This window comes from Arachis duranensis, chromosome 10 (assembly GCF_000817695.3).
Source record: "Arachis duranensis cultivar V14167 chromosome 10, aradu.V14167.gnm2.J7QH, whole genome shotgun sequence".
NCBI classification, from domain to species: Eukaryota; Viridiplantae; Streptophyta; class Magnoliopsida; order Fabales; family Fabaceae; genus Arachis; species Arachis duranensis.
The window spans coordinates 99,694,633-99,760,108 of NC_029781.3; the positions used below are offsets into that span (position 1 = coordinate 99,694,633).

General features: G+C 32.4%; 4 protein-coding genes and 2 long non-coding RNA genes across 7 annotated transcripts; 3 read left to right on the forward strand and 3 right to left on the reverse strand.

Annotated features, from left to right (window-relative positions):
- Positions 1–7,289: 7,289 nt before the first annotated feature.
- LOC107471327 (uncharacterized) lies at positions 7,290–7,955 on the reverse strand. Its single transcript, XM_016090770.1, has one exon. The coding sequence runs from the start codon at positions 7,953–7,955 to the stop codon at positions 7,290–7,292; it is 666 nt and encodes a 221-aa protein (XP_015946256.1).
- Positions 7,956–24,750: 16,795 nt separating this feature from the next.
- On the forward strand, positions 24,751–27,602 carry LOC107471343 (protein SPIRAL1-like 1). Of its 2 annotated transcripts, XM_021132523.2 has the most exons (4): positions 24,789–24,929; positions 25,765–25,784; positions 25,934–26,264; positions 27,244–27,602. In XM_021132523.2, the coding sequence occupies exons 3-4, from the start codon at positions 25,965–25,967 to the stop codon at positions 27,331–27,333; spliced, it is 390 nt and encodes a 129-aa protein (XP_020988182.1). In that variant the 5' UTR covers positions 24,789–24,929; positions 25,765–25,784; positions 25,934–25,964; the 3' UTR covers positions 27,334–27,602. The 2 variants fall into 2 exon arrangements, with proteins under 2 accessions (XP_015946273.1, XP_020988182.1); XM_016090787.3 differs by lacking the exon at positions 25,765–25,784 and having other exon boundaries at positions 24,751–24,929.
- Positions 27,603–29,704: 2,102 nt separating this feature from the next.
- On the forward strand, positions 29,705–31,996 carry LOC127742458 (uncharacterized). The gene is made up of 2 exons (XR_008003731.1): positions 29,705–30,027; positions 30,274–31,996. It is a non-coding gene; the product is annotated as an uncharacterized LOC127742458 (long non-coding RNA).
- A 490-nt stretch (positions 31,997–32,486) lies between these two features.
- On the reverse strand, positions 32,487–34,736 carry LOC107471345 (uncharacterized). Its single transcript, XR_001588598.3, has 3 exons — positions 34,348–34,736; positions 33,703–34,092; positions 32,487–32,861 (listed from the first exon to the last, which is right to left on the reverse strand). It is a non-coding gene; the product is annotated as an uncharacterized LOC107471345 (long non-coding RNA).
- Positions 34,737–35,711: 975 nt separating this feature from the next.
- Positions 35,712–42,966, forward strand: LOC107471325 (centromere protein C). Its single transcript, XM_052255722.1, has 11 exons — positions 35,712–35,888; positions 36,278–36,477; positions 36,583–36,671; positions 36,757–36,868; positions 36,976–37,136; positions 37,299–38,812; positions 38,892–38,964; positions 39,982–40,067; positions 40,311–40,416; positions 40,500–40,607; positions 41,078–42,966. Exons 1-11 carry the CDS (start codon positions 35,712–35,714, stop codon positions 41,200–41,202), a joined length of 2,751 nt encoding a protein of 916 aa, XP_052111682.1. The 3' UTR covers positions 41,203–42,966.
- Positions 42,967–53,990: 11,024 nt separating this feature from the next.
- Positions 53,991–56,622, reverse strand: LOC107471334 (polygalacturonase QRT3-like). Its single transcript, XM_016090776.3, has 3 exons — positions 56,366–56,622; positions 55,942–56,175; positions 53,991–55,250 (listed from the first exon to the last, which is right to left on the reverse strand). Exons 1-3 carry the CDS (start codon positions 56,606–56,608, stop codon positions 54,228–54,230), a joined length of 1,500 nt encoding a protein of 499 aa, XP_015946262.1. The 5' UTR covers positions 56,609–56,622; the 3' UTR covers positions 53,991–54,227.
- Between the last annotated feature and the right edge of the window lie 8,854 nt (positions 56,623–65,476).

The window sequence follows — 65,476 nt, forward strand, 5'->3', positions numbered from 1 at the left end:
TACCAAAAATTCTAAAATATAATATCATTGTCATCGTGACTCATGCAAGGTAGGTATTTATTTAATACAAAAAACATAATAATTAATTAAAAAATTAGTAAAATTTATTATTTTTTATTAATATTTTTAATTATTAATTTAAATTTTTTTAGTTTATTAATTTAACAATATACTTTTTTAGTTCATATTTTTATATATTACTGATTAATTACTAATTAAAAATAATAAATTCTATTAAAGTTGTAGTATCCACTTTTGACATAATTCAAATTAAAATAATGGCAAGAAGTTGCAGCAACATTGCATCCACGAACCATGATTGTGGAAAGTGCCAAACCATACGTAGCTCAGTAGCATATTTCGGATTAAGCAAATCACCAACTTTTTTATAATTAAAATTTAAAAATTGTCCACTAGTTTTATTTTAGAATATTATAATGAACTCTATTCATTAGAGTTAGAAATTTTAAATTGATTATTTCACTGAGATCATGATAATACTTTTAGACTAATTAATGACAAAAAAAAAACGAAATTTAACATTAAAATAACATAATATTTACATAAGTCTAAACAACTTTTTTTTAAAAATTATTTTACAAGTAAAATTTCTATAAAACAGATGAGTTACGTGAACACTACTCCACGGTGCCATGAAGATACCATGATGCCTCCAAGAAACCACACAAATGAAAACTGTCGTATTACTCATTATGAATAAATGACAACGCAACATGATCTACACACTACACACCAAGAAAAAGATGCATGGGAAGCTGTATAGTAATTGCAGACTTATTAGAATATGTGGTTTTGTTCTATACTTATTATTTAATTTAGGGTTTTGTGTTACTAGATTCGTTTTATAAATTGTTTCGATGTTAGATTCTGGTAAATCAGCCTCAACTAATTTTTCAAATTTAATATATAACATTTGTATTTGAGTTTGTTGATAAATCAAAAGCTATATATTTAATTCATCAACTATATATATTTAAAATTGAACTAAACTATCAAATACTAATACAGACTATTTATAAAAAATATTTGTAATTTTTTTTAATATTTGATTATCAATATATTGATAAAATATATTATTAAATTTTTCATATATTATTGTAAAAAAAATAACAATATCACATAAATTTTCGTATAAAAAACTGACCCTCAAATATTTATTAGAAAAAAATTGATTATTATAATATATTTTTGGTTTAATTATTTTGTTAGTTTTTATAGTTTCGTAAAATTTTTAATTAGGTCTCTATATTTTTTTTTAATTGGGTCCCTACATCAAATTTTTTTTTTCAATTAGGTCCCTCTTAGTAATAACTGGTTTAATTGTATAGAGATCCAACTAAAAAAATTGGTGCAAAAACTCAAATAAAAGAAAAAAAATGTAAGAACTCAATTGAAAAAAATTAGTGCAGGAACTCAATTTAAAAAAAATATAAAGACCTAATTAAAAATTTTACAAAACTATAAAATCAACAGAGTAATTAACCCTATATTTTTAAAGTAACACATCTTTCTATTTCTATATTATTACAATCTAAAGAAAATAAAACACTTTCATATTCACTCTCGACGTAAATGAGAAATCCATTCTTTCTTTTATAATACTACAATTATATTTTTAAATAAAAAAATACAATACGTTTTTTTGTGTATTGTCAATAAGGCGTCACTTAGATAAATATACAAAAAAATCTTTTTTTAAAGAAACATTACTTCTACTAATTAATGTTCGACACGTAGCGTTGATTAAACCAAAATTCGGTTCAATTGTAACGGTTTTTTTCTTTTTTCTTTTTCATTTGTGGTTATAAACGGTTCTTTTTCATTTTAGGTTTTTCATTTGTGGTTTTTCACGGCCTCATCGCAAAGTCGTTATCTCCGCCTGAGGGGTGAGGCAAAATTGTCGCCGCCTCCAGCCCGGTCTTCATCGCCATTGTAGCAGTATTTTCGCCGGTCTTCGTCGCAGCTCGTCCGTGAGCCTCTTCGTTGTTCGCTGCTCTTCCTTCCGGTAAGTCTTATGTGATTTTATTTAGTGTGTGTCTTTTGATCTTGATGGATTGTGGTACTTGAAGACAAAGAAATGCTGAGGAAGAAGATTGGAACCATTATTATAGCAAGAATGTTGTTGAGGTGCTGATTAGTTTTAGTGATTAATGATGATGATGATGAGATGATTGTGGGTGTTGTTGCTGAAGAAGCTCTATTACTTGTTTTGTTGTTTTCAAACAGAGTTATGGATGATTGAACAAAATGGCTCAGTGGGTGGGTGTGCCTCTTTTGCCATTGTTGAATTTGAAGTACAAAATTAGCAAATTTCTGTGTAAACAGCTAACCTTGTGCCATTGTTAGAATTTGAATTTATCGTTGTCATGCATATTTGTATCTTGAAATTTTGTATATGCAATGTAAATATTAAAGAAGAACTTGCAGTAATTCATATGATTTGGTGTTGCCTTGACTCATTTTAATATCTTTATTTTGATTATGTTATATTTTCTTTTTTTAGTTAGTTTTTTAAAAAAAGACTAGTACTAATATTATTGTTATAATTGATAAAGAAAAGAGAATATATATTATCCTGATTCTTAATATAATTTATTCTGAGTTTTATTTGATGATGAGCATTGTTGGAACTTCAGAATAAAAAAGAGTTTTTTATAGTTATTCACTTCTCCAACTAAATGACAAGCTAACACCATGAAAGAGAATCATGTATCATTTTGAATTGAACTAATAATGTTACATGCTTCATATGATTCTATTTTTATATTTTGCAAATGAATCAATTTATATACTAGAGTTTTGATTAAAATTAATAAAAATTGACGAAAAAGTTCAAATGTATTTGACAAAGATCATACTTTGATTACATGTATGAATTTAATATTTGCTATAAGAGGATAAGCTTCCTCAAATCAAGATAATACATTATAGGTAACTTCTACTATAACAATGAATCAATGCCTATAGTACAGTTTGAGAGTAGTCAAGTGAGCCTTTCACTCTATTCAAAGCTGTTTGCCTGTGTTGCAGCAATGATCGTGAGGGATCTTTAATCTGTTTGGAGCTTCTGTCACTTTCACTTTTACAGGGAGATTTTGTTGACAAATCTTTTCATTTGATTCAAAGGCACAAGCTACAATGATGAAGGAACACAATACAAAATATATTAATTGCAAAGTCATGCTGTAAAAGTTTAAAGGAGCTAGGTTATTATTTGAGCAAAGACAGTAACAAATTCAAAGTCCAGTCATGATAATCAATAACAAATTCAACTCATAATTTTTAACAACAAAAAAAATGAACTCAGTGATTATTCAACAAAACAACCACAAATTTAAAATTTAATCACTAACAAATTCAATTCAGTGATGACTTTCAGTAACAAAAAGATTTACCTAAGTAATTATTTGAGTAAAACAGCAACAAATTCAAGGTTTAGTGATGATAATCAATAACAAATTCGACCAATTCAGACATCGAGACAGACCCCTTATATTGTATTTGTTGAATGCACTCTTATGCTCTGTTGCCTTTGTACTGTCCCAGGATAACAAAAGCAGAACACATTATTTAAGATAAAGGCAATGAATTTCTTGAAAATGTTGACATAATATTTAAATTAATTGTGTACCAAAATAATAACCATTAAAAATGAAAATCCATTAGAGCTTAATGGATAGAACTCTAATATCATCATGTCAACAACCAAAGAACATGCATGGATAAAGTTCCAAAAAGCAATTATCCTGCCTTGTTTACCTTTGGATAGACTCCAAATAATATGTTAGATAATCACCAAAATATCTCACAATACATTGTTCATACCCTGACCCAACGATAAGGCCCAGGTCCAAATGAAAGGCCCAATCCAAAGGGTTGAGTCTCGCCCTGTACCGACCTTCTCTCTACGAAGTCGGTTCTTACCACGACTTATCCTAAAGAAGTCGGGGACAAAGATTAGCTGGCAGATAACCATTCATTCAAATGAGTAACTGCCCCTAAAATCTCTCTACCCACTTCTAGGAGCCATATCTCAACCTCCCTAAGATAAAGGTACGGTTATCCACCTTAAATGGCGGAACTACTTCAACGGTGGTTATGGGTTCACTACTATAAATACACTGACACCTCTCAGGTATTTCATAAGTCCCAATACTGTCTATACCTGCTTACACCCTTGCTGACTTAGACATGGAGTGTCTTTGCAGGTACCACCCCCCATTCTCTCACACAGACAAGTCGGAAGGAGACTCCCAGACGTAAACCAAGTCGGAGACCACCCTCCTCTAGCACTTGGGCCTCACAAACAAGCCCAACCACCATCCGGTTCTAGGTAAGCCCCGGAACACATAGTATGCTCACACATACTAATTCTACCATTGTAATTTTTTATATAAGAATATAAACGAGTAATAAATTAATATTAAATTTTATGCTTGCAGTAACAATTTTTACAAGTATTGTTCAGCATCCCCAAGACATATCTATCTAAATAAACTATTAATCCAACTTCTAGATTGAAGTATACATATGGTCACAACTAATTAGGCTCAATGTAAACACAATGTAAATAGAAAATTCTAGCTCAATAACAAATTATTAAAGGTTTAGTGATGATTTTCAGCAATAGAAAATCTAGTTCATTGATATTCTCAGCAACAAATTTCAGCAGCAAAATCAAAATGCAGTGATGAATTACAGCAACAAAATTAAAAAAAAAAAGAACAGAAAAATTTGTTGGAACTAACCAAATTGGAGACCAGCTTCTGGTTGTGCGAAGGAAGCTGACGGCAAAGAGGAAGCTGATAACGAAAGTCAAAGCAAGAAGACGACAACGAAAATCAGTCCCGGGACCTGCTGCTTCTGCCGCTGGCGGCGACAAGCACAACAATGGCAACAAAGGCACATGATTGAGTGTGAGACGGTGACGAGACAGGGAGCGACGACGACGACCAGTCCTGGGACCTGCTGCTTCTGCCGCCGCCGCCGACGAGGGCAGGAAAGGTGCATGAGCGCGACTGATGCGAGATGGTAATGAGTGACGACACAAAGAGAGACGACAAGCTTGTGTGGGATTTCAGAGACAGTAGAGAGACTGGAGCCGAGAGAGGGAGAGAGCTTGTGCGAGCGAGAGCAACTGAGCCACAGTGACAGATGAGAGAGCTCAGCTTTAGCAAGAAAGTAACATTGAGGGAGGAGATAGTGAGGGGTGAAGGGTGAGGGGTGAGGGGTAGGATTTTGAACGATGTCATTTACCAAAGTAAAAGAAAAAAAAAATTGACCCAGTTTGGGTTACATAAACCAGCCGGGTTGAATCAAACTTTAAAAATAAATTAACCAGTTTTATAAATAGGCCAATCACTACGTGACACATGGCATCTTTTAGAAAAAGACGTTTGGAACGTCTTGATAGGAGTATTCGCCTTGTCAATATATCCTCCTGTGTTATACTATTGTCAATACTCTCCCGAATATTGTGGTATTAATATTAAAATAATAAAAAATATTATTTATACACTAAAATTAGTTACTAAAATTAGTTATTAATATATTTGTATATAAATATATGTGTAGTTGAATTTAGGTTTAATTACTCTGTTGGTCTCTATAGTTTCACAAAATTTTTAATTAGGTCCTTATAATTTTTTTCCTTTTAATTGAGTCTTTGCACTATTTTTTTAATTAGGTTTCTTTTAGCAGTAATTAGCTTAATTTTATAAGGACTCCACTAAAAAAATGGTAGAGAGACCCAAATAAAAGAAAAAAAAAGTATAGAGACTCAATTTAAAAAAATTGGTACAAGGATTCAATTAAAAAGAAAAAAGTACAGGAACCTAATTAAAAATTTTGCGAAATTATAAGGACTAACAGAGTAATTAAACCTTTAATTTATTTTCAATATATATTTATTTCCAACATATATTTTATACTGATGGCTGACTTTAGTAGCTAATTTTAATATACATATAATATTACTCTAAAATAATACAATATGCTTATTTTTTTAATTATTTTTGGATAACTTTAAAAAAAATCTGCAAAAACAATTTGCCTACGAATGGTCCTGCCTCCATATATATTTTCGAGAAACACCAACATCCAATAATTAAAAATTACGCGCGAAAGTTTTGTCAATATGTTAAAAAAAAATTATACTATGTTTATATTAAAATTAGTCTCTAAAATTAACCACTAATATAAAATACATATTAAAATATAAATATATATTAAAAATAAATTATATTAATAATTAATTTTAGTGACTAATTTTAATATACAAATAATATTTTTTTCTTTAAAAAAAAGGCCTAAAACTGAAGCGTGGTTATAATAGAGCGAAATGACCGAGAATTTCTCAAAGGAAAAATAATGTCCACTAAGTGTAAAGACGAAACAGGTAGGAACAAACACAATGTAAATTGTTTTCTATTTATCCAAATCTATTAATATTTTTATTTTCATTAGTGTTTTTAATTAAGTGCTAAAAGATAAAGATTTTTCTTCTACTTCTTTCTTTAGAGAAATTCTTTAAAAATAACACGAAAAAAACACACATAAAAAATAGGACATATATATAATATAAAAATTAAATTCTGTAAAAATAATATAAAACACAAACACAAAAATCTTTGAAAAAAAAAAGGCAACAAGTTTTAACAAAAGAAACACTTTCAAAATAACACGCAATTTTATAATAACTCAAATTATCATTTTAAATTTGATTAGCTAAATAAAGGCTTGTGTCATCGCCAACTTGGAATAATACTATAATAGAGAGAATAACAACACACATAAGTCATAACCAGCGAGCAAGCATATTCCACTACTTAATTTCCATTTCCTCGTTATCTTTCACCTGCATCGAAACTACCGCAGGAACTTGAATTCTCGATTTCTTAGGTCATTTTTAGTAGAGAATTCATCATAATTTCTGTTTATAATTTATCTGTCATAAAAAATAATTTTACGTCAATTTTTATGTCATAAACAGTAAATAAGAATTTAAAATATCTCTCTTTTTTCCATTAGAAAGAACTAACTTTAATTTTTGTTGTGGTCCTACTTAATTAATTAATTAAAATATTTGAAATTAATGTAATTAATTTTTTTGAATAATGTGTAATTTAAATTTATAAATTTAAAAATAATACACTATTAAAAGATATTAATATTAAATAAATTCATCTACAACAATAATACACAATATATAATTCGGGATTACACTAATTTGTAAAATTACTTAATACAAAGAAAAACATAATTAAAATCTATAGTTGACGACAAGCATTGTGAAATTGACATATGTGTTCAATCAAGTCCTCTTTCAATTGTCTATGATGCTGCCTATTTCGAAGTTGGGCATTTCTTTGGAGAAATTGATGGTATGGTGCAAAATCTTCTTCTCTCAGCTGAGGTTGTGATAAGTCATTTTTGACATCATCATACTCTAAGCCTTGAGCAAAATTTTTTACATAAGTGTCTCTTTCATCCTCAACAATCATATTATGCAATATAATACAAGCTCTCATTATGTTGGCAAGCTTCTTCTTTTCCCAAAAATGAGTTGGACCACGTATAATTGCAAAGCGTGCTTGCAACACTCCGAATGCTCGCTCCACATCTTTTCTTTGCCCTTCTTGGTATTGTGCAAATAACTTGCGTTTTTTCCCTTGTGGCTTTGAGATTGATTTGACAAATGTTGCCCATTCAAGATAAATACCATCTGCTAAATAGCATCCCATAGTATAATTATTACCATTAATAGTATAATTTACCGCCGGAGCACGATTATTTAGAATATCATCAAACACTGGACAACGATCTTTGATATCGTTATTTGAACCAGAAACTCTAAAGAACGCATGCCATATCCAAAGGTTTGAAGATGCTACAATCTCAAGTACTATGGTTGTAACCCCACGATAACCACTCATGTACATACCTTTCTACGCCTTTGGACAATTTTTTCATTACCAATACATGCAGTCAATGCTACCCAACATGCCAGGAAAGTCACGACCCTCCGCCATTTGTAGCAGGCGTCGTATGTCATTTGGATTGGGTTTTCGCAAGTATTCATCCTCGAACACTGAAATGACACCTTCAACAAATTTTTTCCAGCATTCAATTGTAGTGCTCTCGCCTATGCGCATATAATCATCAACAACATCAGCTGCATGCTACGCCATATGCTAACATCCGTATCGCAGCAGTACATTTTTTGAGTGGTGACAACCCTCTTCTTCCAGTTGCATCATCCCTCTGTTGGAAATACGGATAGACGTTTGAGAGAGCGTCTACTTTCCAAAGAAACACATGTCTTCTCATTTGAAATCTCCGTCAGAAAATGTCAGCATTATACACCGGTTCATTTGCAAAGTAATCTTGGAAAAGGCGATCATGTCCTGCTTTTCGATCTCTATTGATCTATCTACGAGTAGTTGAGATAGAGCTTCTATCGATATCTTCTTCTTCTGAATCTTCGAGTAAACACTCATCGATCCAATTATCTATGAGTTTGTTATCTTGCCGTCTTCTTTTGCCATACAAAGCCTCATTAAACATATCATCAAAATTTCTAGCCATACCTAAAAATGTAATTTTTAGTTCTCTTTCGAGGTGAGAAACAAGAATTGAAGTGGAGTTGCGGAGTCATTGATAGTTGATATTTATAAGTGTGTCTACAATAAGTACCTTAACAGCTAGTTAACGGCTAGTTTTGCAACGGTCACTTTCATGAACAATAAGGGCACAATAATATTGACTAATTTAAAAAAGTGCATCAGAAATAAATAAAACAAACTACATCACATAATAGTAATACGCAATAAAAATAAGAACATACTACATAACTCTACGAATACAAGGAACCATTAAGTAAACCACTTGAAAATTATTTTCTCACATGCAATCTCATGAAAAGCTCGTCGTTTTTCACTCACTGTAGACATGTCAGGATTAAGTATTTGCATATCCATTTTCCTTTCCCTTTCCTTGGCCATCCTTTCCATTTCCCTTTCTTTTGCTTTTATCTCCATTTCTTTAATATACCTCTGAGTTTGTAATTCTTGTTCCTTCATTACCGCTTGAGCTTGTAATTCTTGTTCTTTCATTGCCGCTTGAATTTGTAACTCCTTCTCTTTGATTGCCATAATCTTTGCTTTATGTTTCCTCTCCTCTTCTCTTTCTTTTTCCCTATCCATTAGTTCATTTTCTCTAACATTCTTAATATCTTTCATGAGAGATAATTTTTTAATAACTGATGATTTTTTCGCTAAAATCTTCAGACATTTGTGCTTTTTCCTTACCTTTTCGCTTGCTCTTCTTTGATCCTTGTGGGCGAACGGGAGAGTCCACACCAGATTCGTCAGCCAATGGTGTTTCTGGGTTTGATGAGGATGAGTATGCTCCAGTTGCACTAACTTTGGTTCTCTTTGAGCCGCCACTCTGTGTAGGTAGTTGGCTTCTCCATTTTTGCTCCAACCTAAGCATGTTCCAATGGCTCTCAAAAGTAAAATTTTTACCATAATTTGTGGAATAAAGTTTATAGGTCAACTCCTTTATATCATCAGCGTTCGAACCACTCCTTATGTTTCGACTAGCTTGATCGTAGCAACCAGCAAATTGTGCAACAGTCTTGTTGATCTTATACCATCGTTTCTTACAGGCAACTACCCCCTTGACATGTCGGAGCAAAATTTTACACAATAGCTATGAATTCGACTCCAAAATATTTCCCCCTTTTGATCGGTACCAATTATAAGGTCAGTTGAAATATTCAACCATGCACTGATCAACATCTCATCCTCTTTCCAATGCCAGTGTTGAATACTATCTTGCCTCCGATCTTCAATATCATCATCATTGAGGTCGATAGTATCTAATCCATGAAGGGTTGGCAAAATCTGAATATTGCGAATTTGGACTAGATTGTATAGGAGTCTAAGAGGATGGGTTAGAAGAGCCACCAACACCAGATGAGTTATGTCTTGATGCACTGAATTGAGTTGAAAACGGCAATGAAGTTGGAGTAACATTTCCAATAGAGGGATTAAATATGGATGAAAATAGAAAATGTGGTGTTTGTGAATTTTGATTTTGCGGTTGAAATATAGGAAATTGATTATTATAAGAAGTTTGAAAATTGAAATTAGAAAGATTTTGTGGATTTGGATTTTGAAATGTATTCGGTAGTGTGAAGTTTTGATTTGGGACTTGAGAGTTTGAGGTTTGAGATTGTTGGGTATTTGGAATTTGAGAAAAGTTTTGTAAGTAATTGAAGAAAGAGTTGAGTTGGTTTGGATCCATTTTTTCGAACAAAAAATAATATTAGCATAACTTTGATTTCGTAAACTTGGAAGAAAATGAAGAAGAGTAGTAGAAAGTGTGAGAATATATAGAAGTGTATCTAAATAGTATATATAGAGTAACAAAATATTAATTTATTAATAATAACGGTAACATAGTAACGGCTAGTTTCCAATGGCTAATTTTACAACGGCTAGTTTTGCAACGACTAATTTAATATAATAATATAATCATTAATTAAATAAAAATTTAATTATTTAATCTAATTAATTATTTTAATTATTAATAAATTAATTACAATTTAATTATTATTTAAATAATTAATACAAATTATTAATTAAATAAAAATATAATTATTTAATATAATTAATTAAAATTTTATATAATTATTTATTTAAATAATAACTTACCATTTGACAAATTATTATTGGCCATCTCAAAGTTTTCATTCAGAGGGCCTGGTTTCTCTTAAAATCTGTGTGGAGACCTTCTTCTCATTTTCTCCGACGGTAAGAGCCTTGCTGTGTCAGAAAAAGTAGAATTGGGACTCATGCATTGGACTTGCTCTTATAATCGTCATAATAGCATATTCTTAATTTGTTAATCTCAAAGAAATTGAAGAATGTTCTATATTGTCTATGGACAACACTGCTTCAATATATCTTATATATATTTTATAAGAGTAAATATTTTTTTGATCTCTGACTATTTGTTGAAAGACAAGGTAATTATTACAATTTTAAAATTTTTAACCGATTTTAAATTATTCAAATAAAAAATTTCTGTTATTAATTTAAACTGTCTTTAACAGATCAGTATGTCACTGTTTATAAAGACTATTTAAATAAAATTATAAAATACGAAAAAAGAAACTAATTCATTTAGTCTGATGGATTTTTATTAGTCCTGTTATATATTCAATTTTTTTATAATTAGGTTGGCACAAACCCAACAAAAACTACTTTTATTACCCGCAGCGTATACATACACGCACTTCACTAATGCAAACAATTTTTTTTGTCTTTGTTCTTTCTTCTTCTTCGCATTTTTCCTTCTTTCTCTTCGCATTTTTCTTTCTTTTTCGTCGCATTCCTTCTTCTTCTTCATGTGTTTTCTCTTCATCGTCATTTTTTTATTGTTATTGTTGTTGCTACGTTTTTTCTTTTCCTCTTTTTCTTCCTAGTAATTTTGCAGTATTAATTTTTCTCTTTTTTTTGTTAATTTTATTCCTCTTAAGAGAGTGAAAGAAGAAGAATTACGAGAAAATGAAATAAGAAGAAGAAGATGAAGAAGAAGCACCATAATATGAGGAAGAGGAAGAGGAAGAGTTTTGAATTATGTAGAACTTATCAGAATAAAAATACACTAAAATTTCTTAATAAATACACATAAATTTCTTAGTTTTTACACCGAAACTTTGCTATAAAAGTACAAAAATATCTTTTTTAATGCTACATTTTCTTCTTCTTCTTCTTCTTCTTCTTCTTCTTCTTCTTCTTCTTCTTCTTCTTCTTCTTCTTCTTTTTTTTCTATTTCTTTCTTTCTTTTAGTTGAATGAATATAGGTCCATCATCTTCCTAATAATTTTACAGCATTATGTATTTCTTCTTCTTCTTTATTTGAATTTTTTGTTTTTATTTTTTTTAAGAGAGTAAAATAAGAAGAACTTGAGAATGTAAAATAAGAAGGAAAAGATGAATAAAAAAAGAAGATAATAATGAAAAAGAAGAAGAAGAAGCAGAAGATAAGGAAGAGAAAGAGAGAGTTTCGAATTATGCAGAACTTGTCAGAATAAAAATACGCCAAAATTTCTTAACAAACACACATATATTTCTTAGTTTTTATATCGAAACTTTACTACAAAAGCATAAAAATATCTTATTTAATGCTGCATTTTTTCTTCTTCTTGTATTTATTTATTTATTTTAGTTAAATGAATGTAGATTTATTATTTTTATTCTTATTAAGAGAGTAAAACATCAAGAAGAAACTTGAAAAGGTAAAACAAGAAAGAAAAGAAAATAAGAAAAAAAGATGATGATGAAAAATAAGAAGAAGAAGTAGTAGAAGATGATGAGCAGGAAAAGAAAGAGTTTTAAATTATGCAAAATTTATCAAAATAAAAATACACCGAAATTTATATACACATAAATTTCTTAGTTTTTACACGAAAACTTTGTTACAAAAGCACAAAAATATCTTTTTTAATGCTATATTTTTTTGGCGAGACCTAGAAAAATTTATCATGGCCTAACGCAAGTAGTTATGAAATGATTAACACTTTAGTGTTGTGACATCTCATTAGCAAGTTAATGTGCTGGAATAATCGGATAAATTGTGTGTTTTTTGGTCGGGTTGTAGATTATATTCTCCCTTACCTTGAAGAAGGAAGGGTTGGACCCATCATCGTTGTGTTAAATTTTGCATTATGCAGAATAAAAGACACCAAAATTTCTTAACAAATTCACATAAATTTTTTAGTTTTTACACCAAAATTACTTAATTATTGCGACACGCAAACTCGGTTCAAAACAAGACTAAATCATGAACAAAAACACATCCAGATTAATTTTAGATCAGACAACATCATTAATATGACAAAAATTCAACGATAACAATAATAATAACGACGATAGCGATAAAGAAGATGACGATGACGAAATAATGATAATGATGATGATAATGATAAAGAAGAAGGAGGAGGAAAACAAATGAAAACAAAAAATTAAATGAAAAAAATGAAAGAAAAAGAGGAAAAGGTAGTGATGGTAGTAGTGACAACAAATATACCGGTTATACGTTTAGACATTATGTAGTTGTTATGATAGGCTCTGCTTGGTTGGTGTTTTTTGAACACAAAGATATAAATACAAATACACAAATAGACATAGACACAAATATACATAAATTTGTGTAACATGTTTAGTGATGATATATAAGACATAGTCATCTAATTCAAATGTCTATTTTATCTCAAATATAACTACCACTACCACCGTCATTATTTCTGAATTCTTCAACTACAACTAACTTTTCAACCTTCAATCCAAATGAATATCACCAATAAAATTTAATCATCAGTTTAACAATTGTCTTTTAATAACAAAAATTGATGCAAAATAAAAAAAATAGATTTGGAAAATAGTAAAAACAAAGAAGAAAGTGAGACTTGAGAGCAATGTAGAAAAGGCCAAGTTAAGAAAATAGCAGAAGCAAAAAAGAAAGTGATAGAGAAGGATGAAAAAAAAAAGTTGGCCTAGCTAGATCTGGAAAAAAATGTCTGAGAAAGGAGACGGCCGAGAAAGAAGAAGAGCAGAGGCAACATCGCATCGGTGGCACTGGCGGCAGTGGCTCAGAGAGTAAAATCGCAGAAGCAAGGGTAGAACAATCAACTGAGAAGGAGAAGATGAAGATACAAGGGCATAGTGACAGCAAAGGCAGTGGCGATGGCAGTGACGGTCGCAGATGAAGCAGTGACGGAGAGAGGCAGTGTTAGAAGAAGAGGGAGGAAGGAGGAGGGAAGATGGAGAAGGGAAATCTGGGAAGAGGAAGAGGGCAAAAATGTAAACAAAAATCTATGTTTATGTCTAAGATTAGTGTCTCAGCTGAGAAGAGAGACACCAAATACATGTATTTCATGTATGCTTGTGTACCACCGTGTCTATTAAAATTTGTGTTTCATCAAACAAACAGTGGACGTATGTCAATAGATATGGACACTAAACAAACGCTGCCATATTTTCCATGATTCTTGCATACTAATGTAAATCTCCAAAGATTGTTTCTCGAATATTTTTGGGATCAAAATTGATTATGACTTCAGTTTATGGGTTTGAACCTAGTACAAAATAGCTATATAATTGGTTCATCCTTTTTTTGTCAGAATAACGAATTGGATAACTCCAACCATTAGTGCCATTCACACACACAACACTAAGAATTTTCATCTACTTAGCCTTAGCTAAATCTTGAACTTGAATACACATATTGCAAGACAAAAATAATCACTATTAGATGAAAGCCTTGCTGCATCGGCTCGCCTATTTTTTGTTAGAGTTTGGGCCAAGCAGAGTCTAACCCAAAGACAAACGGGAAACATACATAACAAATGGGCCTAAATGGGGCGGGTTAGTGCATTTGACACCAGGACAAAAATATGTAAAATGTAATTAATTTGGGTTGGTCAAGTGGTCAGCTCACTCATTTGTTTAAACAAGTGTCGGGATTTTGAATTCTGCCTTGTGTATAGAGCAACCTATTGATCAATGGTAGACCCTTAAATGGAGCTCAGATCTGCGACGGATTAGTCATTATCCTGTCAGGTCAGGTACCGTGGGCAAAAAAACTAGAGTTAATACTCAAAGTGGTTCTTAAACTTGCAATTGAGCCTCAAAGTCGTCCCTAAACTAACATTAACCCCAATATTGTCCCTGAATTTAACAAAAGTGACTCACGATTGTCCTTGAAGCATTTTTTGGGAATATTCCTTAACGACGTGATGACGTGTATGGAGAGACGCCATGCTGGATAGGTAACGACTATATGACGTGGCTGTTATTGCCATTAGAAACCACTCTCTTTCTTCTTCTCTGCTCTCTTTCTTATCTATCGTTGTTAAGCGTGGTTTGAATGGATCATGATGGGTGGAGGCAGCAACCTTGTTGGTAGCTCTAGTAACTGATGATCCAAGGGAAGCTGTGGGAGAAGAACCACCAGAAGTAGTCACAAACAACTTCTAGATAGGTGTGGGTGTGGTAGCCGACCCGTCATCACATGGTCAGGAACAGAGTTGACTCCAGGAAGACCATTTTATGGTTGTCCTAACTATAATGTAGGTGATTTTTGTTAATGCATATAGCTGGTGTCGTTGCTCATTCAATTTGTAATATTTCTTCTCCATGGGCATGAAATGTGATTGCAAAGTGTTGGCAAGAGGTGATGTGGTCTCTTTATGTGGGCTAACAAAGTTCCGGATGAAGAAGAAGTAAATGGCAGAGATAATCCTATATTTGAAATAGAGGATTGGAGAATGAAATTTTCCTGAAAGATTGGAAGCTTGGAGTCTGAAGTTAGGGCTCTAAATGTAACACCCTACCCTTCATATTATCATGCTCGAGTCATAAGTCAATGACAAGGTGGTATGACTCAAGGTGGAGTCGTAATATATACATAGTTAGAAGAAATTATTAAATGAAAAGCTTGAAAAGGAATTAAAGAAAATAGCAAGCGAAAACACACACGTATCGAATATAGCACGTTCAGAAAGGCGGGATAAAATAAAAACTTAAAACTTAAAGTCACGACCTACAAAGTTTAGGTCGACTAGGGTTACAACAACAAAATAGTTGATAATAGTTCCTATCTCTCCCAAATATACATCAAAATCTCTATAAGTAAAATACAAAACAGAATTCAAACTAAACTTTGCCGTCTTCTAGACGAACTCCAGCTTATTGCGGAGTACCAGAACCTGTATCTGAAAAATAAAGAATACATACGGAATGAGAACCACAACCCATGAATTTTCAGTACAGTAAAAATGCCAAATATATACAATATAAGTTAACAGGAACTCTCTAAGCAATCTTAAACTCCCATACATCAGTCGTTCCATCCTAGGTTCTCACTAATTCGTAATTAGGTTGCTATCATAGGGGGATTCTAATCTACTTCACCTTTTTCAAAGTTCCACAATTCTCCAAACTCCAAACAGAACAGCCCTAGATGTCAACTGACACCAGCATGAGAGACCTCTCAGACATTCAAACACAAGCAAGACAAACAAGTAATACACAAGTAAATTCAGGTAACACAACTAGCACTTAGTCAAATAATATGTGCAGTTAAACAAGCCAAGACAAGTAGCAAACCCAAATCAAATGCAAATGATGTATGCCTGTCCTATGGCCAATGATATCATTTGTCAGTTATACAGTCAAACCCAATATGTTCGGTAGCTAACCCTGGATGGTCCCTGCATGCGCGCATCCCTGATATCATAACCATATATCAATATCATAGGGAAACATTCGGGAAGGTCTAAGTGCCCGACCACATCTTGCGACGGAGGGTCAACATTCCAACTGGGAGCAATTGGGACAAAATCACCATCCTTGAGTCTACTCCAGAAGCTCAAACATCAACTGAGAACAAGCGGGATAAAACCACAATCTTTGTGTCTACCCCAGGATCTCAAACATCAACTGGGAGTAAGCAGAATAAAATCACAATCTTTGCATCTACCCAGTATCTCAATTACCAACTGGGAGCAAGCAAGAAAAAACCATAATTCCTTGCCTCTACCCCAGAGGTATCATTCTCAACTAGGAGTAAGTGGGGCGAACCACACCTTTGCATTTATCCTGGGAGCTCAAACCCTAACCTGGAGCAAGTGAAACAATGCCACTGCATCTACCCAGGCAGGTATATCTCAATCACAGTCAATTTCTTTATCAAATTCACCCTCAATCTCATTTCACTTCATTCAAAATCATATTAAAACTCAATCATTGTTATCTCTCATTATCTTAATCATTCTCATCATCCTCAATCAATATCAATCATCATTATTTCTCCTTATCATAATCATCCTCATCATATCTCTCATTATATTTAATCTATCTTTCTCCAATTCATTGTCTCGTCTCATTAAATCTCATTTCTAGCTCCTCTATTACACCGGTTCTAGACTCATAACAGGGGTTTATAGAGGTTTAGAATGTTAGAAGAATGGTTGAGAAGTTAAAAATTCATTTTCAGCAAAACAGGGTGGTCATGCGTATGCCTTCTGCGTAAGCATGGGTTTCAAAATGGTATTGTCGCGTGTCTGGTAGGACTCTAGACCTACCAAGGGTTGCCGGATTTCAACCTTCATTACGGGTACCGCCTTATCCATGCTCAACTCCCTAGAGGGACCCAACACTCATTTTGCAGGCGTGGATGACCCCTCACGTAAACCACGTTTGCGTACGCGAGAGCACTTTGTAGAACCTGTTGCTCGCGTACGCATGACATGTCGCATACACACAAATGCAGATTTTCAGAAAAGCTGCTATGATTCAGAAATTCAATTTTTCAATCCAAACTTTGAACTTTCATAGCTTTTTTGTAAAACCCACACAATTTGTAAATAATTAGTCAATAAACTAATTATTAATCCAAGAAATTAGAAAATATAATTTTATAGTTTAATGAGATAAGATTAATTAAAATATGAATTTTGACACTAAATTTAAAGAATTTGGCCAAAGATTGGGCCGAACTGGGCAAACTAGGCCCGTATTGGGCTCAAGGCTTAATCCAACCGCTTATATATGAAGAGCATCAGCTCTCATTCTTCCCAAAGCAAGGAAGAAACACTAAAGCTTTCATTGGAGAAGCCAAAAATACCAAAACCCTTAATCCGATTTCAAATTCACTTAAATTTTAATCCGGAGCTCCGATCACTGCACTTTTTGCGGCCACGCGATCAGCACGTCGAGCTCTACAAAGTCCAGTACATTTTAAGGTAAGGAAGCCACTTTTTCTTTTCAATTTTCTCTTTCCCAAATTTGAAACTCAATGTGAAATTATGTTAAATTTTGCATGATTTCGGTGTTTAGATTCGAGTTAACTTGCGAGTATTATCGGGTTTAGCTCGTTTAAGCTGTGGGTCAGATAAGCACCCTCAAATCCTTAGTATATATGTTAAATTAGTGAGCTCTATTTTGATTATAGTGGTAATTATGATAATAGATTGAAATTGAGTATTGGATGTAGCCAATTTGAGGATTTGGAAGCTTGAGGTCAAGTTTCGAAGGTAGGGTTTCGCTGGTGAGGTATTGGAATTTTGGAAACTTGTGGTGCGAGAACGCTTGAGGTGTTCCGGGTTTATCAAAAAATCGGCCAATGTATGGTTTTGATTTCTCGTATGTAATATATAATGTCGTGTGAAAACTTAGGCTAATTGACCATGAGATAGGTTTAAGCATGTATGTATGTTAAAAGTTAGTAATTTAAATATAAAGGTTGATGATTGATGATTTTGATGATGATTGATAATGAATTGTGAAGGTTGATAATTTGATGAGAGATGTGTTGTATAATGTTGGTTGTGATGGAGATAGAATAATATATATGAAGTATATGTAATTGAGTAATTAGGTGAGAAATTGTTGAATGAATGTGTAAATTGTTGAATGATTAAAGGAAGTAAATTTGGCGTTGGTGTGTTAGCTAATGATATGTATGTGGTGGTAAATTGATGATTTTGATTGTTTGATTAAGAAATTCTTGTAAGAAATTGTTTAAAACTGAGGTATGATTGGTTGTGGTAGGATATAGGGTTGTGTTGCTATGATATGGTAGGTTTTGATGTTAAGCATAAGACTTTGTGTGGTAGGATATTACATTATGATATCAGAACAGTTCGTTCCTGTAGAGCCTGAGGAATGGACTGACTATACTTCTGAGCATACTCCAGCTGTGTGTACATGCTATTTAAGGTGTCTGCTTGACATATATAGCATACATTTTCATGAGCATTACCTTTGAAGATTCGAAGCATTAGACTTTAGATATTAAGACTGATCACCTTAATATCAATTATTCAGTATCGATAATACCCAAATGGCATATCGTGAATGCGAGTGAGGTAATACGTTGGTTCCCTTGCTACTGCTGTGCAAGCTTCTGTTGAAGGGATGGAGTGAGCAAACTAGGAACAATGACGGAGGCGGTAATGAACCTGGTGGTAGAGACAACTAATGGAATTAGAACTTGTGCAGCTGAAGTAAAGGTTGATGTCATCTAGTTAGTGTGAGAAGGAGATTCAAGCCGGTTTCCGGTTGAATGGATTAATAAATAAGATCGTAATGATAAATGATCAGAGTGACGCGGGAAAAGCAGGTTGAAGCATCAATATAATGAGAAGTGTGTAGCCTTTGGATTCTAAAATTTGAATGTAGATGTCGGATAAAGCTAAAAAAACCCTTGTTGTTGAACCTAAAGGTTGAGCCTGAGACCTCTAGTATAACCATTGAACTCTATCGAATGAGGACTCATGGAGTTGCTCATTGGAAAAGAGGAAGTATATGTAGAGTTTAAAGAAATAAATTTTTGAGGGCAAAAATTTCTGTTAGGGGGTAGGATGTAAAACCCACAAAATTTGTAAATAATTAGTCAATAAATTAATTATTAATCCAAGAAATTATAAAATAGAATTTTATAGTTTAGTGAGATAGGATTAATTAAAATATAAATTTTGACACTAATTTTAAAGAATTTGACCCAAGATTAAGTCGAAATGGGAGAACCGGATCTGTATTAGGCCCAAGACCCAATCCAACCCTTTATATATGAAGAGCATCAGCTCTGCTTCTTCCCAAAGCAAGGAAGAAACGCTAAACCTTGCATGGGAGAAGCCAAAAATACCAAAACCCTTAATCCAATTTCAAATTCACTTAACTTTCAATCCGGAGTTCCGATCGCCGCACCGTTTGCGGCCACGCGACCAACGCGTCGAGCTCTACAAAGTCTAGTACATTGTAAGGTAAGAAAGACACATTTTCTTTTTCAATTTCCTCTTCCCCAAATTCGAAACTCAATGTAAAATTATGTTGAATTTTGCATGATTTTGGTGTTTAGGTTCAAGTTAACTTGCAGGTATTATCAGGTTTATCTTGTTTGAGCTATGGGTCAGGTAAGCACCCTCAAACCCTTGGTATATATGTTAAATTAGTGAGATCTATTTTGATTATGGTGGTAATTACGATAATAGATTGAAATTGAGTGTTGGATGGAGCCAATTTGAGGATTTGGAAGCTTGAGGTCAAGTTTCGGAGGCCGGGTTTCGTTGGCAAGGTTTTGGAATTTTGGAAACTTGTGGTGTGGGAACACTTGAGGTGTTTCAAGTTTATTGAAAAATTGGCCAAGGTATGGTTTTGATTTCTCGTATGTAATATATAATGTCGTGTGAAAATTTAGGCTAATTGACCGTAAGATAGGTTGAAGTATGTATGTATGTTAAAAGTTAGTAATTTAAATATAAAGGTTGATGATTGATGATTTTGATGATGATTGATAACGAATTGTGAAGGTTGATAATTTAATGAAAGAAGTGTTGTATGATGTTGGTTGTGATGGAGATAGAGTAACATATATGAAGTATATATAATTGAGTAATTAGGTGAGGAAATTGTTGAATGAGTGTGTGAATTGTTGAATGATTAAAGGAAGCAAATTTGGCATTAGTGTGTTAGCTAATGATATGTATGTGGTGGTAAATTGATGATTTTGATTGTTTGATTGAGAAATTCTTATAAGAAATTATTTAAAACTGAGGTATGATTGGTTATGGTAGGAAATAAGGTTGTGTTGCTGTGATATGATAGGTTTTTAGTGTTAAGCATAAGACTCTATGTGGTAGAAATTTATATTTTTATACAAAACTCATTTTCAATCATTCTTGAATATGGCCCACCGAAGTTGGCCAAAAACCAGTTTTACAGAATTTATCAATTTTCAAGGGGTTCACGAGCCATATCAGTTTCTTCATCAATATAATACCTCCCAACGATCCCAATTCACTCCTTTACTATCAACCAAGTTAAAGCTTACTTAATTTACACATTACAACTTTAAATCATCATTTTCACACCTCAATTTTATGCCTTATCATTTAATGCATTTCATCAACTTATTCATTTCAAAAACCAATTCAAACCACATTTTAAACCTCCTCAATGACCCATCATCATTCTCAAATTATATCAAAATAATTTATGACCTAAATCACCCAAAAACTTTTTACATATTCAATACCAATTTTAATAATTACCAATCCAAACATAAATCACACATTCCATTCTATCACACTTACTCGGACTTACCCGGTCATGGCCTCAGGCCCAAAATTCACGGCTTATGACCCAACATTCATCTATTTAACTGCTGAATCATAAACACACAATCACCATCCAAGTTCAATTTCAACAATGCATCAATTACAACATATCAATTCCATCCAATTACACAATTGAAGCTTATTCTTAGGGGTACCTAGCCTAGGACTTCATATCACATTACATGGTATTTAAATGAAATTCAAACCATACTTTAATGTCCGCGATTTCCAAACTCTTGGAGCCTTGTAATTACTCCCGTACCAATATCACATTGAGCAAGTTCCGCCTTACGCCCAAAATCAATCCAACAAGCTCTAATCCATCCAATTACATAATTCACATAGTCTCAACCTAGGGTTTTCGCATAAAATAGGAAAAATAGGAGGAATTGAGATTTCTTACCTTGCTTCACCTAACCTTGGGATGAAACCTCAATAGCACTTAAGGTTGGACCGTCCCTAAACACCAAAAATCAAACCCTTTAATATTTAAACCCCAAAAATGCAAAATTAGAAATAATAAAAAACTGATCATAGAATTTAAAATTTTTTACTACTTTGTTCAGATAAAATTAAAAAATATTTCGAGACGAACGTGTGGCCACAAATGGCTCATCAATCAGAGTTTCAGAGAGAAAGTTATGAGCGGAAGAATGAGAAGATGAATAATAAAAATGGCTCTCAAATAAGCTTTGGGTGAGGGTTATAAGGGTTGGTTTGTGGCCCACCTTGGTCCCGATTCATTTGTTTTAACCTGTTGGCTTAATTTTAGGTCAAAACCTTTAAAAATTAGTGCTTTAATTCGTATTCCAATTATGTTTACTTCCTAAATTATAAATTTTAGTTTCTTAACATTCTTCACTCATAATTAATTGTCTCAATTGCAATGTCAGACAAACTTAAACTGATACTGCTGGTTAAAATACCAATATGCGTTTTTATATATTTTTTCGAAATATATTACATGTTCCACTCAAAAAAATTCTTCGAATCCAATTATTATCATTAAAATTTCAAATTCCTAGGTTTTAATTTTTTACCATGACTGGGCGCGTTTTAACTATTTTAATTTAATGATTAATTATCTAATTAATCCTTTTATAAATTTTTCGGATTTTACACTAAACTAGCTTTTTGTTTATTGTTGGTTATTGTTATGTTGGTAATTGTGATTGTTGTTTGTGTAGCATGAAAATAATAAAAACCATTTGGATATTGTGTAATAGAAAAGCATAAATGTGGTGGTTGTGATTATTGTACCCTATGAACAAATGAATAGAAATGATAACACAATATTTTATTTTGTCATTGTTGTTGCTATGAAGGTAAAGAACAATAATAAAATTTTAAACATTTAATTATAACATTCAGCTTATGTTAATTATTTTTAAATTTGTCTGTGTCAAATTAAACACTATCAAAAAACAATATAAAGTATTTAACTCAAACCAAAACACATACATCCTGATACATGAAACTCAAAAACTATAAAGTTCAATGTTTAAAACCAAAATATCTCAATGAAAAAATTTAAATTTTCAATTCTTGAATTTTCTTGGTGGTTTGAACTCCAAGGTTGGTACAAATCACAGAACGCTACGCAACCTTGAAACTATAGCTGCAGATGCACCAACCATTGGATCAATACGAGCAGTTGTTGGTGGTGGAGTATTTGAAACTAGAATAATGAGTAGTGGAGGAGCATTTGAAATATTTGGTGGAGGAGCACTGGTGGCTGGTAGAGGAATTGAAGCTTATACAGTTGGTGATGGTGAAATAGTTGAAGGATAATGTTGTCTTCATTTTTGTGGGAGCTTTACTGGTCTTACCTGGGGTTGCACAACAGCTGTTGTAACTTGTAAGACAATATTTAATTAGATGAAAAAAAATATATAAAGTAACAAGAAAAAAGAATAATAATTAAATTAGGCACTAATATTGGAGTACATTTGGAAATTAGGTTGAATTGGTGGTTGGAAGTGGTACTTGAATATGATTCATAACTTGGTTGCATAGAGCAGGGGTAGCAGCCATAGAAATTGGGTTCATAATAGTAGAGGTTGGCTGTTGGGTGGGTTTTAAAATTTCAGTAGTTTTAGGTTGGTTGATACATGAGTTTGGAACTAGGTTAGGAGGAATGGGCCTAGAGTTTGGTCATGTTCTTAGTAAAACTGATTGGGTAGGGACTTCAACCACCACCTCCTTATTTTTTTGGATGGTAGTTCTTCCAAATACGTTGGAATAGATACTCCATGCTCATAGTACACATGCACTTTTCTGTGGTTTCTTTCAGCATAGAAGCACATCTCCAAGAGCTCAGCATAAGAATTTAGTTCCCTTAGACCAGTCTCTAAAGGCCTGTTTGGAACCAACCACCAACAGTGTTCTACCTTATCACATCCAAGCTCTTTGTAGTACTCCCTAATGAAAAACACATCTAACCGATCTAGGTCAAGTTTCGAAATCTCTAAAATATAGTTCCTGATGTATGAGACGACACCGTTTTCACTCGTCACAAAGGATCTCTATGGAGACACACAATAGTAATGAGAGTCATCTGCAAACAACAAATGATCATCAAAATTACCATCAATAAGGAAGGCACAATAAATCTAAACCCTAACCCACCATGAAAACACATAAATTACGTACATAAACTACATACATACTTCTATTTTTAGCACATTCCAACCATAACTATTATCATCACGGACAAAAACAAACAATAAAAACGAAACAACAACATACGAATAAAATCTGAACAAAAATATCCAGAAAAAATAGAACATTACAAAAGGGATGAACGAATGAATATCGACTTAACAATATAGAAAAAAGCCATGATCAAGAAAAACATAGGAGTAGACAGTGGTTATTTTGTTTCTCCTCTTTATTTTAGTTACTTCTAACAATCAAAATACTTTTCGTCAGACCACTACGTGTGCAATAGAGATGAGACAATTACAATGCAGTTGCTTTCTTTGAGAGAGAATGTCTTAAAAAATTCTTCTCAAAGTGGCGCATTGAAGAAAATAACGAGAAGAAGAAGAGACGACGCTAGATTGAGAGAAGAATAGTCATTAAACATGTTAAATCTCCTCTATATATATTAAATGACGACGTTTCTATTCTATTTGGATGCCAAATAAAAAACGACGTCGTTTTGGAAGTCTAGCATAGTTTCTGTTAATCCAAATCATCTTTCTATTGGAAAATACTTCAGAGACAATTATAAGTCATTTTTGTTAAATTCAGTGATAATATCGAGATCACAGTAAATTTAGAGACGACTTTAAAATTCGTTCGTAAGTTGAGAGACTACTTTAAATATTAAATAAAAAAAATGTAAAATGCGTTAACAACAAGCGATGCATATGCACGTGAGCGCAATTATTTAGTAACTGGCCGGCATGGGCCAATCAATCCATATACACAATGTGGGACCCATTGGCCAGCTCCCTTCACTGACCTTTTTTTGCCTTTTTCCTCCATTTAGAATCCGTAAATAAATTGAGACGTTAACAAAATAACAATAAGAAATAACTTAATATTTACTATATTATTTTTCGGAGGTTTAAAAAAAAAGGCTCCATTTTAAATATTCCATTTCCATATTCATTTTATCTTCAAGTCACAGTGTGTGCCTCTCTTCTTAGTTCTTACTACCTCACCGACTCTGTTACCATCTTCCGGTGAATTGATCTCGGGAAAAAGAAAGGTAAGCAAAATCTCTGATCCCACTTGTTTCTGTTTCTCCATTTCGATCTGCACAGTGAACGAGCTTAATTCTCCTTTCTGAGTTTCCAAATCGAATATCGAATCTTATGTGTTGTTTTTGAGTTTGATGTGAAGTTTCACATTGTTCATGATTATTATTTTTTTCTTGATTACATGTTGTAAAATTCTACTTGATCGGTATTTTTTTAATAATTAAAAGGCATTGCTTATAATTTTTGCTTTTGTTATGGCCCAACCAGTGTTAATTGTGTGAATGTGGGGTTGGAGATTTGGATTAACTATTATTGAAATCACATTGCAAAGTTACTCTCGTGGCTTGCTATTTTCTGTGTTATTGGTTTCTGATTCACAAAAGGAAATATAAAAAATTACTGGCTACTGGTTTATTTAGCTTTGATTTGTTCATGGGATCACTTGCTTTTAGATTTTTTTAATTCCATTTGATACCTTTTATCATTGATTGCATGTACCTTGAGTGTGATGTGGTTTACAGGCTCTGAAATTGTTTCGTTTTCTTTAGATCTGTATTGTGAACAGTGTCTAAAGATAGTAGCAAAAGAGATGAAATTTTGATAGATTTCTTTACATAATTAAAGTATATTTCCAGAAATTGCTCATAAGATTCATGCATAAGAAATGGTAATTGGAGAGGAACTTCTGTGGGTTATGTTCTAGTTAACTGAGTGAAAAGCTTTTAAACTTTTATGGTGGCCTCTATAAATATGAATAAGAACTTGCTGGCCCGCAAAAGATTCCATTGTCGGTGTTAGCTATATATGATTGATGTTCTTCATATTTTTCTTATGTTAAAACAGTTATCTGCACGCACTAAGAGGTAATCAACTTATTTATTGGACTGCGTACACATTCTAATGGTTTGATTATCATATCCGTTGTTTATTATTGGTGGTTTCTGTTATCCAATTTGCTTTGAAGTTATCTTCTTGTCATTCCACTAAAGCTACATGCAATGCTGCAATGTAGGTTTAGCCGCACAAGTTCTAACTGACAGATAATGGGTCGTGGTGTCAGCGCCGGTGGAGGTCAGAGTTCTTTGGGCTATCTCTTTGGCACTAATGAACCTGCCAACAATGCCCCAGCTCCAGCTGCAGCCAATGCCCCGGCTGTAAACAATGCCCCAGCTGCACCAGCTGCACCAGCTGCAAGCCGTGAACGTCAGCCTGCAGATGGTGGTCATACCGAAAATGCTACTGTTACATCACCAGTTGATAAGCAAATTCCAGCTGGAATTCCTGGGAATCTCAAAAACAATTACCATCGTGCTGATGGACAAAACTGTGGCAACTTCCTCACGGTATTAACCCATGTTAACATCTCTTGTTGTCGATGTGGTCATTTGATTTGTACTGCATACTTGCGCTCCTTGTTGTTTATGCTCTCAATATTGTTGCTATATCCTTTAGCCTTTTCTAGTATTTCAAAGGCCAAGAGGAGGGTGTTTCACTTCCAACTGCTGTAGATTTTTCTTAAAATTATGCTGTTTCGTTAATCCTAATTATGGGATTTCGATTGACAGATATCTCATCATGCAATTCTGAATTATCCATATTAAGGATTGGCATTTCTTGCCCTCTATCCTTGACCATCTTTAGCTTTATATGTATTGTGTTTCCTTTATTTTATTTTTAACTTTCTTTCTCATAGCCGACCCCACCTCATAAGATAAGGCATTGTTTTAACTTTCTTTCTCAGTACATGAGCTTGAGTTGTATCTTACACTTTGTGGCACATGATAAAGAAGTTTTCTGATAGTGATATATCTTCGTACTAGCAATTTCATATGGTGCTTTTCTTGATATTATATCATTTCCATAAAATTTTATGGTATTTCACTGAATTATTTGTGTATGATGCTGATCTGCTGACCTCAAACACACTTTATAACTTAATGTGTTTTAAGATCTCAGCCAATGTGTTTCAAGGTGCATTTGCAATTATAGTTTTCACTATTACTGACATATTAGTAGTAGCTTTTGCACCATACAGCAATTCTTCCTGCCTTGTTGTGTCCCTAATTCCTTCCTCATTTTTATGCAATAAGTTATATATGAGAAAGCTGATCTCATACACCATATAAGTTTCACATTCCATCTAATGGTGGAGGTCAGCTCAGTGAATTTGGCCAAAATGAGTAATATTACATCTCATTTTATTATCTTTAGGAGTGAAGATTGATAATTTCCATACTAGTTACATTGTCTTCCTTGGTTATAAGCTTTGTTCGATATGCTGAGTTATCATCTATTGTTGATCATGGATTCCTTTGGTTGCAGGATCGACCATCTACCAAGGTTCATGCGGCTCCAGGTGGAGGGTCTTCCTTGAATTACCTCTTTGGTGGTCCTCCTCCTGAGAACAAGTAATTCATCACTGTGAAGAATGCTTTTCATTCAAGAGTTAAGTCCTTCATATGTGACTTACCCTTTTGTGAAATAGATAGTATTTCCCTGTGTTTAGACTCATGAGTTGTTTCTTGTGCAACAATAAACCCATTTCCTTGACAATGTTGGAGTGGCCAATGGCCCAAACTATGGTGATTCATAGGTTTATTGTGATGTGCAATTATGTGTGTGTCATTTAATGTAAAATACTCTGCTTATGAGCAAATAGTATCCCCCTAATTGTTGTCCTACCTCTATAACTTCATCTTTATTTGGCTATCTTAAAGTTTCATCGCAATTATTGCAATCAATCCTTGTGTCTTGCTGATATAGTGAAATTGCTATGCAAAGCAGCAATGAGGGGAAATATAATTTTTTTGGGTTAAGAGTAGGTCCCCCTCCTTTTTGGTTTTAAATTGTGTCAACTTTTTCCTATGTGATAATGGTAAATAAATTGAATAACCGTTATAGAGGAGGGTTGGATATCTCTTGTTCACAAGGATTAAGGATTATAATTAGTTGTTCTCTGCCCGCTTTAGACTTAAGAGTGTGTTTGATAATTGGACTCCTGAATTTAGTCTGAAAAATAATTATGATTTGAATCATATTTTCTTTTATTTAAAACTAAAAAAGTTTTCTTAAATTTTAGTCTTTTCTTTTTTTAAACCCAATCATTGTTCCCTTCCTACCAATTACAGAGACACCAACCCACAACTTTTTTCTCATCTATGGTAGCACTATGGGTGGCAAGCGGGAAAAGCCCGTCCGCCAAAAGCCTGCCCTTTGGTGGGCTGGCCTGTCCCGCCTTAGCTAATGAAGCGATATTAAAATCTTATTTTGTCATGGCCAAAAAAAAAAAATCTTATTTTGTCTCGCTTAACAACGGATTGGCGAGTCAAACCCGTCAAATTTTTTTTTTACTACTATTAAGTATTAAATAATATATATAATTTTACAACTATTTTAATAAATTTATAATTTTTAAAGACATAACAAAATTATAATTTTTAAATTTACAAATATTAAAGTTTTTATAATTATAAATATGTAATAAACATAATCATAAACTAAGTTTTTTGAAACAAAATAATAAAATCAACATTGTCTAAAGTAAAATAAATATTGTCCAAAACATATAATTAAACATCTACAAATTTAGAACATAATCAATTAAATGTAAAACATAATTTAAAACACTAAATTAGAACATTTTCAAAAAAATCCTGAGCTCGGTGGAAAAGTCCGCTCCGTTCCACCAAAACTCACGGTTTAAGCAATGCGATTAGGCAGGCTTTTGATGTGTGGTTGTCTCAATTTTTTAACCTGGCCCATTTTTTTGACAAATTTTGCGAATTGATCTGATAGATTTATGTCCGTTTGCCACCCTTAAGTAAAACTGCACTCAATCAAAGCAACTCGAAATTGGTAAAGAAAAAAAAAGTAGATTAAAAAAAATCACAATGGTCCACATTTTCATCTTTCCCTTTCACTCCCTCAGCCTCATACTCCTCCGAGGAAAATAATTAAATTCCATTCCATGGGTGTTGTGCACTAGTGAGAGCAAAAGGTTGTAATTTGTTCTTTTACACTTCTACCATTTTTGGTTAATCCATGTCATATTGAATTATTGACTAACCTCACCATAGTATCTGAGTATTCTACCGATGATTAGCTCCCAGAATTACTATTACCATTAATATTCAGGGTCTTTTATGTATTTTACTTTGAAGAAGTTCTTATTTGAGTTCAATTTATATTAATTTTAAAGGTAGATTAATACACACTTAATTATAAGTAAGAGCTTAGTCATCAGGATAAATACTTATATTTTTATAAAAAAATATTTTTTGTCTAAATTTGGAGTTTAATTTTGATACTTCAAGCAAATTTATATATTTATTACTAGGTATTTATTATTATTACTAGATATATACCTAAATTAACAATTATATTATATGTATATTAAAATTGGTGTTTGCTACGGTATCATCATAAATTCATATGTATCGATACAATTAAAATGTGGACAAATTAAAACACGACACGTGGATTATAATTTTCACGTCAATAATTAATTTTTTTTAAATATATATTATATCAATTATTTTACTAAATTATCCTTATACTTTAATAAAATTAAAAAATATTTTTTATTTAATATTAAAAAAAGACTAAAATACCCTTTTTTATATTAAAAAAATTAATTTAAAAATCAAAATGAAAATACATCTCATTATTCATATACATTAAAAAATTACTTCATTGATCATAAACCCTAATCTAATCTCTCTCACCCCTGTTTATACAAAAAAAACACATCTGAACAATTTTTTTCATCATTGAATATCAATCTACCAATAAAATACAACCTCGTCCCTAATTTCTACCCGGACAGCAGCCTATCCTCACCCTCTCTCTTCATCGTAGCCGCGCTCTCTCTCCGTCGTTCTTCACGCAAGCAGCCGCCTTGTCATTCCCCATGCATCAACAGCTCATCAAATCGTCCTTCACGTAGCAGCAACCCCGTATTACTCTCTAGCATCGTGCCTTCCTCCACTCCTCCCTGCAATTGCCACTCTCTGTCTTCCGTTTGCAGCTGTTCAGCCCTGCCGTTTCCGTCGTCTAGCCCCACAGTTTTCGTCGACACAGTCCCCTGCATCTAGAATGGAGCCTCAGGTTTTAGTTCCAGCGTTTTCTGTTCTAACTTTTGGTTTTTTTATTTTTTGATCATTTGTTGTTTTTATAATTTTAATTATTTGTGGTTATGTTCACTATTCCAGTGTTCTCTCATGTAACTTTTGCGGTTGCTATTTCTTGATTATGTAATTTTAATTTGTGGTTTGGTATTTAATTTGTGCTTGTTCTAATTTTAGTGTTGTTGTAATTTTAATTTATGCTATTCTAATTTTAGTTTTAACATAGATGGTGATACACAGTTGAACCAATGGGATGATGAAGATATGGTTTCAGGCTCCAGCAGCAAGCAAAGTTACAATTTTCAAGCTTCCAATGTTAATCCTAAGAGAGAAAAGTACCTCAGATACCGGACCAGACTGAATGCTGCAGAGTATGCTTGTTTTAGCTGTGTAATTTAGTTTTTATATATGTTTCAAAAATGCCAACCTATCCTAGATTCAAATCTTATGTTTTCTTGGCTTCTTTCATGCGGTTTTAATGCATGTAATGTGAAATATACCTTCATCCTTTGGTAAAGAATTAGGAAGTACATACTGAGATTTGGTAACCATATCTAAGTTATCTTCATTCAATCCAAAGTTCATCAGAAGAGGTGCTCTGTAATTTTAGCTTCAGGTTGGTATAGTTACTCCTTTCCTCCATACAATTTACTTTTCCTATTTTTGTTGGGAGAAAGAAAAAGAGAATGATGATAACTTGATTTGAGAAGGGATTAGTTATATGTAGGTCAAGAAAAGGTGGTTTTTCTATCTTTCTTATTTTTTAATGTATATGCTAAACTAAATGTACTATAAATATCAACTTAATTTTGGTTCTTTAACTGTAAATTTAAACAAAAAGATGTAACATTTCTAATGCATTCAAGTTTATTACATGAATTTATAAAGACCTCTGTAATATCGTTATTCATTAATAAAATCTGTTATCAAACACAATCTTGATAAAGTGTCTCCTTGTTGAAGAAAATATTAGGTCGGGGCTTTGAGTGTTTGATCGCTTGTAGATTCTGCTGGAAATGTCAAGCTTACTAGCTCCTCTTTTGAATATTATGTGATTTGTTGAACTACACGTCTAGTCTAATAATTGATTTTTTTTGTTCAAATATTTCATGAAGATGATCGTACTTTTACTAAATTAATAATTTAAGTTTTACAATTTTGTGATCATAGTCGAATAATATGCACTTCGGTATGGATTAATTTGATGTAATTGACCCCAATTTTCATTACTATATTGTTATTAGGATGATATTTCTTTTTCTTTTAGGGTTGATTATGCAGTCACTATAAATCTGCAGTTGGGGAGTGGTTCAATGGTGGATTGGGCTGAAATTTTGATAGCAAGTTCTGGATGTAATTTTTCGTTCCAAATGATTAGAGGATTAAGATAAGATTTGGAGGGTGAGATATGGCTTGCGTGCGCAAAGTAATTTTGTAAATTTTTTATGTTTTTCAGAATTACAAGCTTATAACACATAACATTCTTTCGAGTTATCAGCCTTCACCCAGCCTGATGATTCCTCAGAAGATTGAACCTCTTCCATTGCTCTTGACCATTACAGAATCAAGCCTTTCTTGCAAGCATGTAAGCTCTCTTGCCAGAGATTTTCTTGTTTCCCTGAAACTTGGATGCAAGCCCTGGTATATAACATTGATCAAGGACAAGGAAGCTAACTAAGACTCTAAATAATCCTCCTAATGCATATGTATCTAATCATTTACAAATCACAATTATCGCACGTGATTGTAATGTAAAGCCATTGATAAAAAGAATAGTGAAACAAATACATACTTGATGCAACATTTTATTACCAAATCAAGGTATATTGAAAAGAAATTGCTGATTTGATATTAAGTAAACAGCATCAGTAACACATACTTGAATAGTATCAAACTTCCGCAGGAGCCTCATTATATTCTCTCCAAGTGCGATCCTCTATTTCTCATCATTTTGTAGATCAGAAGAGTGCTCAAACGCTTGAAATAGAAGCTTTGATATCAGTCAACTCCTTACTGACTTCTTTGCTACAATACAGAGAATGAGAGACACTATAATAGCATAATAACAACTAACCTATTGCTAACTACCATTTTCATTCTCTTCACTAAAAAAGGCATCACTGAATTCTTTGCTGCCGGTTCAAGAGTAAGACAGGCTGTTTCCGCCTGAATATGTGACATATATTGATCCCATTCTCATGAGTTTAGCATGTCAGTTAGTTAGTTAGAGGAAAGATATCTTGTTTGTAATTCAATTTCAAACAAATCCAATGTAACATCCATCCTAAGGTGTAATGCAAGTTTATGATTACCTTGATTTACATGCACTTCATCACAAAATGATGCTATGTCTTTTCCACTAATTAATGAAACTAATAATGCAGCAGCATTTACTAATATACCTTTAAAATTAAATAATTTTATTTTATAGTACTCATTTGTATTCTAGTATTTTTGTGTGCATCACACATTTTAAATCTAGTATATTGTATATTAAAGCAAAGTTACCGCAGCACATAAAACATCACTCAGAGGATCCTTCAGACCAGAAGCGGAGAAAGAAGAAGTAATTAATGAAAAATTGCAAAGAAGAATTCACGTAGTGATGCTTCAGTGGTGCGCCTTTGACCATTTAATACCATTTTTCCAACTTCCCATAGCAAATTCTGGTGTTCATGTATGTCTTCTTCATATCAACATCAAGAAACATTCAAAGGCTATCCATCCCTAATCACTCAACTTTGCCTCCTTTTAATTTGTTAGACTTGGTTGAACTGCCATTGCCATTGCCATCGTCATCAAATATTTGCCAAGCTGTTATATCATGCATAAATAAATACATATTTTTGTTCCAAAAAATACACATAATCTTTTAATCAAAATGCACACTTTTTAATTTACATACACAAATCCAAATGCATTATTAGTTAATTGTTGTGTTCATTTAGTAGAGATGACAGCCAAATGCCTTAGAGAAGTAATGATGTTGGAAGAAGAAGAGCTCAGAATTAAGACAAGACAATGAAGCTGTTGAAGTTGTTTGATATTTGAAGCTTCACTATGATTGCATGGCTGCATTTGTCACTGGAGTATGAAAATTGATAAATTGTTTGGAAACAGCAGCAGTCACTGATGTAATTGTCAGGTTAACCTGTTTACATTACACCCTTTGAGTACGGCCTTTCACCAAACCTTGCATTATATATCATTACTATTTTGATTTGATGCATTTGAGAGAGCTTTACTCATGGATGTTGTCATTAAGTGTGATACTATGCCAGCAATGATAATCAAAGCCGAAATCAATATGGTTATACTCATCATATACTAATCAGTATTTCTCTGTCAAATTCCTCTACTTGCCTCAATACAAACATTTTCATCAAGTATTTACCGTAAAGTGATGTTTGTTAGAAATAATTTTCAAAGGAAAAAATTAAAGAAAAGAAAAACTAGACCTTAAATCCTTAATTAATTAGGATTAGGAAAGTTAACATTGCAACATCGGTATCATTATTTTATTATGAATATGAACCATAAACGCGCTCATGAAACTAATCCCTTCTTAAATCAAGTTATCATAATTCTCTTTTTCTTTCTCCCAACAAAAATAGGAAAAGTAAATTGTATGGAGGAAAGGAGTAACTATACCAACCTGAAGCTAAAATTACAGAGCACCTCTTCTGATGAACTTTGGATTGAATGAAGATAACTTAGATATGGTTACCAAATCTCAGTATGTACTTCCTAATTCTTTACCAAAGGATGAAGGTATATTTCACATTACATGCATTAAAACCGCATGAAAGAAGCCAAGAAAACATAAGGTTTGAATCTAGGATAGGTTGGCATTTTTGAAACATATATAAAAACTAAATTACACAGCTAAAACAAGCATACTCTGCAGCATTCAGTCTGGTCCGGTATCTGAGGTACTTTTCTCTCTTAGGATTAACATTGGAAGCTTGAAAATTGTAACTATGCTTGCTGTTGGAGCCTGAAACCATATCTTCATCATCCCATTGGTTCAACTGTGTATCACCATCTATGTTAAAACTAAAATTAGAATAGCATAAATTAAAATTACAACAACACTAAAATTAGAACAAGCACAAATTAAATACCAAACCACAAATTAAAATTACATAATCAAGAAATAGCAACCGCAAAAGTTACATGAGAGAACACTGGAATAGTGAACATAACCACAAATAATTAAAATTATAAAAACAACAAATGATCAAAAAATAAAAAAACCAAAAGTTAGAACAGAGAACGCTGGAACTGAACTGCGAATTACCTGAGGCTCCATTCTAGATACAGGAGACTGTGTCGACGAAAACTGTGGGGCTAGACGACGGAAACGGCAGGGCTGAACAGCTGCAAACGGAAGACAGAGAGTGGCAATTGCAGGGAGGAGTGGAGGAAGGCACGATGCTAGAGAGTAACACGGGGTTGCTGCTACGTGGAGGACGATTTGATGAGCTGTTGATGCATGGGGAACGACAAGGCGGCTGCTTGCGTGAAGAACGACAGAGAGAGAGCGCGGCTACGATGAAGAGAGAGGGTGAGGATAGGCTGCTGCTGTCCGGTAGAAATTAAGGATGAGGTTGTATTTTATTGGTAGATTGATATTCAATGATGAAAAAAAGAATGTTCAGATGTGCTTTTTTTTGTATGAATAGGGATGAGAGAGATTAAATTAGGGTTTATGATCAATGAAATAATTTTTTAATGTATATGAATAATGAGATATATTTTGATTTTGATTTTTAAATTAATTTTTGTTTAATATAAAAAAGGGTATTTTAGTTTTTTTATAATATTAAATAAAAAATATTTTTTATTTTTATTAAAGTATAAGGATAATTTAGTAAAATAATTGATATAATATATATTTAAAAAAAATAATTATTGACGTAGAAAATATAATCCATGTGTCGTGTTTTAATTTGTCCACATTTTAATTGTATCGATACGTATAAACACCATTAAAATTAACTACTAAAATATTTGTGCATATAATTGGATGTTTGGGACAATATACAATTAGATATTTGTGTATATCAAAATTAAAGATCATATTAGATGTACATTAAAATTAACCACTAAAATCAGTCATTAAAATAAACATATATATTTATATACAAATACACAATAACTAATTTTAGTGTATAAATAATATTTTTATAAAATATATGTAAAAATATAAAATTCATACTGAAAATAAATTAAACAATATATATTTTTATATACAAATACATAATAATTGATTTTAGTCTACACATAACATTTTTTAAAAACTAAATTCTTTTAATAATTACACCAATTTAATTTATAGCGAAAAAGAGAATTAACAGCTTCTATCAATATACTACGAAACGACGTCGTTAAATTTTGAAGAATATGATTTTGAATTTTGTTTGTTTCTGGATTTGGTGTCTGTTTTCCGTAGCGGAATTGAACCGGGAAATTCATTCATTCAAAAAGCAAGTTGAAAATCACTCATCATCATCCTTCCAATTTCATCATCTTCATTACCCTTCCACCACAACCACCACCACAGCCACCGTTACTGCCACCACAGCCATCACAAATCCACAACAAAAGCAACAAAGACCTTTCAGACTCGCCGAAAATCTTGAACTGAAAGAATGAATGAAAATGGAGAAAGAAAGTTGTGTGTGTGAAGTGATGGATCCTCTCGCCAACTATTGGGGTCTCTCCCTCTTTCCCCAAATAATATCATCTTCTTCTGCTGCTGTCACTGCTTCTTCCTCTTCGAAGCCCTACGATCCCAACTACGATCTGGACTGCATCCATAACCATCTCCGATCCACGGTACAATTCCACTTCAACTCCTTTCAGCTCATATTCACTTTTTATTTTTAATTTTTTTCCGCAGGTCGGAATTTATTTACTAAGTGTTGTCAATTTTCCAATTATTGTGTCTGTGTCCGATCTTTTGTTCCAGCTAAGAGTGGAATTTTAGGGTTTTGAGTAAATCACCAAAGTGCATTGTGTGTGGGCAATTTTTGTTCCTTTCGTTTGGGTGAAATTCGACGGGATTAAATTACTTTGCTACTTTTTTATGTATGAATAGATGGTGTGATGCATGGGTTTCAAAATTTGAGTTCATTGTTTGACTTGAGTTTTTATAAGAAATGAAAAAAGCAGAAGAATTAGAGTGGTTGTAATGGATGTTGCAACCATAATTTTAATTGGACGAGTTGAAGGCTGTGATATGTGAAAATCCTGGACTGTTTGACTCTGAAATCTCGAGTGATCCAGCATGTCATGAAGAAAATGATAATCCAGCATGTCATGAAGAAAATGATGTTGTTGCTGAAGAGGTTTTGGAGTTTCCTCGAAAACGGAGACCTGCTTTAGGCCTGAAGCGTGCTCGTTTCTCTTTAAAGCCAACTAAAATGTAAAATTACCTTCTCCAGTCTCACCCCCAATCCCATCCCTTCCCCCATTTTGTCATGCTGATTTTTTTTTTTTTGAATTTGTTTCTCTCTTATTGTTTTGACAGTCAATCTGTTGAGAGTTTGATACCAAGGCAGGACCTTGATAAACTGAAAGATCCAGTGGAATTCTTCTTGGCCCATGAACGGCTAGAAAGTAAGTCACCATATTTCTTTTCCTGTGCACACATTGGATGTTGTTTCTAACGTTTTCTCTTGTTCGGTCTGCATTTGATGGATAGATGCAAAAAGAGAGATACAGAAGCTGACGGGTGTGTCACTTGAGTCAAATCCGTCTGATACTACCACTAAGCCGCGACAACGTCGACCAGGACTTTCAGGGAATAATGAGAGGTACGATGCTAATTGTTAAATAATCAACTCTCATTGCCTTGTTTATGATGTTTGTCATCCTTTTATTTTTAGTTTGTTAATATTCGTCATAATATCATATGGCTCAGGCGGGTCAAATACAAGCATCGATATCCAAAAGAAACTTTTGACAATAACAATTATGGTCCACCCTCTCAAGAGGCAAGTGAATCTGTTTGTCTTGATTCTGTTGGTGAGAGCGCAGACGAAGGTGGAGCTTGTATTACTCCGCTGGAAAATGAAGAAATTGGTAAGTGAATGACACTCTACAGAGCACGGGTTGATTTTTTATAATCTCTCTTGAGTATATGTTATTCGTCAATGAGTTTTGGCCTTCCCTCCTAGCACTAGTTGCTTTACATTTCTCTGGTTTTCTAGACTTCAGATATTGATATGATGTATTTTGCTGCAGATTCACCTGCTATTGAAGAGAACAAGACCAGTGACGTACTGGATAGATTGCTTCAATGCAATTCTGAAGATCTAGAAGGGGATGGAGCAATGACTCTCTTACAGGAGACTTTACAGATCAAACCAATTGCTTTAGAGAAATTAGTTGTTCCTGAGTTCCCAAATAATAGCCAAATTCTTGATATGAAATCATTGCATGGGAACTCATCAAAGCCAAGGAAGAGGAAACCTTTGTCCAATCTCGATAATTTATTGACAGGATTTAATAATAGGACGCCTATTAGACAGGACATAGGATGCCTCTTGCAGCAATCAGGTTCACCTACCCCGCCAAGAAGTCCATTTGCTCTATTACCTTTGTTGCAGCAGCACATTTCACGCACAGAGCCATCAGTGGATCCATTTGCAGCTGACAGAAGTGATCCTTTATCCAACAGAACAAATTCTCCAGTCCCTCTGATACACCAGGAGCCCAATCTTATTGCTTCTGGGAAGCTGTCAAATGTACACTCTGCAAACATAATTGATGATGGTGTTGCCATCAGTAAAGCAAATTCAGCAGGTGACACGGTCAGGAATGGCTCCAGTTCTTCTGGAGAATCCAAGAAAGATCGTTCTGGGATGGTACCCACTAAACTGAAAAAATCCTTATTTGAAGAAATAATTGCAACAAAGGAGACACATTCAGTGGAAGAGACCGTCAGAGATTGTGCTACTACACCCCAAAAGTTCGTGGAGGATAATTCAAGGCAACCTCAGCCTGATGCTAATATTGAGTCAAAAGGACCTCATTTTGGCATGGAAGTGGATATTGAAGACAGTGAGATGCATTCTGTTGAAGACACCATTAGAGATTGTGCTAGTACACCCGAAAAGTCTCTGGAGGATAATCCAAAGAAGCCTGAGTTTGATGCTAATATTGTGTCAAATGGTCCTCATGTTGACATGGATGTGGATATTGGAGACAGTGGTATGAATGTGCTAGTACACTCTGCAAACATAATTGATGATGGTGTTGCTATTAGTAAGGCAAATTCAGCAGGTGACACAGTCAGGAATGGCTCCAGTTCTTCTGGAGAATCCAAGGAAGATCGTTCTGGGATGGTACCCACTAAACTGAATATACCCTTACTTGAAGAAATAATTGCAACAATTGAGACACATTCAGTGGAAGAGACCATCGGAGATTGTGCTATTACACCCCAAAAGTCCGTGGAGGATAATTCAAGGCAACCTCAGCCTGATGCTAATATTGAGTCAAAAGGACCTCATTTTGGCATGGACGTGGATATTGGAGACAGTGAGATGCATTCAGTTGAAGACGCCATTAGAGATTGTGCTAGTACACCCCAAAAGTCTCTGGAGGATAACCCAAGGCAGCCTGAGTTTGATGCTAATGCTGAGTCAAATGGTCCTCATGTTGACATGGATGTGGGTATTGGAGACAGTGGTATGAATGACAGAGTAGGGATGCCAAATATTGAAACAAATGGACCCTGTGAAATCGAGGATGACGTATGTTTATATTTCAAGCTCTTTCATCCTGAATTGTGGCAAATTTTGTAGCTCTGAATCAATCTATGTTTTGATACAGGCAGAGAATATGCAGGCACATGCAGCTGCTGTGCCATCAGATGATTCTAATATTAACCTGGTGAATCCTCCAGGTATGCACATTTTTTCATCTGGTTCTGATATACATGCACAATGGCTGGTTAATTCATGGCTGACCCCAAGCCATCTCTATAATGTTTCCATTTTGTTATTTTAATTAAGAAAAATAGAGTAATAAGACAAGTATGTTCTTGAAGTTTTTTTTGATGGGCTTGAGTCCCTAGGGAAAAAAGTATCAAATAGATTTTTAAAGAAACATTACGATCAACTTATAAGTCCCTGAGAGAAAAAAAGTTACCAAGTAAATCCTGAAAATTTGCAAGGGTGGACTTATAGGTTAGAAGGATGAATTGTGTCTAATATTTCAATTTTCTAGGGACTTATAAATCTAGTGTTTCAATTATTCTTTCTCCAGGGATTTATTTGGTACTTTTTTTTTCTCAAGACCTATAATTCCATTACAAAATTTTGAGAGATTTACTTGGTATTTTATTTTTATTTAAGGACCTATAAATTTGCAAAATTCTTTAGAGATCTACTTTTCCTATTACTCAAAAAAATATTTTTTATTGTTATTTTCTTCCCATGAGATCTCTTTGCCGTAGTCATTTAATCAATTCACTTGAAATGAAATGCACCTTTTTTTAGCAGTTTGGTACACTAAGCCAGTTTTATCTTAAATGCATAAACAACTTTATTGATCCCTTGTTTTCTGCAAAAAAATTGTCATACTTCACCATTTAACCTATGGTTTTTTAATCTTTTCTTCTAAGGATTCATAGACTTAATTTACCTATTGTAGAGAGTGTGTGTGTGTGTGTGTGTGTGGATTTGTTGAAAACTGCCAGTTTTCGCTTTTCGATAGAGCTGAATGCTGCCATTAATTTTATCAATGTCGTTGGTCTTAGTGGGATAAGTTTTGATTAATTTTTGTTGTTTACACATTATGACAATTCAGGTACTTCCCTGATAAATTATTTTGATCTGAAATCAAGGGAGGACATCTTTTGTGTATTACCTTTAGCTTTACTGTTGATAGTTCTAAGTCAGTTGTTTGTATGGATTAGCAGATCAGTCAGACACCACTGGGTTTCAAGCCAATGATTGTGATAAAGATTCCAGAAGATCAGATGATGGTTCAGAACAATGTTTACAGGTTAACAACTTTGCTGCTTTCCTTTTTGTTCCCCTTTCAGTCTTTGTATTTGAATCTCATTTCAATTATTATTCGTTATATCATGTATTAGCAAGGTAGATAGTAGCCTCTATTCAAACACCTATCTTAAAGGAAAAGCCAAATTGTACTATACATTTAAGACTATTAATAGACAGGGTGCATTTAAATATAATAATTACAAAAGTTATGGTTTTGGAGCTGAATCTCTGTCCCTGGTTACAGGAAAAGACAGATGGTAATTCTTTGCCTGATAATAGACAAAGGAGAGATAGGTGTTCGAGAAAACAACATATAGATAGAAGTCTTTCTCGGAGGCAGTCCCTTGCAGGTTTTCTACTGCTCGTTGATCTCATCGATTTATTTTCTATAATATTTCTGTTATAGTCATTAACTTATGCTTTATCTTCCCAGCTGCCGGTACATCATGGGAGGCTGGACTAAGGAGAAGCACCAGGATCAGGACAAGGCCTCTGGAATATTGGAAAGGGGAAAGAATGGTGTATGGTCGCGTACATAATAGTGAGTATAATCGTAATGCGTTATCATGGGAGCACACTCGGTGAAGCTGGAATTTAGCTTCATCCTTTATTTATTGATGGTGGAAATGTTGCTATACTTGATTTCTTCCCTTACTATTTGTTGTCAAGTCCACAATCTAATCTAAAACATTTCCAGTGTAAAATATTTTACGGTTACAAATGTAACCACTGCACTGGGTTGTTTGCTCGCTTCGAAAAATTGGTATGAAATCACCGTATAATAGTCTGTTGCCAATTAGTGTAACATTTTTAGTATGTAACTAACTATTTTGATTAGTAACAAGCAAATGGGTCAAAGATTCTGCATTATTGGTAAAAAGCTGAGAATTTATTATTGGCTGTATCAATTAGCTTTGTGTGTGAGGTGAAGTTATGAAAGTCAGTGTCCTTAGATGTTTTTTACTTGTCCTTGGCATTGTTCATTGGGTTGACAAAAACTTATCTGTGCAGGTTTGGCCACTGTCATTGGGATTAAGTGCATTTCACCAGGAAGCGATGGGAAACCCACTATGAAGGTGAAATCTTATGTATCCGATGAACACAAAGATCTTTTTGAGCTGGCTTCTCTATATTGAAAGTATACGAGTTTAGTCGATTTATGTTTTCGAACGTCCTAATTTTACTTTGCTCTTGTAACAAAGAGGGGAGAATGTATACTATCTAATTCGCCTTGCTACTATTACAAGAAAGACCTTCCCTCTTCTCAAGTTACCCCTCCCCTTTGTTGAAACACTATCATTGGGAAAACGGACATGTATAAATGGATCTTAACTTGTTAATTGCACGATAGTCCTGTGTTTTCTTTTATTAAACCAAAGTATATTGCTTTGGATTAGAAGAGATCGATACGTCTTATAAAGTGAAGGATTATATCGTTTTATCATTTATTTTTTTGTTAGAAGTTAGGTGATCTTTGGCGAAAATTGACAGAGACAAACTTGGATATTTTTTTTCGGAATTCGATCCTTTTAATTTTTTTCACTTGAGTTTAAAATGTCATCTTTCACCATATATTCTATAAATGAAACTAAGAAAGAAATGAGAGATAAAAAAAATTAAAAAATTAGAAATTACACTTTACACATTTAATTAAAAAAAATTAAGAAAATACATCTCTATTTGTTTATAGTGCCAAAGCAGTTTATCTGCCTTGTCTTGTGGTCACCCACTAAAATAGGGAGTAGGTTAGCAGTTTGTCAAAATTATATGGGTTAAATATGTTCGGTCTAGTGGAGCAATACCTATTGGTCAATGATAAACTCTTAAATGAATCAAAATTATATGGGTTAAATATGTTTGGTCCAGTCGAGCAATACCTATTGGTCAATGATAGATTCTTAAATGGAGTTCAGTTCTGCGAGGAATTAGTTTTTAACCAGTCGAATTGAAAAATAAAAAAGAAAAATATGCCCTCTAAATTCTTAAACCAAATTCACCAACACGCCCTAAAATTCTAGGAAAAGCAGTAATTTGAATTGAATGAAAACAGAATTGCAAATACTTATGAGTAATACTGGGATTGGTACTTATCAAGAATGTTGTGTTCCCCCAGGTACAAAGCAAGAATGAATTTGTCGTCCCACCATCTACTATAAACTTTTCCATCTCACATGGAATTTATTCCTCAACAATAATTACATACACCGACTGACTATGCAGCAAAACGAAGTATCAAATCAAATCATAAATACAACAACTTCACATACTCCATCACATTATTATTACAATATCCAAACATACGCATACACCTTCACATCAAGAAACGAAATTTAACTTTAATTGATCTTGATCATCATCACAAATCATAAATTACACCTTGCTAATTAAATAAATTAACAAACCCTTGTGTAGTCACCGCAATTTTGGTTCGATCCACGACCATTTCTGGAAGACAAGCAGCTACGGTAACCTTGATTCCGAGGACAATCAACAGAAGGACCGTTTCTGTTGCTGGTTTTTCCGGTCGTTGACTGACTCACATCGTAGAGCATTCTTGCAGCATGAGAACTCATCAAGAATTCTGACTCCAAATCGGTTCCAATAAGGCAATCATCGCCACCTTCACAGTAGTTTCCATAAGAAGAAGAACTGCAAAGGAAGATGATCATGAAGACCAGTGCCAGAGAGAAACCCTTATTCTTCATTTTTTCTTATTGAGGATGGCGATGATTAACAACTTTGTCGGCAGCTTTATTTGATGGAAGAGAAGGACAAAGGAGTGTTGTGAATTATTGATACTATTTTGTGAATTTGAACGAGTCTTGTTGGAGTAAAATAAGAGAGGAATCTTTTTGCAACCACCACTATTGGTAGAGTGGGAAGTTTAAGGGAAGAACAAGCATTGACTTTACTCTTTAGAGATATATGTCAAATAACTATTTTTTCTTTTTCTAAAATAAGGGTTTAGCCACCTTTGCCCAAATTAATGGTTTACTTTAATAAATCTATAACAAATGCATTTAAAATTTAAGTTTTGCATAGTCTTTTATAAAAACTTTTTAATTGGTAATTTTATCATGTGTTTATACTTTATATGTTAGCGAAATTTTTAAAATAAAAACTAATACTATTCAATTTTTTATTTATTTAAACAAATATTAAAAAATAATCAGAATTTATTATTTTTTACTATCAATATTTAAAAATATAGGACAAAGTATATTTTTAGATTACTAAACTAATGAAACTAAGTTAAAAAAATTAAATTGATAATTAAATAATGATAAAAATAGTAAATTCTGATGTTCTTATAGTAATTTTTTTATATTTGATATATTATTTTTTTTAAAAAAATTAAGAGTGAGATTTGAATCTAAAATCTCTAGACGAGATAAAGAGACATACCATTTGATAATTGATATACTATTTAAATCCACCATTGTTTAGTATACATAGAAAATTAGTTATCAACTAATTATTATATAAAAATATATTTGATTATAAAAAAATTTAAATCTTTTGTTATAGTATGTTTAATTATTTTATTTTGAGAATTATGGTTAAGAAAAAATAAAATAACGTTATATCAATTTATTATTTTTTTAAGTTAGAAGTAAGATTTAAATTTGTAATTTTTAGATAAATATAAAAAAATTTTGTTATTTAAATTATAGTTCGGTAACTTATTAATTACATAACTATTAATAAGAAACTAAAATTTTAAAAAATTGAACGATTAAAAAAGTGCTTATTGATGAAAAGGATTTTCACAAACTAAAAAATTCTTGATATTTTTTGTTTTGATCATTTAAATAAAATGTTTAAATGAAATAATTTAGGTGGTTTGCATAAAGTGGGGCAGCTTAAGTTGAGTGAAATAGGTATGTGAGGACTCAATTTTCTGTAAGAAAAAGGTGGATAAGATCTAGCTGTCTTGATTTAATTTGTGGCCATTTATTTCTGCAAAAACTTCTTTATTTTTAAAAAAGGACGGTTGTCGCTGTTGTTTCTTGTGTTATCTTCAATAAACTTCATTAATCATTTGGAAAATGTTAAAATGCACTCAGCTAAATGTGGTGTATGGCACGCCAACCAATACAACGAAGGAAATGTCAGTTTCAAATTTTCGCTTCTTAATTTGTGTGTTGCAGTTTGAGGTGGTATTTTTTAATAATATGAAAATTTTATGTAATTTTTTTGGTATAAATATCATAAATTTAAGAGTCAAATTTATAATTTTTATTTTTTAAAAAACAAATTACAAATTTAAAGCTTAAATTTCTGTTTTAGTATTAAATAATTTTTTAAATATACAAATCAGATTTTTTAATTTATTTTACATAAAAATAATTATTTTTACCCAGAAATCTAAAATTCCGTTTTTTTAATACAAATGTTTTATATCCTAAATAAACCTGAGTTTTTAATTTGTGAATTTTAATTTTTTAAAAAAATTATCTCTATATTTATAAAAAATATACCACTTTTTTATAATTCGACATAACACATTTTAAATTTTCATAACTAAAAAAATTAGTCTTAATATTTTTGTCCTAATTTTCTAGCTGTAACTAAAATTTGAGAGAATTTATGTGCGCACATTTGACATTTTAATACACTTGTTAAGATGCTAAATATAAAAAATTTTCATCGAAAAATTAATAAAAAACGAGTTTTCAATAAATTTAAATGATTTACGCATAATTTAAATAGCATAGTTTTCATATCCTCATTTAGAGATTTTGAATTTAAATCTCACTTCTAACTTAAAAAAAACAATATGCATTTATTTATTTATTTATTTATTTATCTTTTTATTTCACACTCATTTAAGCTCCATGCATCATGTTTAACTTAATCCATGGTAATTTTTTTCACACAATTTTATTTATATTATTATATTATAGGCAAAGTTAAACTTTAAAGTGATTCCTGAAATTATATTAGAGTTTTAAAATGGTCCCTAAAATTAATATTTATCCAAATTTGTTCTCGAAAATACACTCTAAGACTCATAGTTGTCCCTAAAACACTTTTCATCTATTGCTTACCATTAAAAAAACTGAGATAAACAGATTCCTGCCATGCTGACACTAAAACGACGTCGTTTTGTATTTATAAAAAAAAACAAAGGAAAATCCTAATGGCTTTCGTGGTCCCTCCCCAACTCAACTCTTTCACACTCACGCACTCAACACATGGCAGAGCTTTCTTCAACCTTCTCTATCGCCATCTCTTGCCAGTCTTTGTCCCAACAGGGCACACCGCTCGCCCCTCCTCAACTTAGTTTCTCACCCTCACAACACTCGAACACTGCAGAGGCAAAGCTCAAACCTCAACCTTCTCTGTCATCGTCTCTCATTGTCGCATCGCTCGTCGGCCTCCATCTCGTCGTTGTGTCGCTCGCTGGCCCCTTTGCGTCACTGCATTGTCTCGTTTTTCACTGTTGCCTTCCTCTCTATTCGTCGCCATCACTACTCGTCGTCTGCGCTATTCTGTTGTCTCCTATGTCTTCTTCTGCGTTCTTCTTCTCTCCTCTAGCTCGGTTCTCTCTCTCTGCGCGTGGTCAAAATGAGTTTTTCTTTAGTTTTTCTTTAGTTATTCAAAATCGTTATTGTTTAATGTTCTGGGTGATTGTTGTTGTCGATCCTGTTTTAATATAACTGCAATGGTTGATTTTTTAACTTTTTTTGTGATTGTTGTTGCTTGTGATTTCTGATTTGTTTTATTCTATAATTTTTACTGGTTTTGATCTTTTTTTATGATATTGTTGTTTCTATGATGATTGGATTTTTAACCGTGAGAGAAGAGAATAGAGTTGAAGAAGAAGAGAATGAAGAATAGAATCCGATGAGGATAATTTGAGGATTACGATTTTAAATAGGGAAGGGACCAAATTACAAAAATAAAGTTTTTTTCGTCGCATCAGCTAGTTAGTATGGTGCCAGCATGGCAAGAATTAGTTCAGTTCAGCTTTTCAATGATAAGCAATGGACGGAAAGTGCATTAGGGACTATTATGAATACTCGAGTGTAACTTCGACGATAAATTTGGATAATTATTAATTTTAAGGACCACTTTAAGGCCCAAGTGTAACTTTAAAGACCACTTTAAAGCTTAACTCATTTATACGCATAATGTGTCTATTAATAAAAGACAATTAGTAAAAAATGATAATGTCATTCTTATTTTTGATAATATTTCTTCACACGTGAATTTTTTATATTGTATATTTACATAAATTTGTAGAAAAAATAAAATAATATTATTAAGATATGAATGACAACAGAAAATATATTGTAAAAAATAAATAATACAAAAGTCTCTAAATCCAATGACATAATTAAGAATATATTGGTGTCTGCTATGTTTGTTTGAGTAGAAAATAGAAGGAAAGAAAAGGGAGGAAAGAAAATAAGAAGGAAAATGATTATTTTTCATTGTTTGGTTGGAGAAGAAAATTGAGGGGAAAGAAAATGGATGGAAAAAAAAGTGGTGGGACCCACTAATTTTTTTTCTCTCCAACATTGGAGAGAAAATGGAGAGAAAACTAATGTTTCTCTCTCTACTTCCAATATTACCCCTTCACTTTTTTCAATATATATTATAATATAGGGATAAGATTGTCTTTTTATAACATTTCTTTCTTTCTTATTTTCCTTCCAACCAAACACATCTAAAGAAAATAAAAATCCACTCAATTTCTTTCCTTTCCTTTCTTTCTTTTCTATTTCTTTCCTCTCTATTTCTTTCCTTTCAACCAAACATAGCCCGGAATTGTTTTTACTAGTGAGATTTAAATGATATGAGTAGAGGAAAAGTCTCTAAATCCATTTCAATTTATATATCTTTTTTGGCTTGTTTGATGTCCTTAGATATAGCTCCATCCAGGATAGCTTAAAGTCATGGTTTTCCATTATGAAGCATGTTAATTTAAAGTTCTATATATATCAACATAGAAATCATCCAACAACGAGAAAATTGCCACAAAGTTTAGAGTGGTTTTGATTGATAAGAAGAAAAAGAAAAATTAAAGAAGACTGATAAACACTTGGGTATGACCGCCTGACTCTTCAATTATAATTCAACTATTTCGATCGATCATTAATTGTGTTTTTCTTCTTCTTCTTTTTTCTTTTAATTGCACAACAGATTGAGAGTAAATTTAATTTGATAAATATTTGATGCCCGATTTGGTTAATGTTTCAGTTTAATATTTGTTATGGTCATTGGTCACCAAGAATAATTCCTATAGCTTCTAGAAGAGTTTCACATGGAAAGGGAAAGTTTCTCGTGAGCAGAAGACTTAACAAGGAGAGAAAAAGAAGCCCAAAAGATTTACACCATTATTCAAACCAAGTCCCATTTTTTGACCCAAACTGATGACAAATAGTCAATTACATGCTATTCAATATTTCTTCACCACTTACAGTAATTTAGTAATAATCTAAAATCTCTATACCTAAACTATTGCTTGGCCCTATTGAAGGTCGGTCCCCCAATAGCCGTTTCTTCAATGTTTAGATGTTCATAATAATTTTTATATTATGGTTGCATAGAAGGATTTGCTGCTTCTGAGAATTACTGGGCCTGTTTGACTTCTTCAAGTGTTTGTTAACCTAAAAAAACTAAAAAGAATAATGACCCGTACATGTTGCTGAGGATCTGATTTTTCGTATCTTGTTTTTTAATGGTTGACTGTATTTAGGTTTGTTTTGTCTTCGGGTATTAGTAAGTTAGCAATTGGTGTGAAGCACGTGCTTAAAATTTGTTACTTTCTGAGTTGTTTAATTATTCTAAGTCGGATGGTCATTTCTATACATGAATGGATGGTTAAATTTTTTGCACGATTGTTTAAAATTTGGTTGAGGATGTTAACTTTTTTTTCCTTCCAATACCTAACCTAAAAGGGTGTCACATTTGAATAACTGTTCAATTTTCTGATTATACATATTGATTTTGAAGAGATAGGTTTGAATTGGTATTTTGTTTGTTTATTTAAGGAAAAAATTATAAGTATAAGTTGGAATCAATTTGCATTTGTCTAGTCTTAGCTAAAAGTATATTTTATTTTTTCCCACATATCTACTTGCATTTGATGCATTTGATTGGATAGGATCTAAATGACAGTAGTTTTGGCATTGAGTTTGACCATGTAAAGATTCTATTTACATGTTGATTAGCATATTTGACTACCATCGCAATCAATATTTGGGAACATTCTAAATAAACCGGCTTTAGACTTAAAAAACAGTGAGTAAGTCAGTATGAATAGTCCTTTTGACACACCAGATCAAAATAAATAGTGCGTTGCCTTGAAGTTGCAAGTTAAGTGGTCCTTTTGATTTTTTTAATACTTGCAACGGAAAAATTATATTAGATGAATGTTTAAAGTTGAGCGTTGTGACATGATCTAAAGCATTTAGGAAGCAATTTCTATTGTTACTAATCTCTAGAGCCTATCAAGCTGATTATATTATGACTTATTTTGGTGATTTTCGTAATCAGAAGTTCAATTTTGACAGCTACGCTTCCAAGAACCTTGTTTTACTTGAATTTTTTGTTATCTAACTGTGTACTCATACTATGCAGGACTGTGGGTGCTCTACTGTTGATTTTCATATTTTTTTTAAATTACAACAAAGATAGAAATATCACATGGTTTATAGATGCTTGGATTAAAGCGAACTGTATAAAATTTGATTGAGTTTGGACTTGATATTTTAGAATTCTTTTCTTTATCTGGTTTTGGTTCATGTGATTGACTTTTAATTTCTATGAATTATGGATGTTCAATTTTATAAGATTAGATGGTTGCAAAAAAGAGATAGCTTTTAGTGGTGGCTTAACTAGATATGAGTTAAATTAGTTGTAAATACTATAGTTGCATAATGTTTTATTTCTACATATTTATGACTTTATTATTTTCGATCATGGATGTTGTAAAGACTCGTGTTAAAATTTTAAGAATAATACATAGTTGTATAAAAATAATATTTTTTATGCGTGTGAAATTCGATTCTGAATTTTATGGAAGACTAATTATAATGGTGGAAAAAATTTTGTGTATATGATTCTGAAATTCGGTTTGTCTTATTCGTTTGTGTTTTTTCATCACCCTCACAATAAAAATACCATATAGATATGCTTCGGGTAATGAGAGTGGAGATTATGGAGGATATTATCATGGGAGCACACAATGGATCCATTGAAAAGGTGCGAACTTTGTTGGATCGAAATGAAGAACGTGTATGCCACAACCGCACAAAAAACAAGAAAAATGAGGTTAAATTACTTTTCACAGTACCAAGCACTAGGACATTGATGAACCTGTAAAGAAGAACCGGAATCAGAGAAAGCATTAAATATACCTAGAGTCCGTTTGGGAAGTAGCAGAAGCTTTTTTTTTTTACTTTTAAATTATGAAAAGTCAAAATAAAAGAGCTAAAAAATAGCAACAAAATATACATTGACACACATTTCATATTCATTTTTTATTTTCACCTATCATATCATGCATAATAAAACAACAAATACTAACTATACAATAATTTCTTTTGTATTGCCATCAATATTATTGTGAATTAGAATTTTAATATCCATTCTCTTTAAAAAAATTGTATTTTTTGAATTATTTATCCAAACACTACAACTTTAAAATAAGTACTTTTATAATTAAAATTCAACACAAAATAACTTATTTATAAGTTGCTATTAATAAAAGTCCTTCTACTTTAAACTCTTTTTTCAAAAGAGCTTATTTAAGTTGTTAGCCCAAATTGGACCTTGTTTTAAGACCACAAATATATTTTTCACATTGTTTACGTATTTTCGTGGTGGAGTTTTGTTACAACAGTAAGGATAAATTTCCATGGTGAATAACATTTTTAGTTCTTTAACTACTTTGATTCTGTTTCAAGATATTAGCCAAGCGTAAAAGCTATTAGTTAAGAATAACCATTTGGGTACTAATAAAAATAACCATCCGCTATCATATGGAATCGAACATCCAGCCTCTACTATTTGTTACTATTTACACACTACACCAAGACTCTTCTAAATAACCATTTGGGTGACAATAGAGATAACCATCTGTTAGCTTATAGAATCGAACATTCAGACTTTGTTACTTGTAACTGACCACATACTCTACACCAAGATTATTACGAATAACCATCTGGGTACCGGTAAAAATAACCATCCGCTATCCTATTGAATCCAACATCCATATTAAAATACTTGCAACTAATCACACACACTACACCCAGATTATTCGAAATAACCATCTGGGTAACAAAAGAAATAACTATTCGCTTTCCTATTAAATCGAACATCCAGTTTATAATACTTTTAATGAATCACACACACTACACCCAAACTATTCAAAATAACCATCTGGGTAATAAGAGAAATAAACATCCGCTATCCTATTAAATTGAATATCCATTTTAACATAATTGTAACTAATTATACACACCACACTAAGGCCATTACAAAATAACCATGTGGGTACCAATAGAAATAACCATCCGCTACGCTATTGAATCGAAATCGACTTTTTTTGTATATGTTGCATAAAAATTCTAAGCCAGCTTCAAATGCTCAAACCGCACCCCAAGTCTTGATATTTCGTCTTCGGCAAGGCAACCATGATCCAGTAAATGCGAATCAGTTCAAAACAGACATCATTCGATGAATATGAGGATTAATGGTCGATTCAAATATGCGGTTTACGAAAAAATAGCAATATACTAGAGACCAAACCTTATCAACAAGATCCATGTCATCACTTCCAGTAATGTCCGTACATTCTATGACCTACAGTCAAACATACACAAATTAATTAGATACCGTACTACTAAACAAGTTTCAACTAAAAAGATTTTATTAATACTTTTTCCAAAAGTATCATTAAAAATTTATTACTATACATAACTTACAAGAAATAAAAACAATAAAAAGTGTACTCATAAAAAATCTCACCTAATTAGTTAGACTTATATTAAGTATTTATATGGAGCATGTATGGATTTGCCACAACTGAATCGCACCTACACAACCTAAAACCAAGTCCATTTTTATGCTTGAAAAAGTCAAAAAGCTCATTATTTCTTCTTGGATGTGAATGATACACTCCCGTTCTCTATTTTCATTTTTTCAATTCCTTCCTTGCCAATCTTCTCTTATTTCTTCTTTTTCTTATTTGTTTATTAATTAATTTATTTTTCTTATAGTAGTAATTAGTGTTGTATGTTTTGTGGACTTGCTAATTGAAATTTTGGGGTCTTTGAGTACTATATTGTATGTTATGCACACTGTACATATATTTTCTAGCAATATTATATAGTGTGAAAAATAAAAAAGAATGCAAAAACAAAAAACACATTTAGTGAACATCCAAAATAAACAGCATCTCCACTTAGAGCATATATTTTTATCTATGAAGTGAGTTTGTGACCAAATTTGTTTGTGCATGCATGGCATGGAAGCATAAGGATGGAAATTTAAAATAATCTAATGGCAATCATGTGAAATGTTTAAAACATACATAAATAGGTAGTTTCATTCAATTCACTTAACTAAACATGATATGCACTTCTTAAATTACACTAATCAAATGACCAAATTTAAAATTTTAAACGAATTTGGTGTTTAAACAACACTAATAATCAAGTGCCTTGTCAAAATTTAATCTAAACATCATTAAAAATAGAATAATATTACACAATTCTGAATTATAATGCCTAAAGATAACAAAATGTAAGATAAATACTGGCCAAACATAAGAATTAAACAAAAAGTTTCACTTAGATATTTCACTGAGCATATGGTGTGCACAATATGTAAACAGGGATTTTAAACCCAATTTAAGCAACAATCAATCCAGAAAAATCAGCCATCAAATATTTTGAAATCCAAAAAGTATCAATCAATTAATCGAAGCCTAATCTAAACACTAAAAGCAAAATTAAAAATTAGTTAAAATAAATAAATGAAAGAACATGGACAGGAGGAAGCATGAAACCTGCGTTGATGAAAGGGAAAGAATGGAAAGAGAGAGGTAGCAGACGCGGTGTTGCAGTGGCACAGAGCTCAGTCGTTGCTGGGTTGCACTGGAATTTCTCGCGCGGGGTTGGACTTTGCACAGAAAACAGGGGTAGCGTAGAATGAAATGGAGAAAGAGAAAAGAAAAAGAGAAGAGAAGGAAGACAGAGAGGGTAGACAACGGTGGTCGCCGGTGGTGATGGCGGTGGTGTCGGATGGAGAGTTGGGACTGGGTTGAGAGTGCAGAAGAGAAAAGGGTCAAGCGAGAGGAAGATAAGATGAAAGGCTAGTTGCAAAGTTTCAATTCACCAATGTGAAACCCTGATTTTTTTTAATTTGAAAAATGATTATTATTTGAATTTAATTAATCAAACAATTAATTACATTTAGGATTAATTTACTTTTTTAACTCCATTGTTTACATTGTTCGCTAATATTATTGTTCACTTATACTTTTCCTTTCAACTTTGGTCACACAATTTTTTTATTATCTATAGTATTCTTTAACTTAACAAACTAAAGTCAAAGATTAATCTGATGTGAATTTTTACTTCGTTTAAAAATTACTATAGTTGATTACTGGTATGAATGTTGATGAAGCGCTTTCTCTCTTGCGATCTAAGCAATCGTTTGCAAATAATGCACAAGATCCAAATTTAGTTCCTCGGCATTCTCCTCCATCGACTCATATACCAAATCATGATTAGGTATATGTGTGCTAAATTGTTGTACTACTTGAGTATACATGTTATTGTATAGCTGATGTTTTGACTATAATTTTTTTGTTCATTTAAATTTGACTGCAGCTTTCTTATTGTTGGATGAAGTTTTCTAAAGACATAAAGACAATTCTTGGCATAATGGTGAAGCACAAAGTTCTTTTGATTTTAAGTGGACAACTTAGTTTCTTTTTTGTTTAAGTTCATTAGGAGAAAAACATGTATTTTATTTACTTAGGTTTATTATTTATTTGACTTGGTAACTTATTAGCAAGTATATATGTTAATTGGTACTTGGAAGACTTTTCTATATATATATATGCAATATATATTATTAGCTTATTTAAATGCGGGTGTTATATATTCTTCAAATGTCATATAAATATAACAAAGGTAAAAAATATTATTTTAGATATTAAAAAAGAGAATCTAAGAAAAATTCAATAAGGTGTTGCTTTAGGTATTAAAAAAAGACAACTGCAAATAAACTTACATAAGTGTTGCATTAGGTCTATAAAAAATACAACTTAAAAAAACCTAGACAAGTGTTGCTTTAGGTATATGAAAAGGCAACTTAAAAAATTCTGGACAAGTGTTGTTTTAGGTATATAAAAAAGCAACTTAAAAAGCTCTGGACAAGTATTGTTTTATGTATTAGAAAATACAACTCGTAAAAAGTGTTGCCATAGCGTCTCGTATAAAGTGTTGTGTTTGGGTGCTCTAAGACAACCCTTTTGCGGAATTGCTTTATTTGTAGAAAAGGCAATATTTTTTGAAAGTTGCTAGAAAAAGGTTCTCTTTAATATACAAAAGCGTTGCCTTAGACCAAAGGTAACGGCCGTATAACCAACCCCCTGCTTTTTGTCAGAAAGTGTTACTTTTTATCAAAGGCAACACTTTCTCTTATTATAAGCAACATTTTTAAAAGGTTGTCTCAGCCAGAATTTGTTGTAGTGCTGTATGGAAAAATTTATGGACTAGCAACTTTATTAAATTCTAGCCAGCATGTAACCAGTAAAAAAAAAATAAGTAATTTCACACTATTAGATGAAATCTCACATCATTAAAAATATTATTGATGGCTACTTAATGACTACAAATTACATTACGAAAAATGCTAGGTAAACAATGACTATCTTGAAAAACATGAACAACCACCAATCAAATAAAAATACACTACACCCTAATTTAACCTACTAATTAAATTTAAGATTAATTTACTCTTTTAACCCTATTAATTCACATTGTTCACACATTGTTTAAAAATATTGTTAATTATCTATACTTTTCCATCACGGAAATTGCTAATCCCCTAACACCCCTCTTACTATATATACAAAGTATAATTTAAATTCCAACATTTGCTTAAGCGAAAGAGTGAGCCTCAATTGAATTGTTCATGTTGCAACACCTTGATCCACCGTGACAAAAACACTGCCAGTTACTACCTCACTTGTTTCAATCACAACACAATTCTCAGACACATTCCTCAGAGCATGATTCGGGAACGTGTTCCCCGCAGCGCTTAGCGAGTACTGAACATGATTAATTCGGTTACGAAAAAGAAGAATATCGTTAAAATCAGCTTTCCATAATGTTCCATTCCCATGCACAGAAATCTTCGCAGCCGTCGCCTTCAAATTCATACCATCAACAATATTTCCATCAACTAAAACCTGTTCGATTTTATCGAAACGACAATTCGATTCGTCCAGCTTCACGATTTCTACGCCGCTATTCGATCCGGAGAACATGTTATCAACAATTGTAACACCATTGGCAACGCCTTTGATAGATTTCAACACAACATTTGCATCTCCAAGGAAGAAGCTACTAGAAATCAGAATTTGGACAGGGTCTTCAGCAACAATGTTAGTGTAATCCATGTAAGAATTCACAATCCTAGTTTGTGTTAAACCCGGTAGCTTCAAATAAATCCCCGTGCCGCCAAAACCCGCCGCCTTATTGTAACAATGCACGCCGGAAAAAGTGTTGGCTTGACCGGTTACCATTATTCCAATCTCGGCAGAGAAAATTACGACGTCCGTGACGGCGTTGTCGTTCCCATGAAGGCTTATTCCGGTGCCGGAGAAATGGCGTTCGTCTTTGTTGCCGCCGGCGGTGACGTGCTGGCCAAGGAATGAGTTTGTTATGTAGGTTTCGTGGCCGCCTTGGACTAAAATTCCGGTGGTCGTGAAATGTGTTATGTAACAATTTTCAATGTTGATTCTGAGTGAGTTAATTACGGAAATGCCCCCTCCTCTGAAGTTTGAGTCCAACAAGAGGTTCTTGAATGTTATGAACTCATAGTTGTAGGATGATGAAGTTGAACTTTTCTTGGTTTCACTTGAAGTTGACAGATCTATGAGGTGTCCGTTATTTGGAAAAGTGTTTGAGGCTCTTATGGTTCCTCCATGTATCTGTTTCCAACACAAGAATTAAAATTAAAGTTAATCATTGAATTTCAGCTCTTTTTGCGACCTAATTATAATGACTTAACTTACAAAGGAGGGAAAAATACAAATAATTTTCCCTTGATTTTCGTAAAATTAGGGTGGCATGTTCTTTGAAAGTATTTTCTTGAAATTTTTGTCCATTAAATGTATCATATGTTGCTTTAATTCATAAAGTATTTTCTTTGAGTGAGTTCATGAGTTGATTTACTTCCAACCGTAAATTTAAAATGTAAATATCTTAAAATTTTTCCTTTTTGTATTAGCTCTTTGTTAGACCAACTGTTTCACCGTTACGATTAGATGAAAACTCAGGTGAAGTCAACTTTACGTGAAGTTGATATTTGAGAGTCGTTAAATAAAAATTTAGTCAAATCAGTCAAATTATCTAACGGCTGTTAGGTATCAACTTCACGTGAAGTAGACTGCATCTGAGTTTCCATCTTAGGATTAAAAAAAGAGTAAACTATTGGTTTGTCTAAACTCTAAAGTGGTGCCACGTATCAAAAAAAAGGTTCTATTTCGTGGAGGGAAGATATTTTTGATGCCGTTGATCAATGGACTATAAATTCAATTGAAGTTGTTGTGTTTTCTATTCAAAGAAAAGAAAATGTTGCATCTTGTTGAATGAATGAAGAAATTAAAACATTAAGCGTACCATAAGGTTTCCAACCCCCACTGGCATCTTCAATGGTTTGCTAATAATGTAATTTCCACCCTGAAGATCAATCTGGGCACCACCAAGGTCTTTTATGCCCTTCATCAAGGACCATTCACTTGGAACTTTGGTTGCATCTCCAATGGCTTCAAGAATAGCTTCAGTACTGTCAGAATTTCCTGTTGGATCAGCACCATATGATGTCACAAGGTACACATGTGGTTTCTTCTGATCCTACACTAACACCAAATTAAACCATCAAATAATATTTAGATACTACTAAATGTGACATTAACTTTCCTTAAACATAATAAATTAATAAAAGTAGTGTAATTTGTCATAAAGTAACTTAGGCTTTAAATGGCTTACATTGCGGCAGAGAAATTGAAGAGATTTGAAAGTGTTATGATTAATTGTGACTTACTTGTAATGGAAGAGGAGAAGGAGAAGGTGAGAAGGAAGATGGTGGTGAAGCAATTGAGTCATGGTTAGTAAGAGAGGCCTTAAATGCCTTCATTCTAACCATAGCTTCATGATGATTGCCATGAGAAATAATATTAGTCCTTGTTCTTGGAATATGCAAGTTCTCACCATAAGAAGTATGATGAGTTAGAAAGAAACAAGACAAATTCAGAAGCAAGAACCACATTGGAGCTATTCTTGCCATTTTACCTTTCCCTTTGGTGATAATCTGTTTAAGCAAAAATCAGGTTAGGGAAAAGTAGTTGGGGAAAGGACTCTTTCTTTGTGTGCTGCTATAAATAAGGAAGGAATTGAAGAAACATTTAAGATTTCATAAATATGCAATATTAGGATATATATCAATATTTTAATTTTTTTTTTGTTTTTTAAGGTATCTTTAATTCTGCATATCAAAGATTAATTTATTATGGATTTAAACTTCATTTAAGAGTTTGTCGCTGACTAATAAGTTGTTCAATGCATAAAGTGAAATTTAAATCCCGATACTTATTTAAGCATACTAGAAAACTAACTACTAAACCAATCTAAATTGGTTTAAATATTTTTAGACTAATAATAAAATTTTAGCCATTAAATCGACCACCTATAACATATACATTAAAATATAAAATAAATATTAAAAGTGTATGAAATAAAATATGTATTTATATAAAAAAAAATACACGGTCATTATTTTTAGTATATATATAATATTTTTAAAATGTTTTATATTACTCCTTTTTTATTTTTTGGCTTTTAAGGTATGTTTGTCTTATGTTTTTTATTTTTATTTTTTGTTTTATAATAATTGAAAAAAAAAGTTGTTTTACAAAAGATACTAAAAATAAAAATAGAAAAAATATAAATTAAAGAGACTTGGGTGTCTCTCGTGATCTCGTCTTTATTCCTAATATCATTCTAAAATCTAAACGAAATCAAACTTGACATTTTAATTAGTGATTTTTTTAAAAAAATAAATATAAATTCTCTTTGAAACTATAGCGTGTCTCTCTCATATAATTGTTACTTATTTAACACTAAAAACACATTATTTGGACTATGATTTTAGAGATGGTTGAAAATTTCAGTCTTTACCTGTATTTAAATAATGGGGAAAAAAGAGAGTTAGATAAAAGGGAGAAAATAGTTCACCCGACCTAAGAGAAATGTCAGAGGTGAACAACAAATACTTTTTGACATGGTATAGAAGCTTTCTTGTGAAGTGAAAAGGTACTTTAGGCGATGTAGAATTATATCTTGGAATTATAGAGTAAAAGGGGGTCCACAATTAATGTCTTATAGTCTTATACTCAACCAGTTTGGTTGCTTTAATCAAAGATGAATTCGGAAACTATTCGTTAGATGGAGAGACAGAACTATAGAAGCTAAGGGCCATGATGAAATTATATATATCTTAGAGATGAAGTGAATGAAGATATATATCAAAGTCAAGTGGGGACCTATTAGGATTGCAAACAAGGGGAAAATTCCCATGATGATAAAGGATAATGCTATGTCAAACTTACTTTACCACCTATAACTTAATTTTAGTGTGATTCTTATTTTAATATTTAAATCAAATTCCATTTTTATAATATATCTATAAATATTTTATTTTTAGATATGCAAAATATAATATTTTTAACTAATATTAAAATGTATTTAGTAAATTCATGGCACAAAATGGTAGATGTGGTTGGTAATATTTGGTAACTGTTCCATTCTTTGATGTGGTTTAGCTGTTTGGGTAAGTAGGCGGTCTTGTATATAATAAACAACTTCTTTAATTTTTTTGAATAATTAGTATGTGAAAACATGTATTTTAAATTAATTAAATAATAATAATTTTTAAAAATATTTTGAATATATATTCAAGCCAGCAGATTGCACACCAAGTTAAAAGTTTGTCCCATATATCATATATGAGATCACCCTCATTAATAATTTTTTATTGAAGTAATGATGGTATAACATTGAGACATTAGTGACAACATTAAGTACACTTATTCTAAACATTCGGGAATCGGGATAAAAATGATCCTTTTGTCTGAATAGTAGTTCTGAAGGTCTTTGTGTCATGGTTGACTTAGAAACTAGAAGAATTCATATATGTTTTGTTGTACAAAATATTTTCACTTAACCGCGCAATCTACGGAAGTTTGGTCAATATGTGCAAATTACACGAGGCAACTGCAAATTAAACAAGACTACTCCACACTTTGCACTTCACACGATTCTGCTCTAATCTAACTCTTCAATTTCAAAATTGACCTAGCTAGCCATAATTCCAGATGCAGTGATATACAAAACATGAACCATTAATGTTATTATTGCTGAATTAATTAAGGTAAAAGGTTCATGCGGTAGTAATAAGACATAAGTCTGCGTTATAACTTAATACGATAAATATTTTTTCAATTCCGCTAAAAAATTAACAAAGAGTCTAACCAATAATAAACCAACAAATAATTTTAAATTGTATTTTATATTAATTAATTATAATTAATTAGTAATTATTTAAATTTTATTTTTTATAAGATACAAAATTAATAATATATTAATTATCTCTTTTTAGGTCTAATTTAAATAAACAGCTTAATTAAACTTCTTTTAAAAAAATAGTTTAAACAATAAATGACTATATTAAAAATAGTTTATAAATAAATTATTTTGTATTTAGATTTTTAGTTCTGTTACCTAGATTATTTCTTTATCAATAATAGGTTTACCATTGTAATTATTTTTTAGTGAGAGTACATAAAAAAAAGTACATAGTATATAAGGTGTAATAACTCAACAAATATTTTCTAAGGGGGATTTTTCATTCTCTCCAATAATGAGAAGAACCTATCTCTCTCCCTCTCTTAATCATTTCTGATTCATCAAACCATCAACATCACAGCTTGAACAGCTTAGGGCATGAGATTTTCTTCATGGTGCGGTGAGCGTGGAGAGCAACCAAGCTGTGAATCAAAAAAAAAAGAAAAAGTTGTGAATTGAGATCAATCCAATTTTGCCATTCTCTTTCTATCCCTAATTTTTCTTTCGACATTTTCTTTCCCCCATTCTTACCTCTTCCTTCAAACTCATCCAATAGAGTTTGATGAGAGGCTATTTCGCAAGATTATTTCTTGGTGAATATAGATGTTCCGATCAATGAATTGGAAGGAAGAAGACCTGAATCCTTATTATTTTATGATTCATTGATTTCTCAAAATGGCGAACATGGTAAATAAATCCTCCCATTATAGAGGTCATGGAGCTACATTGGCTTGCTCTGATTATAACAAGCAAGGCCACATAGAATATGTATGCTATAAGAAGCATGGGCACTCCTCCCATTTCTATCAACAGCGGCAACATAACATCACCATCAATCATGTGATCACTGAAGGGTATGATGATATACTCAGTGACAAACAATCACAGCTCAATTGTCTCCAAGAGAACATTGGAATATCAAGATCTGGATTCACTCCAAAGTAAAGATTTGCCTTGTTAGAGTTGATCAAAGACAAAAGTGTGTAACAACAACCTCATAATGCAAATCAAATTTTGACTAATTTCATTCAGACTTTCACTCCAGATAGAACCATTGCATTACATTTTAATGCGAGAATTATGAGTATTATCACTCCAAAATCTCAAGCTTCATTGGCGGTAACTACTACTACTCATCCCACCACACCTTCACACAGTGAGCACAACAATATTTGGCATCTTAGATTAGGACACATACCCATGCATAAATTGATTTTTCTGAAGAAGTATTATCCTTTTATAGATAGTATTGCTTCAAATTTTCCTTGTGATTCATGTCATTTTGCAAAACAAAAGAAATTATCTTTTAATCTTAGTACAACTAAAATAAAAGATTGTTTTGATTTAGTTCATATGGATATCTGGGGTCCTATTTCTGTCCCTTCCAATGAAGGACATAGGTATTTTTTGACTGTGGTGGATGGTAAGAGCAAATTCACTTGGATTTTTTTTATGAAAACCAAATCTGAAGCATCACAATTGGTTATTAATTTTGTGAATTTTGTCAGAGTACATTTTGAAAAACAAGTTAAGTGTATAAGGACCGACAATGGGCCAGAATTCACTCTAAAATCTTTTTTTGCATCAACTGGAATTTTACACCAAACTTCTTGTGTAGAAACACTAGAGCAAAACGGGATTGTAGAGAGAAAACACCAGCATATTTTAGGTGTTGCTAGAGCACTATTATTTCAATCAGGAATTCCACATTGTTTTTGGCAATATGCAGTTGCTCACGCCATTCACCTAATTAATAGGTTGCCCAGCACTAACCTGAATAATGCTAGTCCTTATAAGCTTTTGTATGGCAACTTACCTGACCTTTCATATTTAAGAGTATTTGGTTCTCTTGCATATGCCTCCACATTAACAAATTCAAGAACAAAATTAGACCCAAGAGCCAGAAAAACAGCTTTTCTTGGTTTTAAATTAGGAACAAAGGGTTTTCGACTTATTGATTTAAAATCAAAGGAAATTTTCATATCCAGAAATGTAATTTTTTATGAAACTCATTTTCCATTTTTACATTCCACTAGCACTGACATTTCTGTAGTGCCCATTCGTACTCCACAATGCATTGATCTTTTTCAATATGATACACCATCCACACATCATTTGCAATCACCCACACATACCACACTCATAGATTCAAATGAACATTTCTCAAGTTCAATGCACTCACCAATTTCCTCACACACCATTGCAACCATTACCACACTACACACTGATAATGCACCTGCATCACAACACTCTGACATCACACATGACTGCATTACTAGAAAATCTGAAAGAGTCAAGAAACCGCCTGCTTATTTGAAGGACTATCATTGTATGACAACCCACACAGCTCACTCTAGCAATGTTTCCAACTCTAACTCTTTATATCCTATCTCACAACACTTGTCATATGATAAACTAACCCCGAAATATAAGTCACTTTCTCTAGCCATCACCTCAAATCAAGAACCTAGCACTTATGAGGAAGCGGCTGCACATGAATGTTGGAGAAAGGCAATACAAGATGAATTGACAGCTCTAGATCAGAACAGAACTTGGTGTCTCACTGAACTCCCAAAAGACAAGAAGGCTGTGGGTTGCAAATGGGTTTTTCGGGTAAAATTCAATCCCGATGGCACCATAGAAAGGCACAAAGCGAGGCTAGTTGCAAAAGGATTCACTCAAGTGCAAGGAGTAGATTATGGTGATACTTTTAGTCCAGTTGTCAAAATGACTACCCTACGAGTAATGTTAGCATTAGCAGCTTTATCAATAATAGGTTTACCATTGTAATTATTTTTTAGTGAGAGTACATAAAAAAAAAGGTACATAGTATATAAGGTGTAATAACTCAACAAATATTTTCTAAGGGGGATTTTTCATTCTCTCCAATAATGAGAAGAACCTATCTCTCTCCCTCTCTTAATCCCTTCTGATTCATCAAACCATCAACATCACAGCTTGAACAGCTTAGGGCATGAGATTTTCTTCAAGTTCTAAAAGTGTTTATTTTAAAAGAAATGTGATAAAAAGTTTTTTATTATGAGAGAATTTTTTTTTTAACTTCTCTATAAACTCCTAAATAGCTTATTAGAAAGTTGCAATTTGATTTTTAAAATTGTACCAGACATTAATATTACTACTTTTCATAAGTTAAAAATTCAAAAAAAAGTTACTTTTAAAACTTTCCAGATGACCCCTTACTCTAATTCAATTTTTACCATTTATTACGCAAACCTAATTCCTCTTTCCAAAAAAACTTCAAAACTCCAAAAAAAAAAAGCAAAACATAAGATAAATAATCATCCAGATCCTAAAAAAAACATAGAAAACATAAGAAAAAGAATTATTTAAAATTAATAAAAAAATTATCTGGAATTTAGGATTTTTTTCATATTAAATAGATGTTTTTTTTATATATTTTTGCAATTGTTTAAGAACAGTCCGAACTCCACCACTCTTTTTTTCTTGAACAACTCTTGAAGCTGAACCAGATTGTACTTCCAGCAGAACTACACCACCTCCATTGGTATCGCAAGGTCGCTACCGCCGAACCCTGACACAAGCTTCGTTTCGTCGATCACCACAACGAACTTGTCGGAGGCGACCTCCACCATCTTCTCGCAGAGAAGAGCGCCGCTGCGGCCTTTTACAAAGTTGAGGTCGGGTCCACCTTTTACAAGGGCGGCGGAAAGGATCTGGCGGTGAGGGAGAGAGGTGTGTGTGTGTTATTATGGGGGTGCGTAGATTAATATAAAAGAGAAGGGAAAAATTTTTATAATTATTAATTAGACTAATTAAAATATTTGAAATTATTAAAATATTTTTATTAATTAAAAAAAATAAAAAACTCTAAATCTAGCCATCCCTTCCCCTTCCCCTTTCCTCTCTTCCGTCATTATTCATGAGTTTCGCTGTTTCTCTTTGTTGATGACAAAAAATTCACTGTTCTTCTTTATTTTACTTCTGTTTTATTGTTCCTTTTTATTGTGTCATTGACTACTAATGTTAAGTTGTGTTAGATTTGCTTTTATTTGTTGTTGTATCGATTACCAAAGAGGAGGACAGTAGCGTCTGAAAAATATGGAGACGGCAATACTTAGAGGAGAAAGAAGATTGTAGTTATGGGAGGATAGAATTAAAATTTAAAAGGTTGAACGAGGATATTTATTAAAAAAAATTATTATTAAGTTTTACTCTATATTTTTTTAATTTTTAGTTTTATGTATTCTATTTTCTAAAAGTATTGAAAAAATTAAAATTTTAAGAATAGAAATTAAAATTTTATTTTCAATCTCTAATCACCAAATACAATATTAAATCACAATCTTTTGATCTCAATTTCAATACCTTTCCCCTAAACGCTACCTTAAAGTAGTACTAATTCAATTGAAATAATACACTTCATTAATGCTAAAATATGAAAGTAAGGAAATACATGATAAGACTGCACATGGATCGGATAATATCCGCGGTAATTATCCGCATCCGATCCGAATTTTGCAGATATTATCCGATTTGTAGAGCTATCGGATTGGATCGGATTGGATCCGCACTATGATCGGATTGCGGATTCGGCTGTGATATCCGCGGATTCGATCCGCAAATCTGCATATCCGCACATCACATATAAATAGCATAGTTTAATAAAGTAATGTGATATGAATTTTAGTGTGTTATTTTATGAATTTTATGATATTTTGTTTTTAATTTTTTATGTTGTACTTCAACTTAGAATAATTAAACTTAAATTTTGTGTTATTATTTTGTTTTTGTTATTTAAGAAAACTATTATTAATAATATTTTAGGAGTAAATAGGCTTAAACAGATAAAAAATAAATTTTTTGAATTTTTTTTGTAAAAACAGTCAAACAAAATCTTAAAATAGTTTTTTTTTTTTAATTTTGCGGATATACTCGATATCCGATCCGATCTGATCCGCATGTATGCGGATCAGATCTGACCTAAAAAATACGGATATCGCATCCGATTCGATTCAATAATTGCAGTGTGGATCGAATAAAATTTTAGGCTATATCTGATCGATCCGATCCGTGTGCAGTCCTAATAAATGAAGTGCTACTCAATTTAGGCAAAGTCAGTCAGTAAGATGTGTAGTTACGGTTTTATGATTGGGCTTCCTTTTCCATTAATGTTGCTATTTTATAATTGGGCATTCTACTTTTGTTGCTTCATCTATATTCTGCGTGGACCATTGATTGAGCCCATTAAAATAAAAGAATTGTGCATATGTGCTGCATTATTATGATCCACAAACCATAACCCAATTTGGAAGAAAGTGCATTTAATCAAATTTGTTGTGAGTATATTTTAATACCAAAAACATTTTGTTATGATTATACAATGCATACATGTACACACTTGACACAAGATACAAACACTTTTAGTAACCCTAAATATTCAATTACCAACTATCGCTTATATTGATAATTAAGATTGGTTAGAAAATATCCTGATTGTATTAAAGAAGATAAAAAATTAAGTCAATAACTATACTCAGTTCGTCATATTCATAGATTGCAAGCTCTCACAAGAACCCATAATATACCCACCAGCGTTAAGCAAGCCCACTATTATTTATTAATAGTGAATATATTTTTGATATACATATTATTTTGATTATTAAAAAATTACTAATCTATGTCCAATAAAAAAAAAAAAAACCAATCTATGTTGGTCTACACTCCACAAATTTTCAACACTTAATTAAAAATTTAAACTGACCCCGATCATACATTTGGAAATTGAAAAAGTCTATTGTCACATCCAATATAATTTTGACAATAGTCTCTTCTTTAAAAATCCTGCCCCTGCTGGGTAGGTTCAAAATGCATATTAAGACTCCCATTGATGAGCTCAACAAAATTCCTCATCAGTCATTCAATCCTAGACATCGCAAAATAAATACTGGTTTGGTTTTCACTATAAATATTGCCAAAATTCTTTGCCTATTTAATTTGAAATTTGATCTTTTATAAAAAAAAATCTTTAGTTAGGCATACTATTCGATGATACATTTATATTAAACTGTAAGTTATAACTATTAATAATGGTAAAAAAAAAAAAAAAATTCAAACCAGCACATATACACTTGCAAGATCATTCGAAAGTGCGTGCACCCTAAAATTTCACATAAACGTTAGTTTTTTCTATTTTCTCTCTTTAACTTTTAAGATACAATGCAAAGTATCTGCCAATATTATTAACTTTAAGTAAAATACATTAAGAAATGGTTTTCCAATAAAATAGAATCGTGTGTATATAGCTATATATAACAGTAAAGTAACAGTATGCTTCGAGCGGTTTGCATTTGATAAAAATATTTAATTATTATTATTATTGGAATAAATAAAGGTCTCAAGATGCAAGCTCCAAACACTACAATCCAATGGAGAAGCGCGCGTCATCCACTGATAGAAGATAAAAGTTGTACGAGCCAGAAGGATGATGTTAACAGTAACACATATTTAAAATATTCATATTCATATAATAATTAAAAAAGAATACGATATA

What these genes read in the sequence shown, in the direction of transcription:
- LOC107471327 (XM_016090770.1), bottom strand. Translation starts at nt 7,955, where the DNA reads ATGAGTGGTTATCGTGGGGTTACAACCATAGTACTTGAGATTGTAGCA.
- LOC107471343 (XM_016090787.3), top strand. Translation starts at nt 25,965, where the DNA reads ATGGGTCGTGGTGTCAGCGCCGGTGGAGGTCAGAGTTCTTTGGGCTAT. An exon ending in ACTGTGGCAACTTCCTCACG is followed by an intron (nt 26,265 to 27,243) that starts GTATTAACCCAT and finishes CTTTGGTTGCAG; the next exon opens with GATCGACCATCTACCAAGGT.
- LOC107471325 (XM_052255722.1), top strand. Translation starts at nt 35,712, where the DNA reads ATGGAGAAAGAAAGTTGTGTGTGTGAAGTGATGGATCCTCTCGCCAAC. An exon ending in ATAACCATCTCCGATCCACG is followed by an intron (nt 35,889 to 36,277) that starts GTACAATTCCAC and finishes TAATTGGACGAG; the next exon opens with TTGAAGGCTGTGATATGTGA. An exon ending in GTTCAGAACAATGTTTACAG is followed by an intron (nt 40,068 to 40,310) that starts GTTAACAACTTT and finishes CCCTGGTTACAG; the next exon opens with GAAAAGACAGATGGTAATTC.
- LOC107471334 (XM_016090776.3), bottom strand. Translation starts at nt 56,608, where the DNA reads ATGGCAAGAATAGCTCCAATGTGGTTCTTGCTTCTGAATTTGTCTTGT. An exon ending in CTTCTCCTCTTCCATTACAA is followed by an intron (nt 56,176 to 56,365) that starts GTAAGTCACAAT and finishes GTGTTAGTGTAG; the next exon opens with GATCAGAAGAAACCACATGT. An exon ending in TGGGGGTTGGAAACCTTATG is followed by an intron (nt 55,251 to 55,941) that starts GTACGCTTAATG and finishes TGTTGGAAACAG; the next exon opens with ATACATGGAGGAACCATAAG.